The sequence below is a fragment of the Nicotiana sylvestris genome, chromosome 4, assembly GCF_000393655.2.
Source record: "Nicotiana sylvestris chromosome 4, ASM39365v2, whole genome shotgun sequence".
NCBI classification, from domain to species: domain Eukaryota; kingdom Viridiplantae; phylum Streptophyta; class Magnoliopsida; order Solanales; family Solanaceae; genus Nicotiana; species Nicotiana sylvestris.
In genome coordinates, this window is record NC_091060.1 from 133993354 (window position 1) to 134065442 (window position 72089).

Below are 72089 nucleotides of genomic sequence, written 5' to 3' on the forward strand. Positions count from 1 at the left end.
CAAATTCAGGACTTTCTTTGGATATGAGGGTTACTAAATACCATTGCTAAGAATATCATCAATTAGGACAGTAGAGCTCGCCAGACTAGCAATATCATGAATTTCCCCAATATTCTTCCGATATTATTGGAGGTCTTGAACGTAAACATCTCTTGATATGTCAATTTTAAGTTCTTTTCAAGACTTTTTTGTAGCTCACTCCAAATTGAGAACCAATCATATATTGTTGGAGTAAATTTTCTGACTTCTATTTTGAAAAGTTACTTGGGCTTTTGGCGTCTGTGGTGGGCACTGGGATGCTCTAGTATATCCATCTGGACACCCAAAACACCATAAACTATTACTGATAAATGGGTAATCAATTTTGTCAATTAATGAGTGAATGATGGGTGGACAGTGGCTGATTAAAGTCCCAATAATTGGGATTTGTGGGTCGAGGGTTGACACGATATATAGAGATTCCACCTTCATTTGCCCCGGGCGGATGCAGCATACAGTTATTGGGTTTAACTGAACACAGTACATTCGACGCGGAACATAAATTTATATGTAAAAATTATTAAAATTACAATAAACTGTAGATACGAACTTATAATTTTAAAATATAATGGGTTCAATACTAAAAACTTTAAATGTTGAATCCATAAAATTAAAACCCTAGATTCGCCTCTGAATTTTGCCCTGCCTCGTCGTATATTAATGATTGGCCCTTAATAATAACAAAAACTAAAGGGGTCGTTTGGTTACCAAGATTAGTTCCGATATTAAGTTTGGGATTGCATTTAATCACAGTTTGATTACTGGTTGTAGGCATATAGATTTTATTAAAATTAAAATCATAAAATAATTTGGATTATATTTTAAATTCAAGATATACTAGTCCAAATAAATATTATGGGCTAATATAATTGAATTAATTATATAAGTCCAATATATGGATTAAATAAATAAGCCTTAATCCATTGGGCTAATCTATTTAATTGGGCTAAATTAAAGTGATGAGCCCACTTCATTAAGCCCAAGATGTCATATTCCTAGAGGCCTAGTGCCACATGTCAAATGACGTGGCGCGCCAAGTAAAACGGAAGAGCCAATAGGATCATGCCACGTGTCAAAATGACAAGGCATGTTAAGTCCCATTAGAAGGCCAATGAAACCACGCCACGTATGAAAGTGACATATTCTGGCCAATCAAATGCGGCCATGTCACACTTCAATTTGATTGGTCGGAAAGAGTTTGTTCTTATCATAACTCTTCCCTTCCACAACCGTAAATAAGGGTCTTCATAACTCAGAAAAGAGACCAGAAGTTATAACAAGAAGCAAGAGAGAGCTCGTGGATCAAACGCCACAAATTTCTCTCCAAGTTTCAAGCTTCAAGCAATCAAGTTCAAGCTCAAGAACTAAGAACAAATCAAGTTCAAGCTCAAGAACGAAGAGCAAATCAAGGTCAAGTTCAAGCAATCAAGCTCAAAAACAAGTTCATCGTTCGTGGCAACAACTACATATTCAAGATCAAGCTCAAAGACCCTTGAATTTATTTACTATTGGAAAGAAGAATCAGAGGATTCATAGAGATTGTACACTCATATTATTTGAAATCAAATACTACGATTGTTGCGATATTTTCGGTCCCGATTATATTTTCTCGATGCAAATTTATTGTCTACAAATTTTGGCACGCCCAGCGGGACAATCACTACCTCTCATCTCAACTTTTCAATTACTAAAGCCCAAGAACATTGAAATGGCTTCGATGAAAATCAACTCTAGATCAACATCCACCAAGGCTGCTAACTCCAGGTTCTATGTTGATGTGGAAAGCATCCTCGATGTTACCTTTGGAAGCTTCAGACCAGTTACGAGGAGCAAAGCAAGCTCTTTAGGACAACAAGCACCCCAAGTTCCACCTGCATCAACCCCTGTTTTCGGATCTTCATCCTCAAAAGGAGCAAGATCTTCCACAAACGCATCTGAAGGAGGAAGCGATGTTGCTGAAAAGATCAAGAAAACACTTGCTCTTCTTGACCTCTCCGGATCCAAGCACTCTGCTGTGAAGGAAGATGATGATGCTTCAAGTGATGGATCCTCCCCACCTACACCACATAGTGTGAACCAATCAAGGATCAATCTGTGTGAAAATCCATGCTACTCTCCATCGTCCACGACAATTATGCAAGCCATGGTGACAAGCACTTCATCTATGGAGGAGCAATTGGCAAACTTGACAGAAGCAATCGCTGGCTTGACTGCATGCAAAATCAAGAGGCTAGAATTGACAAGCTAACATACAAGGTGGGAATCTTGATGGAAGAAGAATCCACTCATGCACTCGGCAAACTCCCAGAAGTCCATGAGATTAATCCTCCCCCACAACAAGTTGCATCCACTAAGGAAATTCCAATCTCTTCGGAAGGGATGATTCCAATCAATCAACTAAAGGAGTTCATTGAAGGGACTATAAAAACAAATATGAAGTTGCTTCCAAGTCCTCCTTTACCTACGCAAAGCCATACACTTCAAGGATCAATATGTTGAAGATGCCTGCTGGCTATCAACCTCCAAAATTTCAACAGTTTGATGGCAAAGGCAATCCAAAACAACATGTGGTGCACTTCGTTGAGACATGCAACAATGCTGGGACTTATGGAGATTACCTCGTCAAGCAGTTTGTCCGCTCATTAAAAGGAAATGCTTTTGATTGGTACACGAACCTCGAGGCTGGATCTATTGATAGCTAGGATCAACTAGAGCAAGAATTCCTCAATCGTTTTTATAGCACGAGACGCACTGTGAGTATGATAGAACTTACAAATACTCGTCAACGAAAAGATGAACCACTTATCGACTTTATCAATCGTTGGAGGAATGCAAGTCTCAAATGCAAAGACAGGCTTAGTAAAGCTTCAGGCATAGAGATGTGCATCCAAGGCATGCATTGGGGATTGCGCTACATCTTGCAAGGTATCAAGCCTGACACATTTGAAGAGCTTACAACTTATGCCCACGACATGGAATTGAGCATGGCCTCCGCTGGAATAAAAGGCTGCCCATCTATGAACCTCGCAAAGGTAATGACAAGCAAGAAGTCAGGAAGTGGGGCAAGTTCGTACCCAAGTCTGAAAGCAAAGAAGCTATGAATGTCAACATGTCACCTATGAAGTTCACGACGAAGGTGAGCAAGAAGTAGAGTATGAAATCCACTTCTTTTCAAGATAAGCCAAGTGGAAAGTTGACTCTAAAAGAAATGCAGGAGAAAGAGTACCCATTCCTGGATTCTGATGTGCCAGCCATTTTCGAAGAACTCCTCAAGTTAAATCTCATTGTGCTTCCGGAGATGAAGCAACCAAATGAAGCTGGGAAAACGAATGACCCAAATTACTACAAATATCGCCGACTTGTAATCCACCCTCTGGAGAAGTGCTTTGTCTTCAAGGACAAAGTTATGGACTTGGCCCGTGAAAAGAAGATCGTGCTTGAAGATGAGAAAGCAAGCACGAACCAAGTCTCTATCACCTTTGGCTCATTCAGTCTAGATGAGTTATGCAGTTTAAAAGGAATAAAAAATGAAGAATTACTAGTGAACAACAAAGTTGAAGACGATCAACCGGATGATGATGAAGGTTGGACGTTGGTGACTCGTCGTAGGCGCCACAAAAGGAGCCCACAAAAAGAATCAATAGAACAACCAACAAGGAAAATGATGGTAAAAAGACCAACGGAAAAGAATCCAGTTAGGCGTTTGAAGAAAGCAAAAGTGGAGATGCACCACCCTCAAAATCCACGACATACAATAACCTTGGAGGATTCTTGCCATCTTGGTTCCGTATGAAGATTTCCCATGAGGGTATCGATGCCTCTTGTTGCCATGCTGACAAAGGGGAAGAAAAGAGTGATGACCTACCGTTGGAACCATCTTTGGAAAAGCTCATCGAGTCCACTCCTCAAGAAGTTAATGCTTGTGAGGAAAAAGTCACGTTCACAAATGACGATCTTCTGCTAGGTGACACTCCTCATAACCACCCTTTGTACCTGGTTGGCTATATGCGCGATGAAAAGGTAAATTGAATTTTGGTTGATGGAGGATCCTCAGTGAACATTTTGCCAATCCACACTATGAAAGAGCTTGGTATTCCCATGAAAGAACTCTCATAAAGTTGTGAGATGATCCAAGGATTCAACCAAGGGGGGCAAAGAGCCATAGGCGCGATCAGGCTGGGAATCACTATTGAAGATATGCAATTAAGTGCATGGCTGCATGTGATCGATGCAAAGACTTCATACAATGTTTTGCTTGGGAGGCCTTGGATATATGAGAATAAAGTAGTTCCATCTACTTACCATCAATGTTTAAAATACTACGAGGGTGAAGTCGAGAAGAAGATAGTTGTTGATAATGAGCCATTCACCGAGGCAGAGTCACACTTCGCCGTTGCAAAGTTCTACTTGAAGAACCGCATTGTGAAGGAGCTAAAAGTTGATGATTGCATGAAAGGCAAGAATGACGAGCCCATAACTAAAAGAGCTGAGGTGACTATCGGTAAAGCCAAAGCTGTTACTGAGGAGGTACAACCCGACGTGAATAAATCTCATAGAGGGGATATTGCATCTTTTGGCAAGAAAGTAAGTCTTAAGCTCCGATATGTCCCTAAAAGGAAGAAAGACAAGGGAAAATCATCTAATCTCCAAACCAGCACGCTAAAGGAGTTAACTCTTCCGATAAAACGAATTGAGGCAGTAAAGTTGCCCTCGAAGCCGCTTGCAGGGTTTGTAGCCCAAAATCGTTTGCAGAATGTGGAACTCCCTACAAAATGAACAGATGAAGGTTTTGATCCTAATGCTTACAAGCTATTTGCGAAAGCTGGATACAATCCTGATGAACCGTCAAAGTTAGGGAAGCTCCCATCAGAAGATGCAATGAGGCAACCACGTGAAGGTTTGGGATACAAGCAACCGTCACCAGTGCGCATTTCCATAAGAAGGGTGAGCAACAATTATATCACTATAGGAGATGAATCAGCCGCTTCTAACAAGCTTTCTATCTTTGATCGACTTGGAAAATCACCTGTGAGGACCTCCGTGTTTGAAAGATTGGGTCCATTAAAGAAGGGGAACAAGTTCTGGAGAAATTTTCAAAGCATAGGAACACCCGTTTCACCCAAAATCCAGGAGATCTCTAAGGATTCCAAAGTTTGGTTCCTTCTAGAATGAGGCGACAAACCAAAACTTGTGGTTCCATGTAAAGAAGTACTGAAGGTAAAGCCATATACTGTGGTCTATACTAAGGAACGTGACAGAGATGAAGAAAGTGTGGGTTCTTCGTATCATGTTACTGTACAAGTCGAGAATGTCATTCCATCTTCAATGAAGGATAATGCAAAATTGGATGATGTTTCACTGTGTTATCACATATCCTTCAACGATGGGGACCCTCAAGAAGATGAAGATGCGAAGGATGCTCCACCTGAACTTGAAGAAGGAGTGAAGACGACAGTTGATGCCTTAAAAGAAGTTAACCTTGGCATCGATGAAGAACCAAGACCCACCTACCTAAGTGCTTTACTAGAAGCTGATGAATAGAGCACTTATATTGAGTTACTCAAGGAGTTCAGGGACGTCTTCGCTTGGAGTTACAAAGAGATGCCTGGCTTGGACCCAAAAGTAGAAGTTCATCACCTTGCAGTCAAAAATGGTGCTCACCCTGTTAAACAAGCTCAAAGGCGTTTTAGGCCGGACTTCGTTCCCTTGATTAAAACCAAAGTTAACAAACTCATCGAAGTTGGCTTTATTCGTGAAGTTAAATACCCAACATGGGTTTCAAGTATTGTCCTTGTAAGGAAGAAAAATGGCCAGATTCGAGTGTGCGTTGACTTTAGGGATCTTAACAATGCATGTCCGAAAGATGAGTTCCCGCTTCCCATTCTAGAATTGATGATCAATGCTACTACTGGGTACGAGGCAATGTCATTTATGGACGGTTCATCAGGCTATAACCAAATTTGCATGGCACCAAAAGATGAAGAGCTTACTGCATTCCGTACCCCCAAGGGTATTTATTGCTACAAGGTAATGCCTTTTGGCTTGAAAAATGTTGGTGATACTTACCAAAGGGCTATGGAGAATATTTTTGACGATCTTCTCCACAAGAATGTCGAATGCTATGTTGACGACTTGGTGGTAAAATCAAGAGAGAAGGGCGACCACTTGAAAGACTTAAGAATGGTGTTTGAGTTGCTCCAGAGGTACCAACTTAGGATGAATCCATTAAAATGCACCTTTGCAGTTACTTCCGAAAAATTCCTTGGTTTCATTATTCGACATCGAGGGATTGAAATTGATCAAGCCAAAGTAGATGCAATCTTGAAAATGCCTAAGCCTCGGGACATTCACGAATTGAAAAGTCTGCAGGGAAAGTTAGCGTAACTTAGGAGATTCATCTCAAACCTAGCTGGGAGGTGCCAACCATTCAGTTGCCTTATGAAGAAAGGTGTCCCTTTCAAATGGGATCAAGCATGCAGCAATGCCTTTGAGAGCATTAAATCCTACTTGATGAAGCCTCCTGTTCTGGCATCCCCTATTCTTAGAAAGCCGTTGATATTATACATTTCATCACAAGAAAGGTCGGTTGGAGCACTATTTGCCCAAGAAAATAGTGAAGGGAAAGAAAACTCCCTTTACTACTTGAGCAGGATGATGACACCAAATGAGCTGAATTATTCGCCAATTGAAAAGTTATGTTTGGCGCTAGTCTTCTCAATCCAAAAGTTGAAGTACTACTTTCATGCTCATGTCGTATGTTTGGTTTCTAGAGCAAATCCCATCAAGTTCGTGATGTCAAAACCTGTCCTTAGTGATCGACTAGCAAGGTGGTACCTCCAATTTCAACAATTTAAAAGCGTGTACATCCCTCAAAAGGCTATAAAAGGACAAGCTTTAGCGGACTTCTTGGCAGATCACCCTATACCTGATGATTGGGAGATAACTGACGAACTACCTGATGAGGACGCCATGGTCATCGAAGTTCAGCCTCCATGGAAGATGTACTTTGATGGTGCTGCACATCGCGGAGGAGCTGGTGCTGGTGTAGTATTTGTCACTTCTCAAGGTAAAGTTCTGCCCTACTCTTTTACGCTGACGCAACTCTACTCTAACAACGTTGCTGAGTATAAATCGCTAATACTTGGGCTCGAAATGGCTATCGAAATGAAGCGGTTGCAATTGCAAGTCTTTGGTGACTCTTAGTTAGTGGTCAATCAGCTTTTAGGTAGTTATGAGGTCAAGAAGCCTGAACTACGCCTATATCATGATTACGCTAAAAAGTTAATGTGGTGGCTCGGTGATGTGACTATTCAACATGTGCCAAGGAAAGAAAATAAGAAGGCAGATGCTTTAGCTGCCCTAGCTTCATCTTTAACCCTGCCTGATCAAGCGCAAGTTACTGTCTGCCAATAATGGTAGTACCACTGCCAAATGAGGCTGAAGGTGAAGAAAATGAACTCAAGCATCTTGTCATTGTTTCTGAAGTCGAGAAAGAAGAATGGAGACAACCCATTATCGACTACTTGTGCTATGGGATACTTCCAGAAAATCCGCGGAGAAGAACTAAAATCCGTCGTCGTGCACCTCGCTTCGTTTACTACAAAGATACCTTATACAGAAAATCATTTGAGGGAGTACTCTTGCGATGCTTAGGGGAAGATGAAGCACTCCAAGCTTTGCAAGAAGCGCATTCTGGGGTATGTGGGTCACACCAGTCTGGACCAAAGCTCCACTTCCATATAAAAAGAATGGGATATTATTGGCCAACGATGGTAAAAGATTGCTTGGACTACGCTCGAAGATGTAAGGCTTGTCAATTCCATGCAAATTTTATTCATCAACCTCCTGAAGTGTTGCACCCGACTGTGGCATCCTGGCCATTTGACGCTTGGGGATTGGATGTTGTTGGACCACTGCCAAAGTCCTCTTGGGGGCACCTATACATCCTGGCTGCAACTGACTACTTCTCAAAATGGGCTGAAGCTATTGCTCTTAAGGAAGTAAAGAAGGAAAATGTTGCAAACTTCATCCGAGTAAACATTATTTATCGCTTTGGCATTCCTAGTTACATAGTAACAGATAATTGAAAGCCATTGATAATAGGTTGATGAATAAGGTTTGTGATCTCTTTGGCTTCAAGCAACATAACTCTTCGATGTACAATGTTGCCGCCAATGGTCTAGCTGAGGCATTCAACAAAACTCTATGCAACTTGCTAAAGAAAGTCATCTCCAAATCCAAATGAGATTGGAATGACCATATGGAAGAAGCTCTATGGGCATATAGGACGACTCACCGCACGCCAATACAAGCAATTCCTTATTCACTCATTTATGGAGTCGAAGTCGTCTTGCCACTTGAGCGTCAAATACCATCACTATGACTAGCTATTCAAGAAGGGATCACTGATGAAGAAAATGCTCGACTTTGATTAGCAGAGTTGGAGGCTCTTGATGAGAAGAGGTTGGAAGCTCAACATAGTCTTGAATGTTATCAAGCTCGATTGTCTCGCGCCTTCAATAAAAGAGTTCACCCGAGATCCTTTCAAGTAGGAGATCAAGTCCTTGCCGTACGAAGACCCATAATTACTTCCCATAAACATGCAGGGAAGTTCACTTCAAAATGGGATGGGCCATATGTTGTATAAGAAGCTTACTCAAGTGGGGCTTACAAGCTGGTTGATACAGATGGCATGAGAATCGGCCCTATCAATGGCAAGTTTATGAAGAAGTACTATCCTTGAAGTTGCAACGCTCTTCGACGTACGAGCCTAAACTGCAAGTCATGATGCTCCTTGATGCATGAGCCTTACTACACATTACTACACTCCTGGCCCGCATGAGTCTAAACTGTGTACGGCCCAAAAAGAAAAAAAAGAGTCCGCTAGGTTGAAAACTTCGAAAGAGGCGGCCTAGGCAAAAGTTAGGACATAAAAAATTTTCAAAAAAAAAATTACCTAGTCTGAACTACGGTATGACTTGATCCTCTTCACCGAGGTACGTAGGCAGCTTAGAGTTTCATTCTAAGTTCAGTCGCATAAGTTCAAAAGATACATATTGCCCCAATTGTTGTTCGAATGAAGTATGAAGGAATGTAAAATCAAGTTGAAACGCCATCCTCCTGTTGAACTTTAATCTCATTTGATTTAAAAGGGGCATGCTTCCATTGTAAATTGGTGTCTTCAATGGAATGATTATAGTTTTTTAGGAGGCTACCAAGTATTTGCAATGAAGCCTGGTGATTCATTATGCCTTCAAGTTTGCCAAACCTTCAACTTTTTGGTCTTCAAGTTGAAGTTTGCAGGTGGTTATATTGCAGGAGGGGATTTCAATGGTCATATTGGATCGTCTGTAGGTGGTTATACTGAGGTGTATGGCGGCTTTGATTTCGGGGAACGGAACGGAGGGGGCACCTCACTGTTGGATTTTGCCAAGGCATTCGATCTAGTGATTGCAAACTCGAGTTTTCTGAAGCGGGAGGAGCATTTGGTTACTTACCAAAGTTCGGTGGCGAAGACTCAAATTGACTATCTCCTCCTCAGGAGATGCGACAGAAGGTTGTGCGAGGATTGCAAAGTTATCCCAGGTGAGACCCTTGCAACGCAACATAGGCTTTTGGTGATGGACATTAGTATTATGATAAGAAGGAAGCAGAGGTCAGTACGAGGCCGCCCGAAGATTAGGTGGGGCGCCTTGACTAAGGTTAAAGCTCAGGAGTTGGAAGGAAGGTTGTCAGCAATGGGAGCTTGGAGAAGTAGTGGGGACGCAAACACTATGTGGTCGACGACGGCGGACTATATAAGGAAGGCGACGAGAGAGGTGTTAGGGGTATCTTCAGGCCACACCGGTGGCCACAAAGGAGACTGGTTGTGGAATGCAGTTGTACAAGGTAAAGTAGAAGCGAAGAAGGTGGCTTACCTACGGTTAGTGGGGAGCACTGGCGAGAAGGAGAAGAGAGCGAACATTGCGAGATTATGTATCTAGGAAGGAGGCAAAGATGGCAGTGACGGAGGCTAAGACGGCAGCTTTTGCTCGTTTGTATGAGGAACTAGGGAACAAAGGCGGGGAGAAGAAGTTACTTGACTCGCTAAGGTGAGAGAGTGGACGGCTCGGGATCTGGACCAAGTGAGGTGCATAAAAGATGATGACGGCAAAGTTTTGATGGGGGATGACCAGATTAAGAGGAGATGACAGACCTACTTTCATAAACTTCTAAATGAGGAAGGGGATCAGGATATTGTACTAGGTGAATGAAGGAATGCCGACAGCCCCCATGAACTAAGTGATTGTAGGGACATTGAGGTCGATGAGGTCATGGAGGCAATGCGTAAGATGAGAAGGGGCAGAGCTACCGGACTAGATGAAATTTTGGTTGAGCTTTGGAGGTGTGTGGGTAGAGCAGGCTTGGAATGGCTTACTAAGTTGCTTAATGTTATATTCAAGACTAATAGGATGCCCGAAGAGTGGAGGTGGAGTAAAATGGTCTTGTTGTATAAGAAAAAAGGCGATATCCAGATCTGTAACAACTATAGGGGTATTAAATTACTAAGTCATACCATGAAAGTCTGGGAGAGAGTGGTAGAAATGAGAGTGCGAAGGACGGTGTCTATTTCAGACAACCAGTTCGGGTTCATGCCGGGGCGATCTACCACAGAAGCTATCCCACCTTATTAGGAGGATGGTGGAACAATACAGGGATAAGAAGAAGGATCTCCACATGGTGTTTATCAATCTAGAGAAAGCGTACGACAGGGTTCCTAGGGAGGTCTTATGGAGATGCTTAGAGGCTAAAGGGGTCCCGATTGCCTACATTAGGGCGATTAAGGACATGTATGATGGAGCTAAGACTCGGGTTAGGACAGCAGGAGGCGATTTCGATTATTTTTCGGTTATTACGGGGTTGCACCAAGGGTCTGCGTTCAGCCCTTTCCTATTTGCCTTGGTGATGGATGCTATAACGCATCATATTCAAGGGGAGGTGCCATGGTGCATGCTATTTGCTGATGACATAGTCCTAATCGACGAGACACGACGCGGCGTCAGCGAGAGGTTAGAGGTTTGGAGACATACCCTTGAGTCCAAAGGTTTCAGGTTGAGCAGGACGAAGACGGAATACCTTGAGTGCAAATTTGGGGCAGAGCCGACGGAAGCGGGAGTGGAAGTGAGGCTTGATTCTCAAGTCATCCCTAAGAGGGGTAGTTTCAAGTACCTGGGGTCGTTTATTCAGGGGTCCGGGGAGATCGACGAGGATGTCACACACCGTATAGGGGTGGGGTGGATGAAATGGAGGTTAGCGACGGGAGTCCTGTGTGACAAGAAAGTGCCACTGTTACTGAAAGGTAAATTTTATAGGGCAGTGGTTAGGCCTGCTATGTTGTATGGGACCGAGTGTTGGCCGGTGAAGATCTCACACATCCAGAGGATGAAAGTTGCAGAGATGAGGATGTTGAGGTGGATGTGCGGGCATACAAGGAAGGATAAGATTAGAAATGAAGATATTCGAGAGAAGGTGGGTGTGACCCCCATGGAGGACAAGATGCGGGAAGCAAGACTCAAATGGTTCGGGCACATTCAGAGGAGGAACACTGATGCACTGGTGAGGAGGTGTGAGCGACTGGCTGTGGTGGGTACGAGGAGAGGTAGATGGAGACCTGAGAAGTATTGGGGAGAGGTGATCAGGCAGGATATGGCGCGACTTAGGGTTACTGAGGACATGGCCCTAAACAGGGAATTATGGAGATCGAGCATTAAGGTTGTAGGTTAGGGAAAATTGTGATTTTTTTTCCTACAGCGCACTAGAGTGAGGCTAGCCAGTTAGGAATTAGTCTTAGGATGCTATTGATCAGCTACTGATGATGGGCTTTATCTGCTGTTTATTAGTATACCTTACATCTTTCTCGTATTTCCTATATCTCTTATATTGCTGTTATTTTGTTATTTTATGGTATTTATGTTATGTTATGGATTTTATGGTATTTTATGTTATTTTATTATGAGTCTATTGATAGTACTAATATAGTGTCTCTTGTTGCCTTCTTGAGCCGAGGGTCTCCTGGAAACAGCCTCTCTGCCCCTCGGGGTAGAGGTAAGGTCTGCGTATATATTACCCTCCCCAGACCCCACTTGTGGAATTACACTGGGTTGTTGTTGTTGTTGTTGTTGTAAGTTGAAGTTTGCAAATCCGCAGTTTTTAAGTTGAAGTATTCAAGCCCTCCAAGTCCATCGGCCTTCAAGTTGAAGTCCTTAAGTTCACCATAATTCAAGTTGAGTTGTTTAAGCCTTCGAAGTCTCCAAGTTGAAATCTTTAAGTCCGTCGGTCTTCAAGTTGAAGTCTTCACGTTCGCCACCCTTCAAGTTGAGATATCTAAGCCCTCCAGGTCTCCAAGTTGAAGTCTTCAAGTTGAGGTCCTCAAACCCATTGGTCTTCAAGTGGAAGTATTTGAGCCCTCAAATTTTTCAAATTGAAACATCAAAGTCCGCTGAATCTTCAAGTTTGTCTGTCTTCAAGTTGAAGTCTGCAAAGTCCGCCGAATCTTCAAAGTTTACCGAGTATTCAAGTCGACATCATCAAGTCCATGAAGTCTTCGAGTTGAAGCTTTATAACTTTCCAATCTTAAGGCGGACATATAAGTCCCTTTGCACCTTAAGTCGGCCTCTTCGTGGGTTTGTCCTTAAAAGGAACTATAACTTTCCAATCTTAAGGTGGACATATGAGTCCCTTTGAACCTTAAGTTGGCCTCTTCGTGGGTTTGTCCTTAAAAGGAACTATAACTTTCCAATCTTAAGGTGGACATATGAGTCCCTTTGCACCTTAAGTTGGCCTCTTCGTGGGTTTGTACTTAAAAGGAACTATAATTTTCCAATCTTAAGGTGGACATATAAGTCTCTTTGCACCTTAAGTTGGCCTCTTCGTGGGTTTGTCTTTAAAAGGAACTATAATTTTTCAATCTTAAGGTGGACATATAAGTCCCTTTGCACCTTAAGTTGGCCTCTTCATGGATTTGATCTTTCTATAAGTTGTCATGGATTTGATACTTTTATATGCTGTTGAGGATTTATCCTTCTATAGGTTGCCATGGATTTGTCCTCCTATATGCTATTGCGGGCTGATCCTTCTATATGCTGTTGAGAATTTGTCCTTCTATATCCGTCTATATATTAATGTGAATTTGCATCTATATGTTGATGTGGATGTGTTCATCTATATGTTGATGTGGATGTGTCCATCTATATGTTGATGTTGGTGTGTCCTTCTATATAATAATGGGGATTTGTCCATCTATAAGTTGTTATGGATTTATCCGTCTATAAGTTGTTGCAAATAAATCCATCTATGAGTTGTTGCGGATTTATCCTTCGATGGGACATCATGGAATTGCCCGTCAACTTGACACTCAACGACTTTTCTTTTCTTGGCCACAAAAAAAAGGAAGAAAAAAAAACAGTAAAGGGAAAATGCAGAAAAAAAAACGATACCTGTCAATGATTCACTTGAACAGGCTTGTGAGCTACGACTGGTGCCAATTGAAGGGAAGGCATGTTCCTATTTATAGAGCTCTAAAAGTCATTAACTGAAGGACTAATAACGATGTGGGGCTGTGATTATTAGAGTCCAACAAGAATTCGTTATCCTAATTCAATTGAAAGAAAAAGGGTCAGGCGGTGGAGTTTGTCTCTACTTACATACAAATTGGGAAAGGGACGATGGCATTCTTGTTCTAGTGGATTAAGGAAAGGATGTCCAAGCAAAGGGAGACAAAGATGGAATTTTGTTCAAATTCTTGGATCCATGTGGCCTTATCCTAAATACCTCAATGAAAGAAAAACTTTAAATTCCAATCTGTTGAAGCTAGTTAAAGTTAGATGCAAAGTTTTTAAATGCACATTTTGATCAAAGTTCATTATCTGAATAGTGATTAAATTTGAGCGCTTGGTTGCACAACAACGTTGCATGGAACGTCTTTAAGGGACACACGTGAAGAATTTCTTACCTCAAGAGTAGTCTTTGAAATTCACACAACAAGTCTTGAAGTAGGGGCATTTGTAGGCATATAAATTTTATTAAAATTAAATTCATAAAATAATTTGGTTTATATTTTAAATTCAAGATATACTAGTCCAAATAAATATTATGGGCTAATATAATTGAATTAATTATATAAGTTCAATATATATGGATTAGATAAATAAGCCTTAATCCATTGGGCTAATCTATTTAATTGGGCTAAAGTGATGAGCCCATTTCATTAAGCCCAAGATGTCATATTCCTAGAGGCCTAGTGCCACATGTCAAATGACGTGGCGCGCCAAGTAAAACGGAAGAGCCAATAGGATCATGCCACGTGTCAAAATGACAAGGCATGTCAAGGCCAATGAAACCACGCCACGTATGCAAGTGACATGTTCTGGACAATCAAATGCGGCCATGTCACACTTTAATTTGATTGGTCAGAAAGAGTTTGTTCTTATCATAACTCTTCCCTCCCACAACTATAAATAGGGGTCTTCATAACTCAGAAAAGAGACCAGAAGTTATAACAAGAAGCAAGAGAGAGCTCGTGGATCAAACGCCACAAATTTCTCTACAAGTTTCAAGTTTCAAGCAATCAAGTTCAAGCTCAAGAACAAAGAACAAATCAAGTTCAAGCTCAAGAACGAAGAACAAATCAAGGTCAAGTTCAACTAATCTAGCTCAAAAACAAGATCATCGTTCGTGGCAATAACTACATATTCAAGATCAAGCTCAAAGGCCCTTGAATTTATGTACTATTGGAAAGAAGAATCAGAGGATTCATAGAGATTGTACACTCATATTATTTGAAATCAAATACTACGATTGTTGCGATATTTTCGGTCCTGATTTTATTTTCTCGATGCAAATTTATTGTCTAAAAAAATCACCCAGTCTGAACTACGGTATGACTTGATCCTCTTTACCGAGGTACGTAGGCAAATTTGTTTGCAACAAATTATTTGTGAATACAAAAATAAATTGCAACCACAATATAAATATGAAAAAACATAGTTTTATTGATAAAATAACGCGGGTACAATTCTGTTTGTTCCCTTGATTCTTCTCTCATGATTATCTCCGTAATTCGAGGGCTAGAACAGCGTGTTTCTCGAACGTAGGATGTTGCGGGCTTTCATGGATTTATTTGATATCTATGAAGTATGTTGTGGATCTTCTTGAAGTATTTGATTATCAAGAATTATCCGGCCACTTCTTGAATCTCTTTGTGAATATCCCGTGAGTTTATGGGATTTTCGAGATGATCTCCATTTTTGAGATATTTTTTAAAGGATTATGTAACCCTTTTTATAGGAGTGACCTAGGGTTTTGGTAGAGTAGCCTCTAAGCAACACTGCCAGACTCCTAGAATTTCAAGAGGTCTTGTAGTATCTTGAATTTAGGATTTAGCTCGATCTATTAAAATTTTGATGTCTACAAATGCCTCCTACTTCAAGGTTTGTCGGGGTTTAGGCTTGCGAAATTTGAAGACAAGACTTGAAGTACTCGACCATAAAACCGCTGCTTTTGAAACTTGGAGTTTTCGATTTACAGGAGGAAGAGATGAAGGGCAGGACTGGTCCCACTGGGCATGCCAATTTGTTTGCAACAAATTATTTGTGAATACAAAAATAAATTACAACCACAATATAAATATAAAGAAACATAGTTTTATTGATAAAATGATGCGGGTACAATTCTGTTTGTTCCCTTGATTCTTCTCTCCTATTTATCTCCGTGATTCGAGGGCTAGAACAGCGTGTTTCTCGAACGTAGGATATTGCGGGCTTTCATGGATTTATTTGATATCCATGAAGTATGTTGTGGATCTTCTTGAAGTATTTGATTATCAAGAATTATCCGGCCACTTCTTGATCTCTTTGTGAATATCCCGTGAGTTTATGGGATTTTCGAGATGATCTCCATTTTTGAGATATTTTTTAAAGGATTATGTAGCCCTTTTTATAGGAGTGACCTAGGATTTTGATAGAGTAGCCTCTAAGCAACACTGACAGACTCCTAGAATTTCAAGAGGTCTTGTAGTATCTTGAATTTAGGATTTAGCTCGATCCATTAAAATTTCGATGTCTACACTGGTATTAGCCAATATTAGTATAATGTTATATCAAAATATTGGTATTGTCTATTTCCGAATAAATATTGGGATTGTAATTTCCGAATTATAAATTTGGATAACTTTTTTTTGAACCAAACAACCTCGACACTCCCTCAAGATGTTCTTTCTCCACTATGCATCCAAGTACTATTACATTCTTGGCTATGATTTTAGCCTGCACACTTTATCAGGACATTCATCATCAATAGTTTAATCATTCATCATCAATAGTGTATGGGTCAAAATCTGACCACACGTGGATTATCGTTAAAAGAAATGATAAGGGGTCGACTAAGCTGTGGTCGTACCCACAAGGCGTAATAACGATGAGTATCTCGACCACTGCGAGATCGAGCCATCAGAAAGCTTGTATGGCACAATATGTTGTAATGCTTGAGGGGAGCGATGTAAAGTATAATCAAGAGAGAGGATATTCTAGCTAAAGACCGTTGGACAAAAGAAAATATTTATAATATATATAGGAGGGAAAAAGGCAAGAAATGGGGACTGACTCCCTCAAGAGAGAGGAGCAGAAGAACAAGAGAAGATCCCTAACATCAAAGCAGAAATCCGGATTCTGGTTGCAAATCTTTGTAATCGTCATTGTTGAATCAATAAAGATAGATCTCATAGTTATCAATGGCATTCCTTCCTTTCCTTCTTTGCTCTTACATTACGGAACAATACATCAAAGATGTAAGCTTATCGTTTATGTTTGATGTCTTTTAATAATCTTAAGAAGAGTTATATAAGCTTGAATATATTCGATTCTCGTGTTTAACATGCTTTGATCTAGAGTTAATTATCCTTGGTTAAGATTTACCCTTTATCTCATCATTAATTAGTTTAGCAAAAAGCTTAACACTTTTTGGTTAAACAATTTGGCGCCATCTGTGGGGATTTCTTAGCCAAATTTTTAGTTTCCTTTAGATCTAAAACCAGCCAAGTATCCTTTCCAGGCTGTCATAGCCTCACCATCTCGGTATAAACACAAACTCGAAAATGTGATAGATAAGCTTTTGAGATAACCAAACCAATCTTGGTTAGATCTCTATATGAAATCGAAATTATGTACGATGTCTGTGCAAAACCCACGCCTCATCTATAGCGATGGGTTTGGCATGTCATATGCATGTTTAAAGTAGGATCACGGGCACTACACACTTAGCATGCCCACAATCCTATTTGACGTATTTACCTTATATATCGGCCTGTACTCCCACCTCTTAGGGAGGAACGATAGCTTACTGTATGATTCTTTGAAATAACGGGCATGTCCTGCCTTATTTTCGTACCCACACACACTATGTGATTTATAAACAAAGTATGACTTGTTTCCCTTATTGTTTACGCATATCGAACGGGATCGGATTGGGACTCAGTCTCGAGATCCCAATAGGCAAAGTAAGTCCAACCTACGAGAAGCCTAGACGCGAATAACGATGAAGCCAAACACATCTGCCAAATATGAAACTGCCATTCGTGCACGGGGCGAAGCGAGTGACCCTACAACGCCTTTCCCCCTTCACCGACCTACCGGGCCAAGGTAACATGCAATTTCGTTTGGATTTAACTTATCATACTCCTTTTTTGGCTTAATGCAGGAACACGAGCATTCTCACAGGTACGCGAACAAGGAACAAATGCCACCAAACACACTAGGAAAATGTTTCGTACCGTACCATCTCGCAAGCAATGACCGAGCAAAAGCCTTCTGCGCCGTACCGTACTACGAATAATAGAAATGGCTCAGAATAGTCCGACATTATTAAGAAACAATCTCCAGAACTAGGGATTGAGTAACAGGTCCATGAAGCGTATAGTCTCCCCAACACCGGCAAAGCATGGGCTCGAAAAGCTTGGTGCCCAGTAATCCGAGCAATAAGTTCATCGTCTATCTCGCCAACGGCCTCTCCAGGCCAGGCAACGAAGGGACCAGATAAATCGGGACTCCACCGACGCATACAAACTATGCAACAACATAAAACACTTTCTAATAAAAGCAAAATTAAGCAAACCGGGACTCACCCCGATGCACGTACAAACAATGCGGTAACGGGTAATGTTCTCCAATAAAAATAATGCAACAGACAAATCTCACCATCCCTCTAAACCCGCACATCGCCAAGAAAATAAAATTCGACTTCGCTTGAACTTACAACGGGTTACAGTTCGACCTCGCTCGAATTAACACCCTTGCGGCCATCTGCCATCACCAAACGGGTTACAATTCGGCCTCGCTCGAGTTAACACCCTTACGGCCATCGGCCATCCCCAAATGGGTTACGATTTGATCTCGCTCGAATTAATACCCTTACGGACATCGACCATCGTCAAACGAGTTACAATTTCGATCTTGCTCAAATTCATGCCTTTACGGCTATCGGCCATCGCCAAGTGGAAGTAAAAATTCGTCCACCCGAATCAACAAATCAAAGTTCGAACCCATCGAGCTCATAACGGGCCATAGTCGATCTCACACGAGCTCGCCCCTGCCATCGCCAAACTCGCCAGGAAAAATTGATTTCGCCCAAGTTGGCAACTCCAAATTCGACCTCATTTGAATATATAAGTCAAAATTGACTTTGCCGAAGTTGGCAACTCCAAATTCGACCTTGTTCGGATATATAAGTCAAAATTGACTTTGCCCAAGTTGGCAACTCCAAGTTCGACCTCGCTCGAATATGTAAGGAAAAATTAACTTCGCCCAAATTGGTAAGTCTAAATTCGATCCCACTCGAATATACGAGTCAAAACTGACTTCGCCCAAGTTGACAAGTCTGAACTCGACCTCGTTCGAATATAAAAATCAAGGTCGATTCCACCCAAGTTGGCAAATCAGAAGTCAACCTCGCCCAAACTTGCAGATCCAAAGTGACTTCATTCAAACTCCCACAACGAGATCCGACCTCGCTCGGATCAAACGAACTAGATCCGCCATTATTCGAATTCCCAATTGAAAAATCAGGGACTCATCATGGAGAAATCTGAAGATCTTCTCCCCGAGAAAGAAAAAAACAAAAACAATGGGAGAGAAGGAGAAAGAAAGTCAAAAGATACACAAACAAGGGTGAGACAACTATTTTATTCAAATGTACATGCGCAACAACCGCGCCTTACAAAAGGCAAAAAACGGGCCCTCAAGAAAAAGATGAAAATAAACAACAAAAGAACAAAAAAAAGTAAGTAGAAAAGCTGCAACAAAGTTTCACTCGGTGTCATCTCCACCGCCGTTCTCCCCAGCATCATTTTCATCTGAAGGAAGCTCATCTTCAATCTCAGCACCTCACGAGCCTCCGGTGTCGCGGGGTCATAACCACCGGCAAGGCGAGCCTCGCGCGCCTTCACCCGAGCATCTTCAAAGGCGGCCTCATGAAGCTTCCCGCCTCCCACAAACCCTTGTATATGTCACGTTAGGCCTCAACATGGACCCATACTCATACAGGCGGCGGGGAACAGTAGCCGGTGCAAACTCTTGAGGGGAAGCTTGAGCCAATAACTGTGCCTTCTTGGCCTCAAGAGCCGCAACTCGGTCTCCCAAGCTCAAAGCATCCCAACCAAGCTCACCAATCCGCTCCTCAAGCCATGCCTCCCTCATCGTGGTCGTCGCCCTCTCAGATTCCTGCTCAAACTTGAGGACGCGGATAGTGTCTTCTAACGCCGCCACCCTCACCAAAGCTGACACTCGATCACCCTCAGCAATCTCCAATTTGCCACCTTCTTTTCCAGCTCGGCCACCTTCTCCGTCCATTCTGAACTAAGAGCATTGACTCTAGTAGCATTTTGCTCAAGCTCAGCTCATAAAGACAACACCTTCGCCTGAAGGTCCTTGCACTCCACGACAACCCCTTTGCCCACGTCGAGCTCCTCGTCTTTGGCGTGAAGTAGCTCCTAAAGTTCACTGCATCTGCAGATAGACCGCATCAGTTCCTCATCTCTTTTCTCTAACTCTTCCTTGGCAGACTGGGTACTAGTGCCCGCTCTAAGCTGCTCGCGCATCTCACGACACCTGTTATGATATTGGCGATACTTCTCGGCCATTTTTAGAAAAATCTTGGCCCACGTCTTAGCCCTACGAGTGCTCTCGATCTCTAGCATGTATGTCTAAAAAAAGAGAGAGAGGAGAACAAGTCAGTAAAGACAAAGGTCACAAAACAAAGAAAACAAAAAGGAACTCACTCTTAGGCCTATCGCGGCCACACCACGTGACAACTCAGAGTCGCTGACCTCCTGAAGAGATCCGCTTTCGGCGGTGGAGCATAGAAGATCAAACTGCGGCACCAAATCCACCGTATCCTGCAGCAGGTTGAAATCTAATGGAATTTCAAGTATGCGGGAAGGGCCTTCCGCCCCTACCTCAGTCCTGGTGAAGCCCTTCTCGAACATCTTCATTTCCTCAGGGTCAATGTCGGATTCAGATTCATAATCCTCAACCATGACACCCTTCCCCTTCTCATTGGCCGAAAAAGGGGCGCGGTTTGGCCGAGATGTGGACGGGCCGCCCAAAACACTAACGGCAGCCTCCGAACTTTGTCTCTTCACCACAACAGCCACTCGCAAAGGGCATCGCCTCCGCCTCCTGGCTGGCACCACCACCGGTTTCGGCTACCGTCAAAATAAGGCCGCCCTTCAAAGGCATTTTGGCTAAGGAAACCCCTTCCAAAACTACCCTTCGTCTCTTCGACTGGGCCTCTCCACTACCGACGCGAGAAGATTCACCCATTGACTGGACTACGGGGACCAGAGTCTCTGGTTGAGAAGTAACCTCCAAGCGGATGGCTTCGATCGCGGGCGCGGTCTGATAAGCATCCGGACTCTCTACGCCCTCGCTTGTAGTAACTATTGGTACGGGCCGGGCGGAGGGCACCAGTTGATAGAATGCGAGCGGAGGAGCCCTCGTCCTTCTCACTCCTCTCCAACCTGTCAATAAGGAGGGATTTGATTATATAACGACAAGGTTAAAGAAACTGTAATGTAGATAACAAAGCAAAACCATAACGAGCTAACTTACTAGTAAGAGGCTTGAGCCCAAACTTCTCATGGAAAGGTGCCCACGAATCCCCATTATGTGGAGGAGAATTGCGCTCACCCACTTGCAAATATCGGCAACTAGCGGGGGAGGCATTGTCTCGGCTGCAAAAGAAAAAAACAAATCCTCAGTGAAGTCGGTAAAGGAAAACGATCGACGACCATCTTAAGAAAAATTGCATAAAGTAAACAGAGGAAACTCACGAGCAAAATTCCACATCTCAGGAAACGTGCTCGATTCGACACGACGTGCTCTGTTTGGACACAGAAGTAGCTCTCCCAAAAGCGGCAATTGGCCTTATCATCCATCTTCACCACCAAACTCTTGGTTCCTCGATAACGCATATGAATCATCGTACCCCGAAGAAAATAGGGAGAGAAGAGGTGGAGCATGTGCCCTAAAGAAATCCCTCGGCCGACCAGCTCCGCATACTTGATGAGCATGAGGAAGAGCTTTTACACATATGGAGAGAGTTGAGCCAAGCACACCTCATAGGAGCGGTAGAAATCCACCACCAAGGAAGGAAGGGGAAGCATGTATCCGATGACAAAGGGATACACGTAGAACGCGCAATAGCCCGGGTGGTGTAAATGCACTATGTCTTGATCCGCCAGCACCAATTCAATGCAATCAGGGATCCCCTATTTGGCTTTGAATGTCGTGATCGCCGCAACATTTATTGTGGAAGGAACGAGCTTCGGTTCATCTCCGGCAGGGCTGTTAAAATCAGTCATCGCTTTCCCCGAGTGGGGAACCACCTCATCCACCGTCGGGAACCCCTCGTCTTCCACCACCTCCACTCCCTCTTCGAGTAGAGATACGCCATTTTCCGGTCCGGAGCGCTTACAACTTTATTAGAATGAGAAGAAGCACTAGCCATTTGTTTTCTTTGATCGAAAGAAATGAAAATGATGAAGGAAAAAGACAATGGTCACAGCAAATCCTAGCAAAAGCAGAATATGAGAGGCTAGAGAAGGAGGATAAAGTTCTCAAAGTTCTTTCTTATACAATTGAAAAGCGTAATATTCAAATGAGAGGTTCCCCCTATTTATAGGGATATAAATGCCTTGAGTGGGAAAACCAAGAGCCGCCAGTTAGAAAGCAGAAAGGGCATGGGAAACGACACGATACCTAGGAAACGTGCACCATAATGACGCATGAGAAGTATTTATGACATTATGAATTGACATGAAGATCCAATTCTGAACCGACGTAATGGTTCGACGCAATTCTTGAAGCGTCACGTCACTACCTCGCCAAGAGGATCTCGCTCCTCACATTAAGCATTCACATTTCTCCCATTTTAGAATCAACAGAGTCCGCCCATCGAGCTCGCCAAGAGGCGACCCCAACGGGCAGATAGACTAACTGTATATGTCAAAATTTTACCACACGTGGATTAGCGTTAACAGGAATGGTAAGGGGTCGACTAAGCCGTGGTCGTACCCACAAGGCGTAATAACGATGAGTATCTCGGCCACTACCGAGATCGAGCCATCAGAAAGCTTGTACATTGCAGGCCATCAGAAAGCTTGTACGGCCATCAGAAAAATTAGATTTTTATGACTAGTTATCATTTCTTTCATAGCGGTCTCCTGATTATTTGTTGTGATTTATGCTACTTTTACATGGCTTCTCTCTGTTTTGGTTCTTATTTTTCTCTTCTCTAATGTGGTGCTTATGCTTCTCTGAGCCGGCGGTCTATTGGAAACAGATTCTCTATCTCCACAAGGTGTAAAGGTAAGACTACATAGATACTACCCTCCTCAGATCCCACTATGTGGGATTATATTGGGTTTGTTGTTATTTGTTGTTGTATAACATTTACTATTCATTTACTCATATTTTCTTTCAGTCTTGAAGTATATGTATTGGAACGAAATGGCCCCAATAGGTCGAAATGGATATATAGAAAATTCACATAGCCGGATCCAACTAGTTTGAGATTGCGGCATTTTTGATTGTTGAATTGATTGATTTGATTGTCATTTCCTAGAATTTAATGTATCGTGTCAGTATTGTTTCACCATGTGTTTACTTTTCTCTCTTCTTAGTTTGTTTTACTTTTCTAATAAGAGTTGTTTTCGGGTCTCTTTTATATACACTTTGCCTATGCTAATTGTTGTAGTCCTTAACATATTTGGTTAGTAAGTCCCAGACATATTTTGAGTGTTACCATTCTATAAATATTTTGGCAGGTACCTGCTGATGATTTTCGTAATAGCACTTCGGAACTAATTTTATACAGCCACTTCATGTGGAAAAGGGTATAAAACCAACTTCGACAAAGGAAGGCTTCCAACAGTGAACAATATAATAGAGATTAGTGAGCCTAGTCAACCCTTTCAAAGTCACAAGGATGAGAATAACGTGTCTCTTGGGAAAACTAAACAAAAGAAGGTGCTACCTGTTGGTGATGTTAGCACATGCTTTTCAAATCTCAACCAGCAGTCTATAGGTTCTCTATTTTGCGAACTAGACAATAGCAAACCAAACCAAGGGGTGAAAGGAAATGTATGACACGACCAATCAACCATATATCACTAGATTTCTTTTTGAGTACTCCTGTGGGTTGTTCAAATCCGGGATTATCTTTTCCTGGTGGAGGGGTTGAAGGAAGGGAACATGGAAAAACTCCCCCTTTCAACAGGGGCTAAGGACGTGCCACATACTGCCCAAGCCCCCCAAACCTAGTCCTAGTTTTGGTTCTGATTCGAACAAAGAACTGCTTTCACAGACACGGATTGCAAGGCCTCCTGCAGAAGGTGTAAGTTATTTTCCTATGTATGTGTGGCCCAATAGGTTAAGGCCCATAATTAATATTTAATTAATTATCAAATCTCATCCGTCCGATTGGTTACTTGATGGACGTACCAGATTAAGTGAGAACCTCTATAAATTGGTCCTCTCCCCACCCATTAGGGTTACCGTATTTATTTTTATTCTTTCTTCCATCACTAAAGTCGGCGGTAACATAAAGCTAGGGCAAGGAGCGAGAAAACCTATTTCAATCAACGCTTCCGCTTCACGATAATGGATTCCGCTTCAGGTATGTTTTCTATAACGATTATATGTAAGATTATCATGTTCAAGATCCTGGTATGAATTAAAGTTTATGCATACATGTGGTATCATGAGCCTGGATTTTTGAATTGATAATCTTCGTTAAAGAGATATATTATAAACATGATTATGGTACCACTGACGTAAAAGGGATAAAACGAAATCTCCTAAACATAATTCTTATTTTGACTCCTGTTATATATATATGAACCAAGTATTGTTTAATTTTAAAGAGGAATAGATGATTATGAAGCTATACATATCGTTAACAGATAGTTGATGTCGGCGCAATTCTCTATTAAATTTTTATTTTTTATTTTAATGATAATAATCCTAAAGAATTAGTATGTTGAAGCGCCGATGCATACGAAAAAAATTACGCACCGAGAATTGGCAATCATAAGAAGCTTCTGAGTTCTGCCAATGAAACAACTAAAGTATTTTATCTTTTAGTGCAAAATCTAATCTTTCGAACCCTTAGCCCACGGTAATCGACAAAGAGTTATTTGGCTCAAGATTGGTTCATTATATTTTATGTCTCAACGTAATATTATTTTGGGTTACAGAGTTAACTCCTGTTATTGAGGATTATTGATCGTATTCTAGGCTATTAAAGTTAATTTTTTTTTTATATTTTATGTATGTGAATAATATTTGTATAGTTTGTTTCACCAAAGTGATCAAACTAGATTGTTTAAAATATTCACATGCATAAAATTTCCTGATATTTATTTTATGTGTGCATTTATGTTTATTATAGTTTGTTAGTCGCCAAAGTGACCAAACTAGTATGTTTAGAAATATGCATACATAAAATTATAGTTTATCCATGAAATTAATGAAATGCCTATAATAAAAATTAGTGGATAAATTAATTTTCACTATTGCTAGAACTTAAGGATTTACCCAAAGGTGAATCAATTATTCTATGAATAGTGAATATGATGAGGTAAATTAATATTCTTAGTCAAATATATATTGTCTGTCCAAAAATGGCATATATATTTGGTTAAAAATATTTAATTACCTATTAAAGACTAAATGACATTTAAATTATGATAGTGTGTCGTAGTATCTATCCAAAGGAGAATTGCGATATGCTTTAACTGTTTTGTTGAATCCATATTGATTTGTGAGCATGTATTATCTATTTTGCAGCTATTCCTTTTCATTCGCTTGCTTTGTCTGTTACTATGTTCAATGGATTGAACTTCTCTGAATGGCGTGAACAAGTCCAGTTCCACTTAGGTGTAATGGATCTTGACTTGGCTCTGCTGAATGATAAGCCCGCTGCCATTACTGATTCGAGCAGTGCGGATGAGAAGTCTTTCCATAAAGTATGGGAACGCTCTAACAGGCTAAGCCTTATGTTTATGTGAATGAATATTGTCAACAATATTAAGAGTACTATTCCACAAACAGAAAGTGCCAGGGAATACCTGACGTTTGTGGAAGAACGTTTTCGTTCTGCAGATAAGTCTCTCGCTGGTACACTAATGGCTAAACTCACGACCATGAAGTTTGATGGGTCGCGTAGTATGCAAAACCATATCATCGAGATGACTAACATTGCAGCAAGACTTCAGACCTTGGGGATGAAAGTGGATGACTCCTTCTTAGTTCAGTTTATTCTGAACTCGTTACCTCCTGAGTATGGACCTTTTCAAATTAACTATAACACTATTAAGGATAAGAGGAATGTTAGTGAATTGTCCAGTATGCTTATTCAGGAGGAGTCAAGACTTAAGAAACAAGGGAATCATTCAATTAACCTCATGGTTCAAGGAGCTGGTAAAGGACTTAAAGTGAAGGCCAACAAGTTCAAGAAGAAGAAAGCACACTAAAGCTCAATAGGATGCTAACAAGGAATATAAAGCAGATACGTGTCGTTTCTGTAACAAGGAAGGGCACTATCAGAAAGATTGCCTGAAACGTAAAGCTTGGTTCGAAAAGAAAGGTACAATTAGTGCTTTTGTATGTTTCGAATCAAATTTAGTAGAAGTTCCTAATAATACTTGGTGGCTTGATTCTGGTGCAACTGCTCATGTATCTACTACGTTGCAGGGATTCCTTACGATCCAAACTACAAATCCAAATAAGGATTTCTTGTTCATGGGAAATCGTATGAAGGCTCCAATTGAAGGCATAGGGACTTATCGTTTGATCATGGAGACTGGACATCACCTTGATCTATTACAGACTCGTTATGTACCTTCAGTTTCTAGGAATTTAATTTCTCTTTCAAGACTTGATGTTTCTGGATTTGATTTAAAGTTTGGAAATGGATGTTTCAATTTATATAAGAATGCTATATTTTATGGTTCTGGCTTTCTCAGTGATGGTTTATATAAATTGAAACTCAATATTGCTTTTTCTGAATCCCTTCTTACTGTTCAACATAATGTTGGAATTAAACGTAGTTCACTAGATGAAAGTTCTGCTTACTTGTGGCATAGACGTTTGGGTCATATATCCAAAGAAAGGTTAGAAATATTAGTAAAAAATGAGATTCTTCTGAATTTAAATTTTACTGATCTTACTATATGTTTGGATTGCATTAAGGGAAAGCAAACCAAGCATAGTAAGAAAGGTGCCACAAGAAGCACCCAGCTTCTTGAAATTATACACACCGATATTTGTGGACCCTTTGATGTTCCATATTTTGGTGGAGAGAAATATTTTATCACTTTTATCGATGATTTTTCACGTTATGGATACATCTATTTGCTGAAAGAAAAATCTCAAGCAACAGATGCTCTCAAAATGTTTGTTAATGAGGTTGAAAGGCAATTAGATAAAAAGGTGAAAATCATTAGGTCAGATAGAGGTGGTGAATATTATGGAAAATATAATGAATCAGGACAATGTCCAGGTCCATTTGCAAAGTTCCTCGAGGAACGTGGCATATGTGCACAGTATACTATGTCAGGAACACCTCAACAAAATGGTGTTGCAGAAAGGCATAATCGAACACTTATGGATATGGTTAGGAGCATGATAAGTAATTCCTCATTACCCAAATCATTGTGGATGTATGCTCTTAAAACCGCTGTATATTTATTAAATAGGGTTCCTAGTAAGGCAGTTTCAAAGACCCCTTTTGAACTGTGGACAGGAAGAAAACCTAGTTTAAGGCACCTGCATGTTTAGGGTTGCCCAGCGGAAGCTAGAGTTTATAATCCACAAGAAAAGAAATTAGATTCTCGAACAGTAAGTGGTTACTTTATAGGTTGCCCAGAAAAGGGTATGTGTTTTACTGTCCAAACCATAGTTCGAGAATTGTTGAAACCGGTAATGCAAGATTCATTGAGAATGGTGAAGTTAGTAGGAGTGTTGAAAAACAAAGTGTGGAAATAAAATAGGTGAGAGTCAGTATTCTATTACCCACAAATGTGCCTACTTCCACACAAATACCAAATATTGTTCAAGTTGTTGAAGAACACTTTGACAACACCGGACAACATTTGGATGAAACACTTCATGAAGAAACTAACTCACAAATATCTGACACAAATGAACCACAAGAAATGCCATTAAGAAAATCTCAAAGAATTAGAAAATCGGCTATTTCGGATGATTACGTGGTTTATTTGCAAGAGTCAGATTTTGACATTGGTTTTAATAAGGATCCGGTTTCATTTCACAAGCCATAGAAAGTAATGAGTCTGACAAATGGATTGATGCCATGAAGGAAGAGTTAAAATCCATGGAATACAATAAAGCCTGGGATCTTGTTGAATTGCTAGAAAGTTCTAAAAGAATCGGGTGTAGATGAGTCTTTAAGACCAAACGCGATTCAAATGGCAATATTGAAAGATACAAGGCCAGAATTGTTGCCAAGGGTTATACTCAGAAAAGAGGCATTGATTATAAGGAGACCTTTTCGCCGGTCTCAAAGAAAGACTCCTTAAGAATTATTATGGCTTTGGTGGCTCATTATGATTTAGAGTTACACCAAATGGATGTGAAAACTGCCTTTCTTAATGGAGACCTCGAGGAGGAAGTTTATATGGACCAACCAGAGGGTTTCGAAACTAAAGGAAAAGGTTAAATGGTGTGTAAACTGAAGAAGTCGATATATGGACTTAAACAAGCCTCACAACAATGGTATATAAAGTTTAATGATACCATAACATCTTTTGGATTTGTGAAAAATACCGTTGATCGGTGTATATACCAAAAGATCAGTGGGAGCAAGTTTATATTTTTAGTCCTATATGTTGATGATATTCTACTTGCTGCTAATGATTTAGGTATATTGCGTGAGACTAAAGATTTTCTCTCTAAGAATTTTGAAATGAAAGATATGGGTGAGGCATCCTATGTGATAGGAATAGAAATATTCCGTGATAGATCACAAAGATTATTGGGATTGTCTTAGAAAGGCTATATCGAAAGAATTCTTGAGAGATTTAATATGAACAATTGTTCAGCAGGAATTGTTCCAATTCAAAAAGGGGACAAATTTAGTCTCATGCAATGCCCTAAGAATGATGTAGAACGAAAGGAAATGGAATCAATTCCTTACTCTTCAATTATTGGTAGTCTGTGTATGCTCAGACTTGCACAAGACCGGATATTAGTTTTGCGGTCGGAATGTTAGGAAGATATCAGAGTAACCCAGGAATTGATCACTGGAAAGCTGCAAAGAAAGTTTTGAGGTACCTGAAAGGAACGAAGGATTACATGCTCATGTATAGGAGATCCAAACATTTGGAAGTTATTGGATACTCGGATTCAGATTTCGCTGGATGTATTGACACTAGAAAATCCACGTTTGGTTATTTGTTCCAATTAGCTGAAGGAGCAATATCGTGGAAGAGTGCCAAACAGTCTGTCATTGCTACATCCACGATGGAAGCAGAATTTGTGGCATGTTTTGAAGCCACAATTCATGCATTATGGCTGCGAAACTTTATTTCAGGACTTGGGGTTGTCGACACCATTACCAAGCCGCTGAAAATTTACTGTGATAATTCTGCAGCAGTATTCTTCTCCAAGAACGATAAGTACTCCAAAGGTGCCAAACATATGGAATTAAAGTACTTTACCGTCAATGAGGAAGTTCAGAAACAAAGAGTGTCACTTGAGCATATTAGAACTGATCTCATGATTGCAGATCCGTTAACGAAAGGTTTACAGCCGAAGATATTTAAAGAACATGTACATAGAATAGGTCTTGGCTGTATTTATGATTGATGTATTTATGATGTTTTGACACTCTGAGCTCATTTATATGTTTTTGATATACATTAATGATCTCCTGTTTCTCATAATGGTGTACACATTATTGTTTTGAGATATTACAGGATAAGTCTGAATGAGACATTATTGTGGACCATAATATTTTATAGCTTATGGACCTGATACAATGAGTTGCTAATGTTGTAGTATATGGAAGGGAGTATTTAGATGAATTATATATGACCGCCATAACTCACATTTAGTAGTTTATCGTATGATGGTATTTATGATGGACATTATAAAAGAGATTTGTTTATGCGCAACTAATGTTCCTATATTAAAAGTTAATATTATGTGATTATTGGGCCAAGTGGGAGAATGTAAGTTATTTTCCTATGTATGTGTGGCCCAATAGGTTAAGGCACATAATTAATATTTAATTAATTATCAAATCTCATCTGTTCGATTGGTTACTTGATGGACGTACCAGATTAAGTGAGAACCTCTATAAATTGGTCCTCTCCCCACCCATTAGGGTTACCGTATTTTTTTATTTTCTTTCTTCCATCACTAAAGTCGGCGGTAACATAAAGCTAGGGTAAGGGGCGAGAAACCTATTTCAATCAACGCTTCCGCTTCACGATAATGGATTCCGCTTCAGGTATGTTTTCTATAACGATTATATGTAAGATTATCATGTTCAAGATCCTGGTATGAATTAAAGTTTATGCATACAGAAGGGCGAGGAGGCCGCAATCAATTACTGGCCTAGGATTACAGACCAAGAGTTGCATCAATTATCTGGAGAGTATCCTTGTACTTACTGCTCATTGTTACTATTGCCTACTTTTGAGTTGTTCATCAGCCTGTTAATCATAATAAGATTAGCAAGCATTACTTAAGGATTTTTTTCTATCACTTCTCTAGCTTGGTATCAATTATGTTTTCTTCGATTGCATTTTAAGCTTGAAGTCCACTGTAGTTCCACTGTTCGAGAAGGTCCTAAGTGCTAGTGATGCTGGTCGAATTGGTCGTCTGGTTCTCCCCAAAGAATGCGCTGAAGTAAGACCTAACTCTTAAGATTTCATGATTCGTGAAGTTCCTACTATTCCCCTTGTCTATCAAAGGGTGGAACAAATTCCTTTTGGGGCAGTATGGAACTCGATGAATTAGATGAAGCTGATATTGAAGATATAATTGAAAATAGTGATGATTTTGTTGGTCAATTGTGATGTAAGTACACAAAAATATAATTACAGGTGAACGTGTAATGTGCTGTATTTTCCAGAATTGACTCTCAGAGTTCACCCTATAATTTGCTGATAGTTTATATTTTTGACTTGGTAAGGAGTGTTTACCACTTTTGAAACCTTAGGTAGTTCTCACACTCTTTGAGGTGCGGCCCTTCCCCAAACCCTGCGTGAACACAAGATGCTTCGTGCATCGAGTTGCTCTTTCTTTTTCTCGACACAAGATAAGGAGTACAATAAACGAAAAATATCAGAAGCAGTAACGAGTAATATGTCGTAGATGAGCAAAAAGAGAAGGTTTCAGAAAAACAGTGACTTCTGGAACTGAAATATATGGAGTAAAGCAATCTCTAAAACGAAATAATAGTACTATAAATTGGTGTTGGCAAGAATTCAATAATTTTCTCTGAATTTGCATAATATTGACAACATGAAAGTTAAGCTGGTCTAACTCAAGTAGTGTTAAAGGTATGTACTATAAATTGGCGTTGGCAAGAACGTTCAACAATTTTCTCTAGATTTGCATTATATTTTAATCTGTCTAACTCAACTGTTAAAAGGTCATATTTATTTTCTAGTTTTTAAAAGCTCAAAAGGCGCATCGAACTGTGAATTGTCTGAATTTGGAATTAGATGTTTTAACATTTTTTTTGGGTAATGTAGAGATTTAGTGTTGAAATGTCTGATCTTTATAACATAGCGTTCATTGTATCTATTGAATATACCAAGACAACATTGTTGTCGTACTGAATCTGTCCCATACAACGATTTTTCAACAATATTCCGTTTGCAGGAAACATAAGACGTGAACTCAATTTCTTTGTCTAATATTATGTTTAATTTCTAAATATTTCCGAGAACGACAATGTTCAATTATATGCATGCCAAACGTATAGAAGAACATCAGAACAAACTCAGGTAAGACATGATCTCTGTGGCTTTAGCTTAAAGGAAAGTGGTAAAATTACTAAAATCAGGAAACAACGAAAATAGATGGGTTTTCCACTGGAGTACTGACAACACAATAACTGTTTCAAGTTTTATCGTACAAGATAAATTTTATTAAAATGTTAACGATATGATCAGAAGTTAAGATGAATAAAATCAACAAATAAATTCAAACAAATGTGTGTACAAGCGACTGGGACTTATTCAACATACAGCAATAGAAATTTTACCAGGGGCGATAGACTAAATTAAAAAGAACAAAAAGAAAGTTCAACAGGAGCCTGTATAACTGTTGAGATCTCCCCATACAGCTTCCTCTACTTCTCCCCATACAGCTTCCTCTACCTCCCCATGATTTTCATCATGCAAAATACAGTAGCACCTGTATCAACGGAAGTCACTTAAGGTGAGTTTCCAGCATATTTCATGGCAAAAGGAGTATGAGGCTCCAATCTACTCTATCTTCATCTACAGTGCTCATGTTGGCTATCACATAGAACAATGTCTCTAGTTCTAGTTATCTACTAAAACCTGCTCAACTTAACAATCTCAAGTTCAAACTCCTACTGTATTCAGCAACTCCTTAAGTGATTGAGGTATCTGATTGATGAGAGTATCATATCAGTGGAAATCAACAATTCTAAAAATGACAAATGATGCCTCAATATGGTGAAGGACGAGGGTCATGGATTCTAAGGCCTGAGTCCACACGTCAACATTGGTCCAAATATATGTCGGTTGCCACATAATCGAAGCACGCATTACTACTATCTTCATAAGGCCGGGTATTATATAAGCTCTATTAGTGAAATTTCACTTTGAAGTATGGGTGTCTAACGGGCAAGGTCAGCCCGTTTTCGGACCGGCTCAGACCGGTTAAAATCGGAACTGGCCCGGACCGGTACAAGAGGGCCGGGTGGGGCTGGGTTAAAGGAGTAGGAGGTTTGGTCTGTTCACATTTTGTCAACCGGTTAACCGGACCGGTCAAACCTAGTCAACGTAAATTACTATCGAACCGGTTAACCGGCCCGGCCCGGTTTAAAAGCTATATTTCATTTTTATTTTATTTATTTTTTAAGGTTTTAGAGTCTAAGACAATGCAAAACCTTTGAATTTACTCTTTTTTCGTTAATTTACTTGTTGTTAAATGTAAACCTTTCAATTTGTAAGTTTGAATTTTGAAATAAATGTAGAACTTGCAATTTATAAGTGCAATTTTTTTCCATCTACATTGTATTCTTTATATTTTTACTTTATATTAATATAAATTACAATAGTTATACAAAATACAAAAAAAAATAAAAAAAACACTAACCCGGCCCGTCCTGTCCCCTTGTTCCCGTAACCCTTACGGTTCATTTTTTTACCCGGATGAACCCGAACCCGTTAAACCCGGTAAGCCCCAACCCGTAACCGGCTCGGACCACAACCCGTACGGTTACTAATTTTCCCTACCCAGCCTGGCCCGGCCCACCTGTTAGACACCTATACTTTGAAGAACAAAACGCCTCCAATTATCTCATGGAAAAACACACGAGGACAACATAGAAGGGCCTCCAATTCTTGAGAAATTATTTGTCAAGATGTAAGATTTTTTATTTTTTTATTTTAAATTTCAACCAGTTTATTAGACTATATCTATGATTTTTTTTGGTTCAAGTCTAATAAATCATAGATGAACCAAAAAAAGAAAAAGAAAATCATAGATATATCAAGTATAATAAACATGGTTGAAATTTCAAAAAAAAAAAAAAAACTTACAACTTGACAAATAGTTTCTCCAAAATCTTCCATTTGACTGTAAAAAGTAAAAAAACAAAAAAGGAACATGTGAACGGTAGAGCTAACACTGGATCTTTTACACACAAAACATATGTCGTTATCTATGAGAGCCAAACATACACATTATCACAAAGGATAGAGTTTCAAACTCATGTCTATTATAACATTAAGCATGGAATTAGGCTATTATATGCTAACAAGACCTCTAAAAGGAAATGTTATTTATGTACGTAACAACATTCAAAAGTTGCTGCTAAAACGTAAAGGTAACCAACTCTTCTGCCAAGTTTTGGCAACAGTAATATTGTTGGCAAAGAATTTGATTTATCGCAAGAATAATTTTTGTTGTGGAATGTCTCCATAAGTCACATCTAACATATGGCAACAAAAAAAAAACTGTTGGCAAATGCCTTCTTTTTTGTAGTGATCTGTTAACTAAAATTTGTTTCATGCGAGGTATTTAAAAGTCTTATAGGCATGTTTTCTAACTCATAACAGAGTATATTTGTATATTTGTTCTATATTTCATAGCCATCCTTAACAGTCAAACATGATTTTCTCTTAAGATCTTGCCTTCTAGTGAAAGAATCAAGAATGTCATTGTGGAGACGCATCACATATCCTAAACATGTTGAACAGTTTTCAAAAATTGAGGAATTCCAGAAATCAATAGAAAAGCACAGAGACATGATATCTAGACTAATGTTTTGAGCTTAGCATGATATTACTTCACCGAAACTAATAGCATATTACTCAAGATTTCATGAACAGAATTTTCTAATCATGTTGTTAAAGTACGGTGCAACATATAGGCAATTCCGAATTTGATTAAAGTTAAAGAGTACCCATCTAATTAATTCTAAGTTGAATTAGGGCACCTAAATTGATTGTAGTAATATAATAAAGTATAACTTTGTTAATGGTCTACTTAACCTAAATATTTTAGGTAAGAGTTCAATTAATCTAAAGAGAATGTTTTTAAGGCACCCTTTAAGATACCTTATTAAGACGGTTACCAACCGAACTTCAATTATTAAGGCCAAGTGCAAATGTTAAGATGAAATATAATAGCTTAGAAAAAATTGTTAAGTGAGTAGATTGATCATGATTAAACTAGGTGATTAATTAAGAAGCAATAATTTTGTGGACTCGGTAAATTCAAAATAACATTTGAGACTATGAGGGTGTTTGGCTAATCTAGCTTATAAGCATTTTTTGGCTTATCTACGCGTTTGGTAAAATTAAAAGTGCTTATAAGCATTTTTTGGCTTATCTACGCGTTTGATAAAATTAAAAGTGCTTATAAGCCAAAAATAAGCCAAAAGTTGGTCTCCCCCAACTTATCAAATTTCAGCTTATAAGCACTTTAGATTTGACCAAAATATTTATTATTTTATCCCTAAAGTACTTCTTTTTAAAACAAAACTCTTCGTACACCCAATTCTTCAGCTGCTTATTATTAATTTCAACACTTTTATCCAAACACGTAACTGCTTATTTTTTAAATTAGCTTCAGCACTTAAAAGTGCTTTTCAGCTACTCTAAATCAGCTAAGCCAAACGGGCTCTATATGTGAAAGCCACGAAACTTGATATGAAAAGCATCATTTTTTTTAGCAAAGGTACTAAAGATAATTTGATATATTTTCTTTTTGTAAAGAACTTGTCTTTGACTTATTTATTTTTTTTAAAAAAATAGCCAAGGCCTCAAGTATACCCCAATCTAAAAGAAAATCGTTATCAGTGAGCGTCAAGTTCTACCTGTCCAAGGAAGGCTGAATTTTAACTAAGTTAGAACTAATAAAATAACTATAAACTTCACCATGCACATAACTCCAACCAAGTAAGTGTCAGATATAAAATTCACAAGAAAGGAATTGCAAGGAAATTGTAGTAAAGCATAACATGATGTCACTATTCCCTCGCTCTCTTTCAATTTTCTGTTCGGATGCATTTTGAGAGGGCGAGAGAGCGGCGTGAGGAAGAATGAAGGCGAGATGCTGGTATCGGGCCGGGCAGCAACATTGAGTCTACAAAGAGACTCCTCGCAGCTCTGGTGTGTTTATGCAAAACAAAGAAAGAAATAAAGGAAATTAGAAAGGAGAATTTGATTCTTGACACAAAATAAAGAAAGAAACATCATGTTCAGCTTTGCGTCATTTATAAACTGAAGAATCTTCACCATCCATAATAGAGAGCGGCTTAACAAAACGACCGGCCCTCGCTCTGTTTTCCTCATTTCTGCTTCTTTATGCTTTGTTCATCTGTGTTATATGGTGCCGGGTTGGTTGGTTCGAGTTCGGAATGGTTTTGGAAAGGTTTGAGACACTTAGTCCTTTTTGGGTAAGCTTAAGTTGGAAAAGTCAACCGGATGTTGACTTATGTGAAATAGGTTTCGGATGTGAATTTCGATGGTTCGAATAGCTTCGGGAGGTGATTTGGGACTAGGAGCGAGATCGGAATGTGTTTTGGAGGTCCGGAACAGATTTAGGCTTGAATTGGCGAAATTGGAATTTTGGCGTTTTCCGGTTGATAGGTGACATTTTGATATAGGGGTCGGAATAGAATTCCGGAAGTTGGAGTAGGTCCGTCATGTCAATTGTGACGTGTGTGCGCAAAATTTCAGGTCATTCGGGCGAAGTATGAGAGACTTTTTGATCAAATGCAGAATTCAAAAGTTTTGGAGTTCTTAAGCTTGAATCCATGGTTGATTGGTTGTTTCGATGTTGTTTTAGGTGTTTCGAAGATTGGTATAAGTTTGGATGGCGGTATGTGACTTGTTCATACTTTTGGTTGAGGTCCCGGGGGCCTCGGGGTGATTTCGGATGGTTGACGAGAGATTTGGCGTGTGAGATTTGCAGTTGAAGCTGCTGAACCACTGTCATAACCGCATCTGCGGCTTGGGGACCACAGGTGCGGGACCGCTGAAGCGGAAGGCTAGCCGCATATGCGGACGTTGGCGTGAAGGGCTGAAGCGCAAGTGCGGATGATTGGTCGCACCTGCGAGACCGCAGGTGCGGATGGTGAGACGCAGGTGCGGAATTTTGGTTTTAAGTGAAAACCGCAGATGTGGTGCTTTGGCCGCAGATGTGGTACCGCATGTGCGGTGTATGGACCGCAGGTGCGAAAAGTCTGGGTCAGAAAGTATAAGAGGTTTCCTTCGCGAATTTGGGTTATTTTTCATAACATTTCAAACGGGAAGAAGCTTTGGGGAGCAAATTCAAGGGAGGATTCAAGAGGGTTTCTTAGAGGTAAGGTCTTTGGTCCCTAAACTCGTTTTTATGATGATTTTTAAGGTTGTAAGCTTGAAATCCATGGGAAAATTAGTAGCTAATTGGGGGTTAGGGCTTGGAAAACATGAGGCCTAAAATTAGGGATTTGAGGGGTCATTTGTGGTCGGATTTTGGTACTTTTAGTATGAATGAACTCGTGGGGTAATAAGGATTCTATTGATGTAAATTTTGTCGGATTCCGAGATGTGGACCCAGGGGTCGGGTTTGGTCAATTTCGGGATTTGTGTTGTAATTTGATTATTTTTGCATAAGTTTCATTCCCTTAGCATATTTTGACGTCATGATTCTGATTTTTGGATAGATTCGACGCGAGTTGAGGCCAAGTCGAGAGGCAGGGGCGTCACGAAGTAGTATTTCGTCCGGTTTGAGGTAAGTAACCATTGTAAATCTGGACCTAAGAGTATGAAGCTCCGGTATTTCGTATCATTTTGATAAATAAGGTGGCACACATGGTAGGTGACGAGCGCGTGGGCGTGCAATGGTAGGGATTTGTGACTTGGTCCGTCCCGTAGCAGCTATTAAGCCGCGTATTTGATTTGAAATCTTATGGTATTCCATATTTTAGAGATTGATACTATATTTTGGGTTGTACGCCATGTTTGGGGCCTTGTGCCGACCTTTTTAGACCCTTAGGGGTATTTTTACTTTTTCCTCACTCTGTTTGATTTGAAAGCATATCCTCAGTCATGTTTTACCTGTTATTTGTTTAAAACTGATTTTATCACTCTATTTCTATATATGAAAATGTTTGGGCGGAGTTCCCTGATTTTACCGTTACGCCCGAGTGGCCGTGAGGTTAATGACTGAGAGAGGTTTAGGACCTAATGGTGAGGATTATATGTCTATTGTGGATTGGGCTACACGCCGTAACGAAATTATATATACATGGATCGGGCTGCACGGCGCAACGATATACATATGGATCGGGCTGCACGCCGCAGCTATATATATTGGGTCGGGCTGCGCGCCGCAACGATATGACGCTTGAGCTGTAGGAGCCCCTCCGGAGTCTGTACACCCCCAGTGAGCGTAGTCGACTATAAACTATGGATCGGGATGTACGCCGCAACGGTTATTATAATTAATATTATTATAAGATATTATTGAGCCGGAGTGCTGAGTGTGAGTAAGATGTGACTGAGTGTTGAATCACGAGTGACTGAGAGGCTTGCCCGAGAGGCTATATTGTGAGTGATACCTTGCCCGAGGGGCCCGTTTATGACATTTTGCTGTTTCACTCTTCTTTTATACTGAGTCTCTGTTGAAAGATGTTGAATAAATGATTTCAAAGTATTTCAATTGAAACTGAAATTTTTACGAAGTAACTGGCTATTAAACTGTTGAATTTGACTTGATATTCTGTTGAACACTCTTATATGATTTTAAACTGCTCGTCACTGCACTCAGACTTTATTTACTTTAGTTACTTACTGAGTTGGCGTACTCACGTTACTCCCTGCACCTTGTGTGCAGATTCAGGTGCCCGCGCAACAGAGTGAGGGTTCCCAGCACTCTCAGAGCATAACCGGAGACTGCAAGGTAGCTGCACGGCATTCGCAACCCTGCTTTCCTCCATCTTATCTTAGTTTTTCTGCTATTTCAGACTTATGATGTATTATTCAGTCAGTTTGGGTTGTATTTAGAGGCTCTCGACTTGTGACACCGGATTGTTGGGCTGTGTTGGTATTCTGTACTGGTTTTTCCGCATGTTCTGTTTTACTCATCTATTTCATATGACGAATTTGAGAATTATTCGATACTAGAAAATGATTTTTTTATAAAAGATTTTGTTGTGGTAAATATTCGGTTGGCTTGTCTAGTACTGTGATAGGCGCCATCACGACCGGGGCATTTGGGGTCGTGACACAAACATGTATCAGATGTTATACTTGAAATGAAATGACAGATTCTTAAGTGAAATGCTGAATTTGGGACAAACAACCTCACTACAATATCAATTTAACAGAATGTTCGTGACACTTAAACATGTATCCGATGTTATACTTGAAATAAAATGACAGATTCTTAAGTGAAATGTTGAATTTGGGACAAACAACCTCACTACAATATCCATTTAACAGAATGTTATTTATTTATTTATATATATATGTTTGTTATCCCGGGCAAGTTGAGCTCTATATGGTACACAAAGTTCTTTTAAAGTAACATGAACATATAGAATTATTTACCTCTTTAGTTATTGAATCCTAAAAGAACATGGTATCTAGTCATTCTTAAAACCATCTTTTCTACTATTTGAAAGCACAACAACATCTCAACAAGGTAACTCAAGTATGCAACGGTTAACTCCTCAAAGATTAGTATTATTATCTTCGAATATAGTTTCAAGTAGAGAATGTGTAATATTCATATGATGCCACAGAAAGAGACCAAGGAATGTGAACTTAAAGAGAATTCTAAACAAAACTTCAAGTTGACGGTCAAGAATCAGGACATCTTCATATATGTTCTCAATCAAACAATGCACAAACGGCAATGCCGCCAATCATAAGGAACCTAAACATGATCTCCAGATTCACGAATCGACATCACAAAATGAAACCTTATGTATTCCTATAAACATTTTGTCAAACATTCATCAATCAAGATTTTTAACATACGGCCAGAAAATTAAATCCTAATGGCATAATTTCTACACAGGGAAAATTTTAACTTCTGGCTTCTAATTAACAGAGTGAACCATTGCACGTCACATACTACCAGTAAAGAAAGAAAGGGCTTGAGTTTGGGAGTAACTGACTGTTTGCGGGGCAGTAAATCCGGAGCTTCGGCCTCGGATCTATCTCTTCTTCACGAATGAGATGTGGACTCGAACAACTCATATGCGAAAGTCGTCCCTTTAAAGTGAAAGAACGACTAAGAGTTAATGTTTTAGGGGAAGTAGAGGCGGCTAAAGTATATAAAAATGGATAAGAGGCAACTGAAGAATCCCCCTTTACTTGTAGAAAACAATAATATTTATAGGGGAAAGGTCTAGAATTTTTGGATGAAAGTTTGAGAGGGATTTCAAAATCGAGTCAACCATTTAAAATTTGAACATTAGGAGGACTTAATGAGCTGGTGTCTTGACTCCAAAAGATCTGTTTGCACACTGAAAATCTCTGTCATAGAGAATCAAAAATTCAAAAGCTCTTTGGACTCTTCTATTGACCATATCCAGTTGTAGATGAGAGAGATAATGCTGAGATATAGGATTATAAGAGAGGTAATATGTGATACACATAATCCAGAGGAGGCCACATCAGCTGCTGAGTAGGGTTATTTGAATAGTAGTTAAGATAGTTATGTTAGTTAAAATTTGAATTCTAGCTTTGGCGGGAAAGTTAGTTACTTGTATTTCAGCACATTTTACATTTTGAATTCTACTTTACATTTTGTAATAGGTTGCTTGGAGTATAAATAGCAAGTTGTAAACTCCTATTAGATACTTTTGATATGTTAATGAAAATTAGAATTTCCCTCTAACTGTTCTAGTCTCTTCTGCCTTCTTCTCATTCCTCATTTCTCACTTTCTTCTCTTCTTCTTCTGCTTTCTCTTCTTAATTCTCTGCTCAATTGTCGATTAGATATCAATTTTGGTATCAATTGGTATCAGAGCTAGACTATGGGACCACGCAAAGCTGTTGATCTCTCAAATCTGGATTGGCAGGAGCAATATGAAGATTTAACTGCTCAGCAGTTAGATCTGCGTTCTATTCTCGATCAGAAAATAGAGGAAATATGAGCTAACATGGATCATAGACATGCTGAAATGCTACAAATGGTGGAAGCTCTCAAAAACTCGATTGATGGAATGCAGTTACATCAACAATCACGAAACAACAGTTCTACTTCCAAGGGTCGAGATAATGTACTACAATCAGGTCAGAGAATTTTAGGGCCTAATTCTTATCATGCTTACAACAATCGAGGTCACAATCTGTTATTTCCTAGATTCAACAGGAAAAACTTGAAAAGTTGGTTGTATAGAATAGATCAATATTTTGTTGTTGATAATACTGCTACAAATTAGAAGGTGAGTATAGTATCAATGAATTTGGATGATGATGCTCTAGCTTGGCATCAGTCTTATTTGAAATGTAGAGATTCTCCTATCCTTCCATCTTGGGATGAATATATCGAAGCCTTAATTGAAACACTTAGTGAGGAATATACGGACCCTATGCTAGAATTGAAACAGTTGAAACAAACTGGTTCAGTGAAGGAGTTGCAATTCGCTTTTGCCAGATTACTAGCTCAATGTGATCTAACTATTAGTCAAGCTATCTCTTGTTTTTAGGAGAATTGAAGGAAGAACTAGTGAATCCTGTCAAAATGCATGAGCCTCAGACCTTGTCCAAAACCTATCGCTTAGCTAGATTAGCTGAAGCAACATTAGCTACTAATGCTAGAGCCTTAAAATGCAGTCTTATCTCTGTGTCAAATACTCACCTCAAAAAGCCTTCCTATGATCCAAACTCCCTCAAACACACTCCTAATCCTATTACCTTTGCTCCGAGATTAGCCTCACCCCCTTCCACTAATGTCAATGTTCCTAGAAATAGGAGAACTATTTCTCCTGCAGAAATGCAGGCTAGAAGGGCACATGGCTTACTTTTGTGATGAGAAGTATACTGCTAGTCATAAATGTAACTTACCTAAGCAACTATTTGTGATGGATCTGGAAGTCCCAGAAAATGAGTGTTTGGAGGTTGTTGATAGGAATCTAAAAGGATTCCTTCTAGTGAAGAGTGGTCAATTGTGGAAGTGGATACTCCTATGATATCTCTATGTGCTCTAAGTGGATTACAAGGAGCTCAGACAATACATATTATAGGATATAGTGAGAAGAGACCTATACAGATCTTACTTGATGGAGGTAGCACTCAAAACTTTATTGATGAGAAGGCTGCTAAGAGGTTGGGGTGCCAAATCTGTCCTACGAGAGTGAGCTATGTGAGCCTTGGTAACAACACCCTAGAAGCCACTTCTGGAGTTGTTAGGAATTTTGAGTGGATCCTGGAGGGCACTACCTTCTCATCTGACTTGATTGTTTTCCCAGTTGGTAAATATGATTTGGTTTTAGGGGCTTTATGGATGAAAACACTAGGTCCCTTTACCATGGACTCCTCTGAGCTGATTATGGCTTTCAACTATCAAGGGAAGTCTCAATTGCTAAGAGGGGTGTCTGATGAATGTAAGGTTTCCAGTCCAAAGGCCTTGAACATGTTAAAAGGGGAGGACATACAATTTTTTATATTACAAGTGATAGACAACATTCCTAGCTCAATCACTGCTATGCAATATCAAGCTTTGCACATGGCCAAGTCTGATAGTGCTCTTCCTATTGATCAACTGTTACAACAATATCAGTTGATCTTTGCTGAACCTACTTCTCTCCCTCCTCAAAGGGGAGATTTTGACCACAGAATACCTCTACAACCTGGCTCTAAATCTGTGAATGTTAGACCTTACAGGTATTCTTCCATTAAGAAGGACATTGTTGAAAAGCTGGTTAATGAAATGCTGCTGTAGGGAGTGATTTAGTATAGTAACAGTCCCTTCTCTTTTCCTGTGGTCCTTGTGGGAAAGAAGGATGGATCATGGAGGCTATGTGTAGACTACAATGAACTGAATCACTGCATAATTAAGGATAAATTCCCAATACCCCTTATAGATGACTTATTAGATGAGCTTGCTGGAGCTACTATTTTTTCAAAAATTGATCTCAGATCTGGATAACACCAAATTAGAATGGTGAGTGAGGATGTTCCTAAAACATATTTCAAAACACATTCAAGGCATTATGAGTATTTAGTAATGCCTTTTGGCTTAACTAATGCTCCTTCCACATTTCAGTGTCTTATGAATCATTTGTTTCAGAAATTCATAAGGAAGTTTGTCTTGTTTTTTTTTTTTGATGATATTTTAATTTACAATGTTACCTTGAAAGATCATGTGGGACACGTGCATCATGTGTTTGATACTATGGTTACTCACAGCTTATTAGCTAAACAGTCTAAGTGTGCCTTTGGAGTCTCAAGGGTGGAATACTTAGGATATTTTATTTCTGCTGAGGGTGTTTCTACTTATCCAAGGAAAATTGAAGCAGTTCAACAATGGCCCACTCCCACTACACTTAAGCAACTGAGGGGCTTCTTGGGACTAACTGGCTATTACAGGAAGTTCATTAGAGGTTATGGTCTTATAAGAAGACCACTAACTGAATTGCTCAAGAAGGATGGTTTTTGGTGGACTGATAAAGCAGCAGAGGCATTTGCAGAATTAAAGTCAGCCCTTACTTCTGCTCCTGTTCTAGCATTACCTAACTATGCTCTCTCCTTTATAGTTGAAACAGATGCTAGTGGCACTGGTATAGGGGTTGTTCTGATGCAAACTGGACATCCTATAGCTTTCATTAGTAAAGGTTTAGCTCCTAGGCATATGGCTCTTTCTGTGTATGAAAAGGAGTTGCTAACCTTGGTTTTTGTAATTACCAAGTGGTCTCATTATCTTTTAGGCCAACATTTTATTGTGAAGACTGACCAAAAAGCTCACAATTATCTCTTGGACCAGAAGTTGCATACTGATCTACAAATTAGGTGGCTAGCTAAATTGTTACCCTTTGATTTTGAAATCCAATACAATAAGGGTAAAGAGAATGTGCTGATGATTCCTTAGCTCGAATTTCAGGTGCTGAGATTATGACCTTAATGGTCTCTTCTGTGCAAGCAGATCTTTGGGTTGATATTCAGAATAGTTGGTTCAATGACCCTGAACTGCATAGTCTTATCAAATCCCTTCAAGAGAAGCCACAGAAGCATTTCACTTGGCTCAACAATCAGCTCAGGAGAAAAGAGAAACTGGTAATTGGTAATGACTTGGGCTTAAAGACTAAGATCTTGCAGCTGTGGCATTCATCCCCCTCAGGGGGTCACTCTGGCATTGATGCGACCACTAGGATATTATTGGCTTACTTTTATTGGAAGGGTATCGGAAATGATATCCTTAACTATGTGCGCAATTGTACCATGTGCCAAAGAAACGAATATGATACTTCTGCATCTGGTGGTTTATTGCAACCCTTGCCTCTTCCGACAGTTCCCTGGACAGATATCAATATGGATTTTATTAAAGGCTTACTTGAGTCGAAGGGAAAAACAGTAATTTGGGTCATAGTTGATAAATTGACCGAGTATGGTCATTTCATTGCTCTTGCTCATCCTTACACTATCCAATCTCTTGTACCTATCTTCCTGGACCATATCTTCAAGTTACATGGTTTCCCTGCTTTGATAACCAGTGATCGTGACCCTATTTTTATCAGCACATTTTGGAAAGAGTTCCTCTCTGCCCAAGGTGTCCATTTGCAGACCTCCACAGCTTACCACCCTCAAACTGATGGCCAAACTGAGGTTCTTAACAGATGTTTGGAGACTTATCTCTGCTGCTTTTATTCTGATTCACCAGCTAATTGGTGTGCATTCTTGCCTATAGCTGAATGGTGGTATAATTCCTCACACCATTCTGCAATTCAGACTTCACCCTATGAACTGCTCTATGGTTATCCTCCTCCTCTTCACCTTCCTTATCATCCTGGTGACTCTTCTTCTGAGGACATTGAGAACATTATGCTGCTAAGGGAATTCAAATGGCAACTTGCCAAATATCATTTGACACGAGCTCAACAGCGTATGTAAGTTTAAGCTAATGCTCATCGCACTAACAGGCATTTTGAAGTTGGTGATTGGGTCTTTGTGAAGCTTCAGCCCTATAGGCAGTCCGCTCTTTCTGTTTCTCCCTATCATAAGCTTAATTCTCGTTATTTTGGTCCTTATCCTATTGTTGAGAGGATTGGCACAGTTGCCTATAAATTACTGCTCCCACCTGAAGTCCAAATTCACCCTACTTTTCATATCTCTCAGCTAAAGTTCTATCCAGTCATTCCTTCTGAAATTGTCCACCCAACTATCTTGGATCTCTCCAGTCCTTTATGTCCTACTCCTGAGGCTGTCCTTGATCGCAGATTAGTCAAGAAGGGAAACAAAGCTGTCGCACAATGCTTGGTCAAATGGCAAGGGTTGGATGCTGCTTATGCCACTTGGGAATTTGCCTCACTCCTAAGGACCAGATTCCCTACTTTCACCCTTGAGGACAAGGGTGTTTTTCCACGGGAGGGGGGGGGTATTGGTACACATAATCCAGAGGAGGCCACATCAGCCGCTGAGTAGGATTATTTGAATAGTAGTTCAGATAGTTATGTTAGTTAAAATTTGAATTCTAGCTTTGGCGGGAAATTTAGTTACTTGTGTTTCAGCTCATTTTACATTTTGAATTCTACTTTACATTTTGTAATAAGTTGCTTGGAGTATAAATAGCAAGTTGTAAACTCCTATTAGATACTTTTGATATGTTAATGAAAATTCGAATTTTCCTCTAACTGTTCTAGTCTCTTCTGCCTTCTTCTCATTCCTCATTTCTCATTTTCTTCTTCTTCTTCTTCTTCTTCTTCTTCTTCTTCTTCTTCTTCTTCTTAATTCTCTGCTCAATTGTCGATTAGATATCAATTTTGGTATCAAAATGTTTAACTCAAAATCGGTGCTACAAGTTCTGCTAGGTGTTGATGAAGAGGGGAAAATTTCATTAAAATGGGAAGGAAGAAGAAGAGGACAAAAGGGGCACGTGTGAGAGTGAAAAGATAAACCTAATAACTTTTTTTGGTTCATGATTTGTGCTAGAAGGCTAATGTTAATTGATCCAACTTGATCTTGAAAGGTTGTTTGAGCCGATTTTGTTCTTGGCAAACTTGCTTCAATAACCTGAACAAGACGGCCTTCAAAATGTCTCATGGAAAAAGAAACTTTTGGGCTTATAATTATGCCTAAGGCAATCTCTCCTTCTTATAATTAATTCCTTCGAGCTTCTAACTAACTTATTTTAGTTATAATAGTATTAGAATACGCGTGTTGCGCGTGTAACCCATATTAAGGAGTATTAAGATTTTCTAAATGATTACATAAGTATTAACATATATATATATATATATATAATGCGCTTGAGTTATAAAATAAAAATAAAAAAGTGTAAGTTTCTAAAAGCGAAGAATGTTGATCCTATTCAGTTACGTTAAATGAATAAAAATCTCCTGTGTTTTTCTAGTACAAGTATTTGATTTGTCATGAAACCAAAACTCATATTTATTAATTATCTTAGATGCTTAATTGCTATAAATGATTATTGTACTCTTTAGTTGTGTCTAAAAGCAATTACGAGAATGTTGAACCTATATATTTCTAATGATTTTTTGGTAAAAAAGTTATTTGTTTTGTTTTATTATATTTTCGGAAGGAATTATAGTTATGTTACTTAATTCTTTTAATGAATGATTTACATAAGGTAAAATCTTAGATTTTAAAATCCTACTCCCTCTGTTTTAATTTATGTATCATATTTCTCTTTCTAATATGTCCCATGAAAAGAATGTCATACTTCCTTATTTTGAAAATAATTTAATTTTAAACTTTTCAATTTAAGAAGATAATTTATAGCTGCATAAATGTCTATGGCTTGTTTTAGACCACAAATTTTAAAAGTCTTTCTTATTTCTTAAACTTCGTGCTCAGTTAAACACTATCAATAAGTTAGGTCAGAAAGAGTAAATATTAGTGTTTCCTACATAGTTAAAAATAAATAAAAATTTAAGAAGCAAAACTTTAATTGATTTTGAAATCCTAAAATATTAAACAATAATTAAATGAGAATTTTATCGAAGGTGAAATATATGTTTAAAGGATAAAAAAAATCGATCAACATTTTATGTTGTAGTTTCATAAAAATAAATTTTACAAAATTTTAATCGACCTTTTTGAACTTTAAAAATAAATTTTATACTGGATAAAAATTGTATTAATATCCTAAAGTGTAATATATAAGGTATTATAATTATATTAATTAATTTTAAAATCTTAAATATTAGGACTTCTTAATATGTATTAGGATTTCCTACATTGTTCAAATAAGAAAAGATTTTAAAGAAATTACTTAAAACTAATTTAAATATTTTATAAATTACAATACAATTTATTGCTATTAATTTCAATATTTAATTTAGAGTATCTTATATATGCTTCATTTGTCCGATATTGTAATTGGGATTTTGATTTAATATAGGTATATATTACAACATGTAAAAAACTTAAAGTATATTGTAGTATTTATTATTACTATAAACTATTATTATTTTCAAATATAGGCACATCGTTTGTAAACTTACTTAAATATATTTTCTTACTAATGTGCCTATAAGTTTGGTTTAGATTGTATAGTCAAATTCAATATTTAAAGGCTTAGAATGGGTCTATTTTTATTAGTTGATATCTAATGTACGTGTGGGAAAGAAGCTATATAATATTATACAATTAAAATGAGAAATCGACTTATGTGATGTCACGACCCAAACTATCCAGTTATGATGGCGCCTATCGTAGTACTAGGCTAGCCGACTCATTACCCAAAACACACAATGCTTCATTTTTAAAAGTATATTTTCAAACTATTTAATCATAAAATCTCTCATAAGAAATCCAAACGCCGCATCTACGGATCTTACTTATTCGCCCAAAATCGCTTATGCGGTCCAATACTCGCATTTGTGGCCTCGTAGGTGCGCTCCCCTCATCGCACTTGTGGTTCATGACCTTCTCAACCTTTGCCGCATCTGCGGCCCTTCCTTCGCTTCTGCGGGCCCGTACCTGCGGTCCACACTCCACAGGTGTCGTTATGACAGTTGAATGAAAATCTTTAGCAACTCCTCAATCCCATCCTTGAACCGTCAACCACCCGAAATCAACCTGAGGCCCTCGGGACCTCTACCAAATATACCAACAAGTCATATATCAACATACAAACTTAGTCGAACCTTCGGAACACTCAAAACAACATCAAAGCACCAAATCACCTTCGGATTCAAGCCTAAGAACCCCTAAACTTCAAAATTTTGCAAACGACGTCGAAACCTATTAAATCACCTCCGAATGACCTGAAATTTTGTATACACGTCACAAATGACACTACGAACCTATTCCAACTTTCGAAATTCTATTCCGACCCTACCAATTTTACTGATAGATTGATATTGGGTGTTTGTTATTTGGGTTAATTTTAGGGTTTAATTAAGGATTGATGGTTGCAAACATTGATTCTAGCTTATTGGGTCTTGACCTTTCTTGAGAAAGAGAGTCTATGACCCCAGAATTGACCCAACAAGGGATTGGGGTGGATTCATGAGAAATGGTAGTCCCAATTAATGGGTTAAACCTCGAGAGAGTAATCACCCTACTTGAACCCTAGTTGTTTGGTCTAATTGGCCTACCCAACTGAGCTCGAGAGAGTCAATTGGGCAAAATCGCTCTCTCTACCGAGAGGTGTGAGAGTGAGTACAAATGTGCACGGTTATAGCATTGATCCCAAATATGTCAATCTATTATTAGTAACCTCTACCCGTTAGTTAACCACCTAGGTGATGCCACGACCCGAGTGCCTTTCTCTATATTTATCACAACTTAGAACATACCCTTTTAGCATAAATTAGCTTAAACTTGTAGTTGATAATAGTAGTACTTAAACAAAAACCCAAAAAATGGTAGAAGTACAATTAGGAGCAAACACGCATTCCTAGTCTAAACAAATACGCAACTCCATTCCAAGCTCCCTGTGGAAATTGAACCCGATACCACTATTTGGGTAAAAGTACTAGCGCCTGCTCCTCCTACCGTTGTGTAAGGTTGAGTTCGCCGTGATCACTCACATAGCCCCTACCATGATGAACTGCATCTGGGGCACGAGTACCACTATAAGTTCTAGACTCTCCAGACCTCTAGGCCTCTCACTCCTCTTCTCCCGAGCAAGCATGCCCTCTACTCTCCTAGAAATACTCACAACCTGCTGGTAAGAAATATCCATCTCCAACTCCCGGGCCATGCTAATCCTGATACTGGGTTGGAGTCCATCAATAAACCGATGAACCCTCTCTCGATTTGTGGCAACCAAAGCTGGTGCATGTCGGGCCAAATCATTGAAGCAAACTGCATACTCTGACATGTCATAGTACCCTGACGCAACTGCTCAAACTCCACGCACCATGCGTCTCTGAGACTCTAAGGAACATACTCCCTCAAGAACATGTTCGAGAACTGAGTCCATGTAAGTGAAGCTGCCTCAGCCGGACTACCCAACTCATAAGCACGCCACCATTGATAGGCTGCTCTACTAAGCTGGAATGTAGTAAAAGAAACCCCACTCGACTCCGCAACACCCATAGTAAGGAGAATATGGCGACACTCCTCTAGAAAACCCCGGGCATCATTTATTGCAATCCACTGAAAGTAGGAGGGTGGTACTTATTGTATCTCTCAAGCATGAGCTTCTCTCCTCAGAAGCTGCTGCCCTACCCTTAGGCCGAACTAGAGCTACCGGCTGCATCGGTATGATCTTTGGAACCTGGTCAACCTAAACCCGCTGCTCTGGGCTACTGGCGGTGGGAGTCTATGCTCTTCCCCCGGCCTGAGATATGGTTGGAGCAAGTGGAATCAGTCCAACCTGAGCCAAGGTGCTGAACATGCTCAGGAACTGTGCAAGGGTCTCCTGAAGAGCTGGTGTAGTAACATGCATCTCAGGTGTCTGCGCTCTGACTGGAGCTACTGGTGGCTCCTTTGTAGCAGCTCGTGCGGGTGCTCTGGTTGCACCACATGGACATCCTCGGCCTCTACCCCAGCCCCGGCCTCTCACGGCTCTAGCAGGGGTGGCAGGTGCCTGGTCATCAGATCCATATGTACGTGTCCTTACCATCGGTGAGAGAATAGAAGACAGAAGTTTAGAATTTCAAAGTCAACAATTTCGCACGACAAGGATGTCGCGCCCCCTTTTTTTCCTCTCGAAATAGGGTTTATGACATTGACAACTCTTTTAACGGGTATTAAAAGAGAAGAATCGCCACCTAATGATTAAAGTGCATTAGGACACTAAGAAGAGTTTGATTTAGGAAAACCAGAGTTCGAGTAAGGGCTTGAAATTATCCCGAAGGGAAGGTGTTAGGCACCCCTTAGGATCCACTAGTGTGGTTCCCGGCCATACTATAATTGTGACTTTAAGTAAGAAAATAAGAGTTTCAAATATGAGGGGGTTTTCACATAAGGGTTGCAAATAGATAAAATTAAATGAAGTGAAAGGCAAGCTGAAATTTAAGAAAAACGATTTAAAATTTTGAAAGGTAAACAACGAAATAAACAAGTAAAGGAAAAGGGGGGGTCCTAAGTTTATAAATAATATGGATCACCCCACATGTCCGGTAATCGCTCCTTGACGAGGGGTTACACGTGACATTATCGCGTGGTCATCACATCCATATCTACCCTTTCCCACCCCATAAGGTGTTAAAGCGCAGAATAGTCTCGTTTACTTATTGCATGCTATTACCCGCCCCAATTCTATTAGCCCCGGAGGTGCTTGGGACTTCTAATCTTATAATGGTGGAAAAGTTGGCTTATTTGTGGTTTCAAAATGTAAAAATACTAAGGCGACAAATAAAACATGTATAGCAAGTATTGGGAAAACACATAAACAGGTATGGCTCAAATAAACCTCCTCAAAGCAAAGAAAAGCATCTAGTTTAGCGCATGTACTGATTAGGGTCTGATTAAAATTTAAAAGGGGAAAGCAGGCTGATTTATCACATATTTTCAGATAAGAAGTCCGAATTAGACATGTCCGCTAGTTGTAATTAACAAAAAAAAACTGGTGTAGTCATAACTTTTATCCTAAGGCTTGCCTAAGTGTTAGACGAAACCTATAGGCATGATATCTACTGGTTTAAGAAAAGATGAAGTGTACTGATTTTAGAAGAGGTCGTCAGTTATTAAGGGAAGACGAGTTTTGACAAAAGATTCTGCAGATGATGGACAATGATATTGCCGATTTTAGACTTATAGGTGAACGAAAAAGTTTCATACTATGTTGTTAATTCTTATAGGCATGCTTTCTAGGCATTGTTGACTTTAAAAACATTGTTATTGACATGCAGAAATCCTATAGGCAGGTCATCTATATGCAGTTAGTTATTTAACTCCTATAAACAGGTTTGCCTAATGACAGATGCACATGCAAATTGCAGAAAGTCCTATAGGCATATTATCTATATGATATGCAGAATTTCAGAAATGACTTATGGACATGGTCTCTATATAATACTGAAGTGCAGAAACCTATAGACATGGTCTCTATATAATGCAGAAGTGTAGAAACCTATAAACATAGTATCTATATGAAATGCAGAAGTGCAGAAGTATAATAATTCCCTATGAACATGATATCTATATGAAATGCAGAAGTGCAGAAGTATAATGATTCCCTATGAACATGGTATCTATATGAAATGCAGAAGTGCAGAAGTATAATGATTCCCTATGAACATGATATCTACCCCTTTGCAGGCATGATTCCCTCCCTTTTCACTAGCCATCCCCAATAGTTATTACAAGTTATTACAGCCCGGAATGAAATAAGAAAATCAAAATTAAAAGTACAACTAAGGGGAGCCTAATTCAGACTCCATGTCTGAAATATGAGATGAACCAACTTTAAAGATCATAATTCAAAGCCTTTCTCTCATCTTTGGATGTGTCAGAGTTCCCTAAGAGCCTCATATGGACTCCGGGCAGTGCTCACACCCAAATGTTACCAGATTAAGAACATAGTGCAGTGTGGAAGGGCTAGCCCTCAAGTGTCCAAGTTCAGAGGTAACTCAAGGTCCCAAGGCAAGGCTCACAAGAGGGGGGCAGAACCTAGAAGCTAGGAGAGAGTGCAAGTGCAGAAGTGAAATTCTGAAAAGGTAAAGGGGGGAAAAGGGAACAACTTAAAAATCAGTGCATATAGGGGTATAGAGGAGTAGGGGATTTGCAAGAACACAAGAGAAGCAGGCTGATGGGCATACTCAGCAATGGGATATGCTGGCACACCCTCCAGCCTGTTAGAGGTTAGGACCTCATTGGTTCAGAACTCAAGTCATGGGCAACAACTCATGTTGCCATGCCCTAAATCACCACTTACAAACACATAGGGGTAATGGGGTAGGGAGAAAAGATTCACAGTAGAAACAGGCAGTAGAACATGGGCATATTAAGTTAAATATTGAACTCTACATAAGCAGTAAGGTAGCCATAGATACAAAAACTTTAAGTAAACACATTGGGGTGATGCTGAAACTAAAATTAGGATATACCAGTTTCAAAGAAAACAAACAAAGAGAAAGCAATAGTCTTGTAAAGCCAAAGTGCAAACGAGCAATCAGAATGCTATGAGTTTAGAAGAGAATTATGAGTGTGAAGTCTAGAAGTATTGAATTGAAGGTGTCCTAAAGTGCAGAAGGGTCGTGCCCTTTTATAGTGCAGAAAGTAAGTAGAAATAGGTAAGAAAAATAGTTTGGAAATCAATTACACAAGGTCTCCCTTTAATTGAACATCCAATTCCAATGGCCTCTCTACTGCTGGTAGATATGCTAAACTCTCCGCCCTGCGACTCAAGGCATCGGCCACCACATTGTCCTTCCCGGGATGGTATAGAATAGTGATATCATAATCCTTAAGCAGATCTAACCACTTCCGCTAAGGCAAGTTAAGGTCCTTCTGCTTGAACAGATGTTGCAAACTCCAGTGATCAGTGTAGATCTCACAAGGGACATCGTACAAATAGTGCCCCCAAATCCTCAAAGCATGAACAATAGCTGCTAAATCAAGGTCGTGGATATGATAATTCTTTTCCTACACCTTCAGCTATCTAGATGCATAGGCAATCACCCTACGGTCCTATATCAACTCTGCGCCGAGACCAACCCGCGACGCATCACAATATATAGTATAAGACCCTGAACTTGGAGGCAATACCAATACTGGGGATGTAGTCAAAGCTGTCTTGAGCTTTTGAAAGAACTCCTCAAACTCCTCTGTCCACCTGAATGGGGCACTCTTCTGGGTCAGCCTGGTCATAGGTGCTGCAATAGATGAGAAACCCTCTACGAATCGATGGTAAGACCCCGCCAACCCAAGAAAACTCCGGATCTCCGTAGTTGAGGACGGTCTAGGCCAACTCTACATTGCTTCCACCTTCTTCAGATCCACCTTGATCTTATCACTCGATACTACATGGCCCAAATGCTACAGAGTCTAGCCAAAACTCACACTTTGAAAATTTTGCATATAGTTTCTTTTCTCTCAAGGTCTGGAGCACAGTCCTCAGGTGCTGCTTATGATCCTCTTGAGTCCGGGAGTACTAGAAAGTGGCATGCCGTCCACTTTTATATGACATTATGGGATCGTGTGGTACGCCGTCCACTTATATATGATATTATGGGATCGTGTGGCACACCGTCCAATTATATATGATATTATGGGATCGTGTGGCACGCCGTCCACTATATATATATATATCATGGGAACCGGAGTTTCTTCTGTTTATTTCCGATATTTCATTTTTATCTGTTACTCCCCGATAGCATGTCCCCTCCTAGCTTTACTTTGTATTATCTTGTTATTGTTTTCTTGCACTTGCATATATATCTGTATAGGTTAATTGTGGTAGGTCCTATCTATCCTCGTCACTACTTCTCCAGGGTTAAGCCAGGCACTCACCAGCACATGGGGTCGGTTGTGCTGATGCTACACTCTGTGCATTTTTGTACACAGGTCAGGGAGCAGCTTACGGACCACAACAGTAGGACTTCTGGAAGCTATCTTCAGTCCAGGGACTCTCGAGGTAGCCTAGCTGGCGTTCGCAGGCCGAAGTCCCTTTCCATGTTTTCCGTTTGTTCATCCTGTATCAGACAAACATGATAGCCTTTCAGACATTGTTTGTAGTATTCTGTAGTAGTCCGTGAGCTAGTGACACCAGACTTTGGGTAGTGATGTGTACTAAACTTCCGCACTTTTGGTTTTCAGTTGCTTTAGATTTAAAGTCTTCCGCTTAAATTTTGTCTCGTTTATTATATTGTTTGAACGAAAGCAGGAAAGGTGTTTTAAATATTTGGCTTGCCTAGCTCCGATAGTAGGCGCCATCACGACACCCGATGGTGGAAAATCCGGGTCGTGACAACTACTCAGTTTCCTTAGTCCATTGAGGACACGCTGCAGAAGCTCCTGGAAAATCAGAAGAAGATTATGAGGACTCAGGACGCCTTGACTATGGCGGTAGATTCACATGGCAAGGCTTTGAGGGAGCTTGCCAAGGAGCACAAGAAGATGAGGAAGTCAAGGGCGTCCAAAGAGTCGGTGAGAGTGCTACGGACTAATGTGGACAGGCTATTAGCAGACCAGATGCCTTTAGACTTGTTATTCGGGGATCCAACCCCAGCAGCAGCACCAGTGCCACAGCCACGGCAGGAGCAGGAGCAGGAGCAGGCACCCAGGCCCCCAAGGAAGAAGAGGAAGCTCCCTAGTTCAGTTGGTGCAGTTATTGAGCTACCAGACCCACAGGAGACCCCCTCTAGTGATGCACCTATCAGTCAGCCGGCTCAGGAGCAGGCCCCAGTCCCAGCAGCTGAGCAGTAGGAGATCGGGAACCAGTCTGAGGTTCCCATATATACAGAGGACTTGGGGACCACTGATGATCCCATACAGACGGACCAGGCCTAGGGAGATCCTATATCCTTTTTGTTGTTTTGATATTTATTTGATAGTTAGCATTGGGACAATGCCAGCTTTTACTCGTGGGGGTGCGCCCTACTTTTTCTAGATGACTGTATATATATAGATTCTTAGTTTATTTTTATTGATTTTGTGTTTTTTTTACTTTGGGCTGTATATAAATTTACATTTCTGTATATATTCATCCCCCGTTGTATATTCTACTCCCCTATTGTACATATTCATTTTATTTCCTATTTTCGCTAAATTTTCATTTTTAGCTTTGTAGTTAGGCTCGTAGCCGCTTGTTTTGATTTTGGCGTTTCCAATAAGCCCTTGGTTTTCTTAATGCCATGGTTCTTTTCAAGGATGGAGTATTGTGCGAACCGGGTGGCTCTTCCCAATGATAGATGGCGTGAAAACCTTCTTTAGGGTTTGAGTCCGTTTCTTTGATTTTTCTTTTGTTTTTGATAAGTGTAGTTAAAAGCACCTGAAGCAAGGTTTCACTTGGGCCTAACACATTTGCCTTTGATCCTATGGTCAAAGACATAATGTTGTGTTCAGGATAGTGAAAGTCGTGGCTTTGAGACTCTTGCGTTGACCAAACGATCATCGTATGGTCTTTTTGGACCATTGTGTGTTTAAATCATAACTAAGGTCGTTGTGGGCCCTCGACTCAATGTCTTTAGCAAATCCCTAGCGTGTGTGGTGAGGAATTGAAATTTGAGTCCAAGTCCCGAGCCAATGGTCTAGAACTTGCCCTGAATGTCTGTTGAGGCGAAATCCTAGGTGAAATTTGACTTGAGAAATGATTATAGGCTCTCCTTGATCCAAATGCTAAGTTGAATAATTTCATAGCCTTCCAATGAAACAATCCCTAGTTAACCCTTTTGAGCCTTAAACCTGTTTCTTTCAAGAACCAATGCTACAAGCCTATACCCGTTCTAAACGATTACCCTCTCTTGGAACCCAAATTTTCCCTTGAGTAATGGCAAAAATCTAAGTTTGGGGGGAGAGACAAGAAAGAAAGCAAAGCAGTAAGGTACAAAAGAAAGAAAAGAAGGCAATGAAAAAGCAAAAAAAGAAAAAGGACAAAAAGAAAGTCCTATGTGAACAAGAATAAAAAGGGATTCAAGGAAAACAAAAGTGGAAAAAAAAAGAGGTGTGGAGAAAGTAGAAAACGGAGAAATGTTTTGAATTGTATAAGAAAGAGTGACAATGTGTCTCTCTAACCCCTTGTGAAGAAGTGAAATCCTTAAAAAGAGCCAAGAAAGTTGTGCCGAAATGAATCAAAAGAAGTGCTTAAGGGAAGATTGAACCCACGTGAATAAAAATATGTCCTACCCTTGCCTAAAAACCTTCAAAATGACTCCACAAAAGCCCTATTTGATTTCAAGTTGAAGGGAGCCTACATTAGTGGATACTTACATAAGGGGCAAACATATGGTACTTGGAGCCGGACTTGTGACCTTCCTTTTTGAGAGAGATGAGTGAAATTTCATTTGCTTCGATTTGTGTGTCAATATTTAAAAAGGTGAGGTTCGCTTAGGGAGAGTTGAGGATGTGAGAGTTTGGGTTCCACAACGACCAAAGTAAGTGAGAAAAGATCTTTGATGAAATGTGTCAACTCTTGATGCTCTTGTGTCGCACTTGATCCATAGTTTTCAAAATTTTAAATGTGTTAATGATGCATTCGTATTGAGGGCAATTGTTAGTCCCAATTGATGCTTGCTGAGGTTATTTTAGGATAGCTGGAATCACTGGGATGTTCCTTTAAGGGGCGGGTCTTATTTTGTTTGCTTGAGGACAAGCAAAGGTTTAAGTTTGGGGGAGTTGATAAGTTAGGATTTTAAAGTGTTTATGTCCCTACTTGCCTATGCTTTGAGTATAAATTGATACAAAAACAGTCCCAAAATGCTCACAAGTTGTGCTTGATTGCAGGGTTGATTGACAAAGTGCGAGATATAAAAAATCGGCTCAAAAAGGAGTGAAACCTGCTCAAGTATCAAAGACCAAGAGAAGTGAAGAAAAAGGAGGCCTAGTGCGGACCGCGTAACAATGACCGCGACCGCACTAGGAGGTTCAGAGACTGGACATTTTTCAAGCCTAAGGTCACGCGGCCGCGGTAGGATATACGCGGCCCACGGAGAAGCTTCGCGGCCGCACTCTTTCTCTGTGCGGTCCGCGTTCATAGGGTTCAGCAAAGGGACATTTGTCCTCATGCGGTCCGCGGTCACGTCTGCGCAGACCGCGCCAGTTGCCTTCGCGGCCGCGGTACACTCCCACATGGCCCGCATCCCCTAGTTCAAGTCATCAAACAACTGAAACCCAAGAGCCAATGCGGCCGCGGTCCATTTTGTGCGGCCCGCACTGATCCCACAGGGGTATTTTTGTCCAGTTTTTCCAGCCTAGTATAAATAGAACGTTTTATATTTTTTAGACAGGGAGGTCAGATCTGAGAACAGGAGAATAGCTACGCTTGGTGTTGTAGCCATTTTTGGCATATTTGCTCCCCATTAACAATAGATTATTGTAGTTTCTTCTTAGTAATTAATTAATATGTGTAGTTCTTCATCTATTTCTTCAGTTTCTTCTTTAATTATGTGTAGCTAAACCCATTAGCTAGGGTTGTGGCTCAACCCTAGTGTGGGTAATTGATGGGTGTTGCCATCTAGGGTTAGATTGACTATGTATGTTTGTTATTTGGGTTGATTTTATGATTTAATTTAGAATTGGTGGTTGCAAACACTGATTCAAGCTTTGTGGGTTTAACTCTTCTTGAGAAAGAGAGTTTATGACCTCAAAATTGACCCAACAAGGAATTGGGATGGACTCATGAGAAATGATAGTCCCAATTAACGGGTTAAATCTCGAGAGAGTAATCACCCTCACTTGAACCCTAGTTGCTTGGTCTAATTTGCCAACCCAATTGGTCTCGAGAGAGTCAATTGGGTAAAATCATTCTCTCTACCGAGAGGTGTGAGAGTGGGTAAAATTTGTGCAACGGTTATAACATAACCCCCAAACAAGTCAATCGAACCTAAGTAACATCTACCTGTCAATTAGCCACCAAGGTAATGCCACAACCCTAGTGCTCTTCCTTCCCATTAATTACAACTTAGCAATATTCTCCTAGCATAATCTAGCTTTAATCCGTAGTTTTATAATAGTAGTTATAAATACAAAAACTCAAAAGATGATTGAGACATTAGAAGCACAACCACAACTCTAGTCTAGACAGAAAATACAACTCCACTACTAGCTCCTTGTGGAAATTCGATCCCGTACCTCTATTCGGGTAAAAGCTATTGCGATCCGCTCTTCCTACCATAGTGTAGTGTCGAGTTGGCAGCGATCAACATATAGTCTCGGCGTTTTCTAGAACGAAATGATGGGAAACGATTCTGACACCCGACTCCCCGGGCTTCCCTGGCGACATCATGCCGATGACGCAACCTATGGCGTGAGTTTTCACGATAACCGGGACATCCCATGGACTTGTCTTTTCCACTCCATTCAATGCGCTGTTGATTCGGTTCTTCAAGAACGCATTAATTGTACCTGCAGGTCAGTCTTCCAAAGGCATTGATGGTCGTGTCATTATCCCCTATAAATGGGGGTATTGTGGCATTATCTCTCTACCCAAGTGCCTTCCTTCGTTTAGTCATCCCTTTTTTTTGCTTTCTTTCTTTATTGCTAATCGCCATGTTTGGAGTTCATGGCTTTAAGACTGTTTGGCAGCATTCCCATCGGCTACGCGATGGCCTCCCGCCTGATTTTCCCTATGCCGAGCGAGATCATGCCATCTTGTCGTTGTTGTTGTTGTTGTTACACCTGTTACTGCTGTCCTTGCTCACTCGAGATGATGATACGGGGGCGACTGGCACCCTCTAATCTAAAAGGGTGTTTGGACTCTACACCGTTGCTCGGGAGGGTATTCGGACTATACACTACTGCTCACTCTCCTACCCTATCCTGGTGTGGCACTTCATTCTTTGGTTTTTTTTTACTCCCAAGGGATAAAATGGCACGACCGGCCATTGAGGCTGGGGCCCGTCGAATCTTCAACCTTTGGCTTCGGCGGATTATGTCTCTTTTTTCTGCCTCTTCTGCATCCTCCCCCTTTCCTCTTCTTTATCTTCTCCCTCGGTGTTGTTATTCCGAGGGATCGAGCTGGGAACCTAGGGGAGGTGGCGATCGAAGGAGTTGCCTTCGAGGATGCGATCTTGAGGAGGCAGCGCTCGGAGATGCTGCTACCAGAGATGAACCTTCGAGGGTAGACTAGGTCCCTAGGCTTTCACTATAGGCGTGCGCCCCTCTGCTTCTTTTTTTCTGTGTAGAGACCCTTTGTAGGCTTTTGTAATCATATGTAAGGGCCCATCGAGGGCCGTTGTAAACAAATGTTTATGAATATAAAGATATTTTCTTTACTTCTGCCTTTGATACTTGCCATATTCTTGTATATTCTTGTGCACTTGTGGGGATTCTGAGTGTATGCCTCTATTGACGATCGTTAATGTCTAATTCGGATGCGAGTATTCCTTCCGATCTTTAGTTGATAGAAATGGCTCCTTTCCAAGCCCACTGTTGTTCTCCGAATCAAGCCTGAAGCAGTCCGATAGATTCGGGTCATTGGGACCCTTGAGTCTCGTGGAGATAGAGCATCGAACCTTGACATTTTGAGAGCGGCCTTTGAGTGAAGGTCAGCTTCAGGCACTTGGAGATTTATTTTGAACTTGATGTAGATAACCTTTTAAGGCGTTGTAGGTAGGTCCCGAGAAGGGGTTACCCATATTTAGGCAATTTCCTAAGGTCAAGCCCTCATGGACGGAGCTCGAAGGGCTTACTTTTCTCCTTGAGAGGAAACCTCGAGGTTGGGTACCACCTTGGGACTGGAGACGACGTGGTTGGCTTTTTGAAGCCTTACTTCTTTTCAAAGGAGGTCCTCGAGGTCGGGTACCACCTCGGAACTAGAGACGACGTGGCTAGTTTTTTGAAGCCTTACTTCTTTTCGATGGAGGTCCTCGAGGTCGGGTACCGCCTTTGAACCCGTATCGAAGTCGTTGGCCTCCCAGGGCCTAGCTTAGGTAGGCGGACCGTTGTTTTTTCCCCACATATATATGGGGTTGCTCCCTCTTTTTGGGAGATCCTATTATTTTAGGTAGTTATCCTTCCGTTTTGGCATCGAGTCCTTCGTTACCTTAGCGCCAAAGTGTTCGTGTAGGTTCCCGCTTCAGTTTGCTAGTTCCACCATAGCTATGACTGCTACTTCAGGGTCTGCCCGGCAGAGAGGGGAGAGTTCCACTCCCAGTGCTCAGGATCCATGAGAGTTTACTTTGAAGACTATGTCTTCAATAAAAGAGGAGTACCCGGAACTAGTGAAGAGAGACTGCGGATGGGGCGAGGGGGTAGCGTTGCAGGCTCTTCCCCCGGATGAGGGTATCACGGACCTTGCCGATGGATTCCTGAACGTGTACTTGTACCCTTTCATATTAGGCCCCCTTGATAGGGTCGTGTTCGATGTCTGTTTAAAGTATCGACTTACTTTGGCGAAGATACATCCATCATTTTGGCGAATAGTGCTGATGATGAGGTTCTTTGCGAAGAAGGCGGGGCTTGAATTCATGCTCGGTCACCTTGTCAGGTTGTACCGACCCTTTCATCATCGAGGTCTGATAACCTTGCGGTGTCGTTCGTCCACGCCCTTTGTTGTTGATGATGAGGAAGATGGAGATCGAGAGTGGGTTAGTCGATTCGTCCGAGTCCGCACGACTGACGTTATCCCCATGGAACTTATGCCATTCCCCGAGGAATGGAATTATACGCGTGAGTGGAGCGCCTCATGCTTTCTCAGACTTGCTCATGGCGGAAGTTAGTTTAGTAATCGTGTTTCCTTCTTTTCTGCAGCAATTTCATGGGCACCGGGCGAAGTTCCTAATCTGCCTGGCTGGGTCTGGAAGCTGGCGACCCATTCGACTTGTGACGAGCATAGGTGGCGAGCCGTATCCCGGGGCAGATGGGAAGAAAAATATCATGGTATGTGTATACGCTGCTTTTATCTTGTCTCTCGTACATTTGGAAGGGCCTTTTCTCCTTTTCATGTATTAATCTTGCCATCGTAGGTATTGGAGGGTTTCCAAGGGAGAGGTTGTGCTTCTCTGGAGAAGGGTAGGGGTTGCCAGCTTTCGAGCTAAAAGATGACGATAATAGACGGGATATGCATTTACAGTGCGATGACGCTCATAACAGGGTGAAACAAGGCCGAGTTTTTGAGGAGAAAACATCGTCCGAGCCTGTTGTACCTGAAGTCTCCGGTCCTGGAGAGGAGGTTCCTCCGAGCGATCATGCTTCGATCGGGATTGATTCTTCCAGGGCAGAGGGAACTAGATTGACAGAGGTATGCTCGTCCTTCGAGGAAGTCCGCCGACTTCACTTCGCGGTGAGCTTTGGCACAGGCCTTCCTTATCGAGTTTTTCTTTTGCAGGATTTTGGTAGGCTTAAGTCTGAGTTGCTCTATTATGGGGTTAGGCTCCGGAAAGCTCTGGATGAGGGTAAGTCCCTTGGGCTCCTTTCCGAGGAGAAGGAAGCTGAGTTGACACACTGGCGATATGAGGCGTATCGGAGCTCGAATTACGAGAGCTATTTGATGGAGCAGGTAACTTTTCGTACCAGGCAGGTATGCGTTTTGCTTCTTAACCTCTCAGGTTAACTCTTCGCCTATCCCAGCTGCAGAAAAAGACGGAGGCCCTGGAACGCCTCAGGGGTGAAGCCGACCGAATCAGGAATGACTGCGTCGAGCTAAGAGCCCAGGCGCAGGTTCAAGCTTCAGAGGAGAAGGGTGCCTTGGCTAAAGAACCTGCCTTCGAGGTCCAACTCCGCTTAGCTCGTGATAATGCTTCAGTTCAAGAGGATATGATCACGAAGCTTGTAGCGGCCCCTTTGGGAGGGTGCCACTTAGGAAACAAATCTAATTCACTACTTATAAAATATTTAAAATAAATATTAGTTAAAAATATTCAGAATAATTTAGTAGCAGAAATAGGCTCATGCGAAAAGGTTCTAAAGTGATATATATATATATATATATATATATATATATATATATATATATATAAAAATCTGTTGTACACTTCATAATATTATTTTAAACGAAATACAATGTCAAAATATCAACATAAGGTGATATAACCCTTTTTGAACAGTCAACAGATTAAAGCAACTTCCTAACAAATTTATACATTCATTCAACATCACTGCAAGTTTGTATTGTACATAAATTTCAAACTATCGGGTATATAAAAAAGGAAACTAGTTTTTCTCCTTTGAACATATTTACAAGACAAAGTGTAATTCAGCATATTACAAGACTTGAGTTATTAACACACCCTAAAACAGTAAAATAGGTTACCAAATTCAAGTTACAAGATTTTGGTCTTTAAAATCCAACAAGCCTCCAAATAACATACATAAATGTGACATATGTATATATATATATATATATCATGTACATGTCCCAAAACTATGCAAAACCAAGGTCATATGCAAATGTGATCTCCATAAGTTCTCCCAAAAAAACTACTTCATCATGGCCATCTTCAGATTTCATCCCGAGCATTACCTATGATAGAAAACAACTATCGCTAAGCATAAAGCTTAGTGGTGTATAAACTTTAGGCTTGGAGTCATTAAATTCTCCAATTCCCCCTTTTAGTCATAGTTAGCTCAATTTAATATAATTTAAAATAAGTGAACAAATATATCAAACATATCAAATATCAAACTTTGAAGACTTTCCAAATATCAATAACAATGTTCAAGAGTCGAGAAAGCGTATACTATCAATCTAAGAGAGTATACCAAATATTTATTTTTCGCCCAATATGTACGTCATGCCATCACACTAAGCATAATCAAATATCAAGATGGACCGAAGCCCCAAATCAAGTAGGGTCAAAACCCAATAGTCAAGAGAATCAAGAACCATATTAAAAATGGCTTCCTAGTTCGTACTTAACACGGACAAGTTCCATAATTCAAGACGAACTACAAATCCAAAGTCAAGATGGCAAAAGATCTGAATCAAGAGGCATGCCAAGATGAGTGACAAAGTCACTGCGACAAGAAGGACAAAGTCCCAACAAGAATGAAAAATGATCAAACAATCCGTACGAATGGGCGATTTAGCAAATATCTTACAATACTTGATATAATACGAATATAACAATATAAATTGAAGACAAGAAAAATAAAATATCAGGTTATTTTAAAATATTCCAGCAAGCAAAAAGAGTACAAAGTTTATACACAAATCTTGGTGTTTTACCACAAAACAGTTCAATCACAACTTGGGGACGTTCGAATCGTCTACGCCATAAATAAACCAAATCCGTCCACTTTCTCAAACACTTTCCCTTTGATTTTTCAAGGGTTTATATACCTTAAATACATAATCAAATATCTAAATAAGTTCAGTGATTTAACAAGTCAAACTAAACATGATATTGGTGAAAATTACCCAAAAATGTTTGAAACAGAAATTCTGGACAGTATCATTGTTTCGTGTTGTGACTCGATTTTGAAAATCTATACAGACAAACTAGACTGTATAGTCTTAAGAAACGTTGTAGATCTATGTCTTATCATTTTGGAACATCTTGAATCACCTCCATATCAATTTTTAACAAAAAGTTATGCTAAAATTACTAACAGTAGTACATGGAGTATTTCTAAAACTAGAAATATGGGCAGCACCTGCCCTGTACTTTCTGATCCTTTTTCAGGTAAATACCAGCAAAATTAGATTTTGGTTGCTTCATAAGAGTTATAGATTTACGAATTACCTTTCCAGAAAGTCCTTAATCACTTAAATTGGAGCTCTGTACAAAAAGATATATAGAAAACACTAATAGATATCTAGTATAAAAATGGGTTTAGAAACTTACCACAAAAGAGAGGAGCAACTTGATCTTCACCAAAAACGAAATTTGTTGGTTGATTTAGTAGAAATATATGGTTGTTTCATGAAAGTTTCAGATGCTAAGAAGGAGAGAGAGAGAGAGAGAGAGAGAGAGAGAGAGAGAGAGAGAGAGAGAGAGAGAGAGAGAGAGAGAGAGAGAGAGAGGGGGGGGTTCTTTTCTTTGTCTTGAAGAATAAAAAAAAATAGGGAGTTTATGGAAGACTAAGTTAGTCAAAGTTAACTTTAAGAATTTTGGATAAATATGAAATAAAAATAGTTCCCCAACTACTAAATATTCTTAGATAAATACAAAAGTTTGGCAACCTAAAAACTTAATTATATACTATATTTAATAACAACTAATCAAAATAATATTAAGTGTTACATATAGCAACACCATGGAACTTCTTTACCAATATTAACACAATCTAAAGTAAGAAATTTTCATATATTAAAAATTTCACATTTAGGAAGTGCAAAGTAAAATATCTCCTCGTTATAAAAATGCTCAATCAAGAATGCAAATATTATAAAAAAAATTGGGGTGTTACAAAGCTCGAATCTGAACTTTTGAAAGTTAGGGTTGAGATCGTTGATGCTCGGACCAAAGCCGCACTGAGCCGGGCTAAGGCTGATCAAGAGATGGCGATTTATTTGAAGGATACAACCGATGCCCAAGCCGAGTTAAAGAGGGTCCTCGATCATGAAGATAGGATCAAAGAATATGCTCGTTGCAGATCCCAAAGAAAGGTTCTCGAGGAGATCAGTGTCAGGGGTTTTGTTCTCCCAGAAGAGTTGGCGCGAGCGAGGGCGGACGAGCGTGACGCTCGGTCACTTCTGTCCGATGCTGAGGAGAGTGAAGATAAGGCTGGTAGGTCATAGACCTCAGGGGCGGGGCGTAGACTTTGTCGTTTTGTATGTGATATTTTTAGAGCACGTTTGTAGATGGAGGATGCACTTTTTCACGTATGTAAATAAAAGAAAACTTGAAGCTTTATTTCTTATGTACCCCTTTCTGCTTCGCTTCTGACCAGGTGGACTGGTTTCGGAGTTGGTGAGAATCCTTAGATTCGTGATAGGGCTCCGGGGCTCATCAGGCAGGCCTGAGGGCTCTTACGCGTTCGGTCGATGCGACCTTTAGTGCAAGTTGGAGTTAGAGATTTTATGCTTTTGCTCAACTGTTTTGGGTTCAGTCTCCGAGTCGGGCTTCAACTCGAGCTCATTCGACCCTCAAGCTTTTGTGTCTACATGGGCGGGCGACAATGGATCCTACGCCTTGCCATTAGGCATTTGTATTTTAACTATTTTTGGTTCAGTTCCGAGTCGGATTTCGACTCGAGCATAATTGACCCTCAAGTTCTGTGTTTGCGTGGGCTGGCGACGACGGCTCTTACGCCTTGGGTCGAAGCGACCTTTTATGTGTGTGGCCCTGAGGCTCATGAAGCTGGCGACGATGGCTCTTACGCTTTGCCCTTAGGCATGTATAGTTAACTATTTTGGATCTGGTTTCCTAATCGGGTTACGACTTGAGCTCATTTTGACCCACAAGCTTTCAAATTTTAAGCTGGGGACAGTGGCTTTTACGCTTTTGGTCGATGTGACCTTTTAGTGTGTGGCCTTGAGGCTCGTTAGGCTGGCGACAATGGTTCTTATGCTTTTGCCCTTAAGCATATGTAGGCTTTGTTTTCCTCTCGTTAAGTTTTTTTTTTTAAATGATTTTTCCTGACCCATCGTCGGTTCAGGAAGAACCTCGATTTCAAGTCGTTTGCGGCAATGTTCAAGCACCTCGGAAGGTTTAGCTCATAGGATGAGTAGCTCGAAGTCTTGTGATTTGGAGCTGACATAGTCGAAGCTCTTTTGCCTATCGAGGGTAGCCTGTTTAGCTGGTTCGCGATGGTCGGGCGTCCCCGAGTCGCATTAATTTGGCTGGTACAGCTGTATAACCGTAGTTATTTATGTTTGGCCGGAGCCATTTTTGATCCCGAGTGTAGTAGTTTAGGCATCTACATCGAGGGTATGCCCTTTCGAGAGTCTTAAAAATGCAACGTATAGCCTAAACTTTGGGATTGAGTTTATGCCTGTAGTAAGGTCAAAATTTTCACGCCTTTTGAGGTCTTACAGTTTTGTTGATACTTGGTACAAGTATGATTCATGTCTTGCTTGAGGTCTTACAATTTAGTTGATACTTGGTACAAGTATGATTCATGCCTTGCTTGAGGTCTTACAGTTTAGTTGATACTTGGTACAAGTATGATTTATGTCTTGCTTGAGGTCTTATAGCTTTCGTTGCTACATTGAATAGGTCTTACTAGACCGAGTCTGCCCTCTCAGGGTCTTATGGCCTCGGGGTTTTAAGTGAATGGCGATTGGCGAGAGTCTCCGAGTCATCGAGTTTGCTTAGGCTTGGAGGCTGTTACTCGTGAGCTTGGAATTGCCTCATTGAGGGCTTATGTTTTTTGGAGATTCCGACCCTGGGGTCGTGTGCTTTCTGAGTTTGCGATGCCAGTCTCCAAGTGTTCGGGACATTTTTCCCTTTTGGAAATGTTTCATGATTTTCGTGCTGCCTCGTTAAGGGCTTATGAGTATGGAGTTCTAACCTTGAGGCCATGCGGGTGCCGAGTTATTGACGCTAGTCTCCGAGTTTTTCAGGGCGCTCTTGATGGAGGGATCCTTGCTGTGAAAATGTTGAATTTTCTTTGGAGTACGAGATGTTTTTGGCGAAATATATTCTTTGATTGCTTGGCGTAAGTACATGTTATTTTGTTGCCATAAGCCCGACTTATGCGGACACGGTTCGTTTGACCATTTGGCCCGGTACATCATTTCTTATTGGAACCCTATTTGTCGTTCCCTGGTTCTTCCGAGTGGATGGCCTCTCAAAGGGGTGCCCTCCAATATTCGGGGTTGACTACAAAAGAAACCTTGTAAGCTCATTGGATCCTCCTTAGGTAGCGCGTGTACGTTGCCTCATAGAAAACCTTTCCCGTGAAACCCTCTTCGGGACAAAAGCTCAGCTGAAGGAAAAGAGTGCAACTAACATCGTTAAGGCCTTGAGATCTTCGGGTTGGGTTAGCACTTTCGACCGCCCTGACCGGGCGCCTGCATATGGGTCAGTGTAAAATACTGAAAGAGGGAGGTGTTCTTACCTTATTGTGGGGTGCGTCGGCGATGTTCTGAGGCCTGATGTGTCCCTATTGTTTGGAGCGAGGACTCGGTATGGTCCTCCGCTGTGTTTAATCGGGCTTAGCCGAAGACGTAGTTTGATTGTCCTTTGACTCTTTCGAGAGTGGAGATATTGGTGCCGACACTACGTTACGTAAAGCGAATGCTTCCCTTACCGCGCATTGTTCCCCGTAGATGGTTTTAAAACCATCCTCCGGCAAAAATTTCATCATTTGGTGGAGGTTGGACGGTTCCGTCCTCATGCAGTGTACCCTTGGTTGTCCGGATAAAGCGTAGTATTTCATGTCTCCTTCAATGACATGGAATTTTGGCGTTTTGAACCGTGTCGGCCATGTCGACTGGGAGAGTGGTTTCCCCTTTCGTTATTTCGATCGCCATGTTGAATTCGTTAAGGATTCAAGAGGTGGGCACAATTTGGTCTAGCAGTCTGAGCCGCTCTATTACTCTCGACCTGATAATGTTGGTCGAGCTACCTGGATTCACGAGCACATGTTTTATTCGAAATGAATAAATGAAAAAAGAGGTTACCAGTATGTTGTTATGATGTTGGGGCGAGGTTTCAGAATCTTCCTCGCTGAATGTGAGGGCATGTTTGGATACATATCCCCGGGTTCGTCTTTCTCTAGTGATGGATATTTTTGTCCTCCTCGTCACGGATTCATGGGGAGTGTCGATGCCCCTCCAATATCATGTGGATAACGCGCCGTGATTCATTTGCTTCGTTCTTCTTGGCCGTCTCTCTTTCTTGGAACTGGATTTTAGCCCGATCGCTAAACAAATTCTCGGTGGTGACTCTTATTGAGTAGCTTGGCTATTTCCTTTCGGAGCTGGTGGCAATCTTTAGTCTTATGGCCGTGCGTATTATGAAGTGCACATACTAAGTTGTGGTTCCTCTGGGAGGGATTCAACTGAATAGGCCTAGGACATTCAATGTCCCTAGTTTTGTTGAAGGTGAACATGATGTCTGGTTCATCTGATAGGTGATGTGCCCTCATTAGCCCCATGTCCCCATCGAATCTACCTTGGCTGATGAGTCCCCGAGGGCTCTGTCCTCGGTTTACCAATCGATCGTTGCGAGGCGGATTGCATCTCGGGACATTCCTCCTATCTTCGGGGTACGGCTGATATCTCTCTTTGTTCGATTTCGACTCCTTCACCAGAAGTCTGCTCGGATATACTAAGCCTGAGGGGGCTCCTAGCTGGTCATCCTCGACCTTGATCTTTGACTGGTACCGGTTGTGGACGTCCGGCCAAGTTACGGCGGGATACTCGATCAGATTCTCTTTCAGCTGCCTTGAGGCCACTAAGCTTCGTTCATTCAGGCCTTGAGTGAAGGCCTGCACTGCCCAGTCGTCGGAGACCGGGGGGAGTTCTATCCGTTCCGTTTGGAAGCGAGATACAAATTCTCGCAGCATTTCATTCTTCCTCTACTTAATCTTGAATATGTCGGACTTCCTTGTCGCTACTTTGATGGCACCGACGTGTGCCTTTATGAAGGAGTCTGCTAGCATGGCAAATGAATCTATGGAGTTGGGATCTAGGTTGTGATACCACATCGTGGCCCCCCTTCGAGAGCGTTTCCCCGAACTTCTTTAGTAAGACGGACTCGATCTCGTCGTCTTTTATGTCGTTGCCCTTTACTGTACACGTATAGGCAGTGACATGTTCGTTGGGATATGAGGTCCCGTTGTATTTTGGGAGTTCTAGCATTCTGAACTTCTTTGGAATGGATTTCAGAGCCGCTTCCTCTGGGAACGGTCGTTGTACGAACTTCTTTAAATCTACACCCTTCAGGACCGGGGATGCGCCCGAGATTTGGTTGACTCTGAAGTTATAGGTTTCGACCTTCTTGTCGTTGGCTGCTATCATTTTCTCGCCCGACTCGATCCTTTTGGTGAGGTCCTCCAGCATTTTTACGATGGCAGGATCGGCTACTGATTCGTTGTTGCTCGATCTCTCCGGTACCTGTTCGGCGGGGGAGTTTCCGGTGCTACTGTGCTCGGAGTCTTCGGGTGGCTTTGCAGCTGAGCGATAGCCAACTGTTGTGCCTCTAACATTTCAAAAATAACATGACTACTAACTTCTTGTTCTTCCCGAGCTGGGATTTTTTGGGCTTCCTGTTGATCGTCATGTTGTATGCTCCTGTTGGTGTGTGAAGTTTCGTCGACCTGCTGTACGTCTTGCGAACCCGCGTCTGCTGGAATCGGTCCAGGAGCATTGTCGGGGTTCTGTGGTGGCACGCCAATAACTGGAATGGCCACACCATTTTCTCCGTGGTTTTCGAGGTTGTCGTTCCCAACTCTGTTCACTGAGCCAGACATTTTGACCTGAAATCAAAGATCTTGGACAAGAAATAGTGTGAAAGATAACTTGTGTTGCGTAATGAAACCAGCAAGAAAATAATCACTATTATTTTTAGCCTCACGGTGGGCGCCAAACTGTTTACCGTGAAAATGGTAATAACAATTAAATTTGTTTATAGGACTCTAAAAATACGTGATCTATTTTTATGTTAGTTGTTAAAGCAATTGATGCTAGATATGTGGAGATAAAAGATGAAATGCGAGCTAAAATAGAGTTATAATCAAACCGAGGGTTAGCTGTCCGGGCCTCGGACTAACCGATGAGGAGCCTCGAGGTCGATGCCTGGGCTCGGGCTCGAGCTATCGGGGATAACTGGGAGAGGGCTAACAGTTAGAATGGAATTAAAGGAGGCTCTTTATGGCCAATAACAAGCAATAAATGAAGAACAAGTATGAAAGTAATAAGCAATAACAATAGTGTCGAGAGAATATGTTAGAGAGAAAAGAGAGAGTTCTTGTATATTTCATGTAGAATAGTTGGAGCAACAGCAGCCCTTTACAAAGTGGTGAGGATCCCCTTTATATAGGGGGGGGAGGAATCTATCATAGTACAAAATGCATTGATTGTAAAGGTAGGGATATGGGACGGCTAGATGCGACACCTTGATACAGGCTTCGGGCAGACCGGCTTTGTCAGACTTAGCCACGTGCCTTGGGAATCCCCTGTTTTACTCTAGCCTCAATCAATATTCTCTTTGGGTCGGGCCTCGACGAGCTTCGAGGGAGGGAACTCGATCACAACTTCACGTCCTCGAGGCCTCGAAGTGTTCTTCTGAAGTGACTTAATAGCAAGAAATTGGACCCTCTGATTTCGCTAGGTACAATTATATACATCACGTTGAGAAAATCAACCTTCTATTTACAGTAAATTTTGGCTCTTAGGGCTGAAATTATACTTCACCCTTTTTAAAGGGAAAAAAGAGGAGGAAAGAACCTTTTCGTTTTTTATCATAAGAAAAAAAAAACGATTTAACCACGCTACATGGTGGATTATCCCCATTTTTAGACTCTTTCTTAATCTATTTGGAAACGTAAGCGTATCATTTTCGTATCCTTTAAAGTTTAGGGAAAGAATTCTCATACAAGCATATATAGTCAAATAATCAATATGTTAGATTGAAGGACAAAAGTATCAATCGACATAGCATTGGAGCAAGAAGGAATGCTCTTGGGCCTTTAGACCAATGAACGTTTGGTTTAGGAGGCATTACATAATCAACGACATAACGGGCCATCAAATGAATGAAGTGTCAAATATCAAGCAGGCTAAGATCAGTAATATTCGGGGTATTTTCGTATATATCCACTTTTGAGGCAACTATTGAAGTTTTATCCGCATTGTACAAGATTTTACAAAGTGTATACTTTTGGATTTGAAATAGTTCAATTTCTTCAATGCAACTTAAGAAATCAACTTTGAAGTTCTTCTATCTTTCAAATGCAAATTCAAAAATTCGAATCTTAAATCATTCAATCTCTTCAATGCAACTTCAGATTTCGAATCTTAAGTTTTGAAATATAAACTTATTCTTCGAATTTCAACAACCCAACATACAATTCAATGCCCAAATCTACTTCAAATGAGCTCAAATTTGAAATATAACTTTTAAATATCATACAAAACAAACCTCAATCATAAATTATCAAAACAACAACAAATTAACAAACCTATTTTGCAACTAAGAAGAAGAAGAAACCTTAAGCACAAAGAAGAAGAAAGCAATAACGGGAAAAAAAGTGTATGTATTTGAATTTAACCAAAAATTGGGTATTAGTTAAATTATTTTATAAAAGTGAATAAAAATTCAGTGGTGGCGCAAAACTGCGCGCCACATGAAAATTTTACATAATATTCCTGGGCTAATTCGTAAAAATTGAAGGGGGCGCCCTATATACCATTTTATAAAAAAGTTTTAACGTGTACCCACATTTTAAACAACTTCAGCCCCCTTTCTTCTCCTTCTCCTCCTCAAAGTTATATCCGCCCTCAATCCGATCGGCACACCTTTCTGAAGTTGTTGATTGTGAAAATGTTCCAGTAATTGACATGGGTTTTAGGGCATTTCATCCACTTAGATGTTTACAACCATCAGTCTTGATTATTGGAATTATGCACATAAGCACGGACCCAAAATCTCATAAATCGGAATACAAAGATGATCCTTGGTTATTCACATAAGCTAGAACATAAGAACTATAGCCAGATGCGAGAAATCAATATCTTGGAAAATATACCAATGATTATTGGCTTATTTTAGTTCTTCTGGTAAAGAACTGGAGTATAAAGGTTTTTTTTTGAATGGTAGTATGACAGCCTATTGTCCATGCAAGTTTGATACAAAAGGTTATATGTTTACAACCATCAGCGCCTTCTGCACAACGTGTTTGCATTTAGGGCATTTCATCCACTTAGATTTCTTAGCAAGTTCCTCAACTTCAGCTCTCAATTCTAGACCTAAAATTCGCCAGTTACAAGCAAAAATTCAGCACACTTGGTTTAGCATATTTGCTATTTCAGTCCCGTCTACTAGAATGCTGAAGTTTTGCGTGATTACATTTGCTACTTCAGCCCCGTATGCTGAAGTTACACGAAAAGTAGGTACGCTTGCAATTTTTTTTACAAAACGAACACAAATTAAAACGTGACCCAAAAATGGGTATAGATGCAAATGCCCCGCTAATTTTGGATTGATGGGCTCCGAAGAAGGCATCTAAAATGAAGTCCACTCAAGTCTCAACCCAAACCAGTTCATTTACATAATTGGAATCCTCATCAGTCCACAAAATCTTGGCCCAATAATTGAATTTGAAGTGTTGAGATTAAGAAATTTCAAGCTTAAATGGAATCAAAGCAAAAGTAGCTCGATGATAGGGTGCATTTTTTATTTTTTTGGGTGCATTTTGTTTATTTGGTGTCTCATTTGGTGGGGTAAACTATACAAAAAGAAGTGAAAACTGTTTATAAAGTTGTTCGCGTTCTCTCTTGAAGTTGACAGTTTATTACCAATGATTGGTTGGTTCTAAAGACAGCCTTGTACACAAAAAGGATAAAAAGAAACGTCTTTAACCGGATCAATTTTTCTTCTCAAAGCTAAAAGAACACTGAACACTGTTTTCTTACTATTTAACTAATACAGTAGTGAATAGTAATATTTTACCACATCAGTAATTAGGTAGTAGTCCATCTTATAGTCCATTGACAATG

General features: G+C 40.4%; 1 protein-coding gene and 1 long non-coding RNA gene across 2 annotated transcripts; one reads left to right on the forward strand and one right to left on the reverse strand.

Moving 5' to 3' along the window:
* Positions 1 to 31780: 31780 nt before the first annotated feature.
* Positions 31781 to 39803, reverse strand: LOC104225021 (uncharacterized). The gene is made up of 2 exons (XR_710482.2): positions 39475 to 39803; positions 31781 to 32021 (listed from the first exon to the last, which is right to left on the reverse strand). It is a non-coding gene; the product is annotated as an uncharacterized lncRNA (long non-coding RNA).
* Positions 39804 to 42701: 2898 nt separating this feature from the next.
* Positions 42702 to 43394, forward strand: LOC138890200 (uncharacterized mitochondrial protein AtMg00860-like). The gene has a single exon (XM_070173565.1). The coding sequence runs from the start codon at positions 42702 to 42704 to the stop codon at positions 43392 to 43394; it is 693 nt and encodes a 230-aa protein (XP_070029666.1).
* Positions 43395 to 72089: the final 28695 nt, after the last annotated feature.

Excerpts from the sequence above, each read along its gene's own strand:
- LOC138890200 (XM_070173565.1), top strand. The coding sequence starts at position 42,702 with ATGGTTACTCACAGCTTATTAGCTAAACAGTCTAAGTGTGCCTTTGGA.